Genomic DNA, 72,089 nt, shown 5'->3' with positions numbered 1-72,089 from the left:
ACTTGAAATCAAAAGTGATTGTGAATGGGCCACTAACCCAATCAATATACACACTCTGCCCCAGCATAATCAAAGCTGATTGCATATATGAATATTCAGTATATGTAAATTTTAAATCCTAGAATCACATCATAATGGATGGTTGTAAGAGACATGAAGTATATCTCTTTAAAGTCAAGCCTAGCCTCTGGGGCACTTGGCTGGTTGAGTTGAAGGAGCTTGGGACTCTTGATCTCAGGGTCATGAGTTCAAGCCCCATGTTGGCTGTAGAGGTTATTTAAATAAATAAAACTTTAACAAAAAATTAAAAAAGTCAAGCCTAGCCTCACTGAAACCATCTCAGGAAAGATGACAATCTGTGCTCTTTTCGAAGAGAGAGCCCACATGACACTTCATTTAACCATCAAGGAAGGATGAGAGTTAAGAGGATTTGTCAAAGGTATGAATTCTAACTCAACATGGAAAATCTTTCCCTTTCTCTTCACCTGCCAAGTAGGCTTCTGTCCCTCAACAATGAAAAAAGAGAGAGAGAGAGATAAGCGTTGTTATCCAGGGGGGGTTTCAGGTGGTGACCCTCAGAGGGGCAAGGGTTTCTTTACAGGCTCCTCCAGGGACTAGCTTGGGACTTTGTGCAAATCACAAAAACTCAGCTTCTCCAGGGGGACCAGTTAGAACAAGGTGTCCCATCTTCCGAGCTGTCACAGACACCCTCCGTGGCAGACAGCTAGTTGGGAGAGGGCCCAGGGTCAGCCCCAGGAACGTACCCTCTGCCAGACTCTTGTGCAGGCACCACTTCCAGTCACCACCCACCCAAGCCTCTGCCAGTTCAAGCTCCCCTCTGTCATCCGGGGTGCAACTGTCCTCCAAGACCACATCTAGCCTTTCTTTTGACATTTTTCCTTCATTAACGTATATCACCTTCGGGGATAATTATTTCCCAAGACTCAGCCACATTGTAGGGAATCCATTGTATGCACTGAACATCGACCTTTTTCGCCACTTTACAATCTTTATATGCATCAAAAAGCTTCTGAATAGTCACCATTCATTCAACAAACATTTATGAGATGCCTATACTGTCTCAGGCACAGTGCTGGGTACTGAAATCTGCAGTGGAACAGTTACAAGGGGCAGGAGTTCTGGAGGCCATTAAGGGAGCAAGGAATAAAAAGCCATTCCTGGAAGAGAGGACAGCATCACACAGTTTAGACAAAATGCTCAGAAAACTACAAGTTAGCTCAGAAAGGCTGCAGGCAGGAGTCTTTAAGAATTGGCAGATGTGAGCCTGGATAATTCGGTACTTTTCCAGGAAGTCTTCTCCAGTTGATCCCTAGAAAAGCAAACACCTCTGCCCTCTCTCCTTATTAAACATAAGACAATCAAGGCTTCCTACCCTCCCTTTCCCATTTTCCAATTCCCAATGCTTTTCCACCAATGAAAATAGATCATTCCCTATCTGCATTTTCTTTTCCATCTGTCTTCTGCATATACCCTACATGTTAATCCACATCAGTGTTTTCTGCCTGTAACCACTGGGAAGGGTGGAGTAGTCAGTGTTTCCTGTGACCCAGGAAGAAGAGAAAACAGAGGTTACCAGTTCTGGGCTATACAAGCCACTGTTTCCTCAGAAGCCTGGTTAACCTATCTTACTGTAACATCAGATACCTGTGTCTGCCAAGCATACATCGTTAACAGAAGAAACAGAATATTTTACACTCCCAAAAATGCTTTCTAGTGGCACAAAGGGAGCTAAGCAAAGGACTGGCTTAATTCAGCCAGGGGTAAGAGCAATACAAACAGTGGGAAGGGAGAAAGGCTGAGAAAGGCAATGGAGAAGGGGAAGGAGGCTCTGTGAGAAGTGCTCCTGGCTTTAGCACGCTCACGGGCATGACAATCATGTGCCTGTCCCATCCACAGGCTCACCAACAAGTCTTCCCCCAGCTGGCACTGCCAACCTGAGCAGGTTGGGACAGGAATAGGATGCGACCCAAGGGCTGTCAACCCGCAGGCTGCACAGTGAGCTGTGATGCAGCCTGGGAATGATGACAACAGTGGTGATAATAACAGCTGTGATGCGTTGAGTGTTTACAATATGCCTAGTAGATAGCTTATCTCCGTTTAATCCTCACAACAATGCTATGAAGTAGCTACTACTATTATCTACCTTTTACAGAAGACAAAAAACATGTTTCCAGAGGCTTCACAAATCTCCCAAGATCAGAAGCTTAAGTCAAACCCTGGTCTGTCTGATTCTAGAGCCAAGCTCTTGCTCACCTTTCAGTACTGCTTTTCATTCATTTTGTGTGTGTTCAACAAATGCTACCTAGTACTCACTGCCAGCCAAGTACTGTGATAAGTGCAGATACAACAAAGGCCAAGATTAAAAATGTCCCTGCCCCCAAGCAGGTTATACTCTTCAGAGGAGCTGGATAAAGAACACGCAAATAATGAAAATAAGTACAGGTTGCACTGAATGCTTGAACAAGGTGAATGGAATGTTATGGTAGAGGAAGATGGAAGAGAACTAGTTAATTGTATGGGCAGAGAAGGCCCCTTGATGAAGGGACATTACTGAGATCTGAAGGATGTGACACAGCCAGCCATGAAGTGACCTGAAGAAGAGGTGAGGGAACAACAAGACCCAGAACAGGCCTATCAAAGAAGAGGCAGGGGGTCAATGTGGCTTTTGTCTATAGAGAGTGTGGCAGGGAGCAGATCATGAGGGCCTGTAAATGCTGTAAAACAAGTTAAAATTGTCTTCTGTGTGCAACCCATGCCATTGTAGTTTGTTAAGCAGTAGAGTGGTGGCTTTTTCACTTTTTATTAAAAAGAGAGACAGCATACATGGATTGGAGGAACAAATACTGATAAATGTCCATACTCCCCAAAGCAATCTACACACTTAATGCCATCCCCATCAAAATACCAAAGCATTTTCCACAGAACTAGAACAAGTCATCCTAAAATTTGTATAGAACCACAAAAGACCCTGAGTAAATAAAGCAATCTTGAAAAAGAAGATCAAAGCCAGAGGTATCATAATTCCGGACTGCAAGTTGTATTACAAGGCTGTGGTAATCAAAACAGTAGAGGGCAGATGAAAAAATAGATACACAGATCAAGAAAACAGAAGAGAAAACCCACAATTGTATTATTAATCAATCTTAGACAAAGCAGGAAAGAATATCCAATGAGAAAAAGACAGTCTCTTCAACAAATGGTGCTGGGGAAACTGGACAACAACATGCAAAAGAATGAAACTGAACCACTTTATTACACCATACACAAAAATAAATTCAAAATGGATTAAAGACCTAAAATAAATTCAAAATGGATTAAGGACCTAAATGTGAGACCTGAAACCAAAAAAAAATGTAGAAGAGAGCACAGGCAATAACTTCTTTGACATGGGCTATAGTAACTTCTTTCTCGATATGTCTTCTGAGGCAAGAGAAACAAAAGCAAAAATAAACATTGGGACTACATCAAAATAACAAAGGAGGAGGAGGAAACAATCAACAAAACTAAATGACAACCTATGGAATGGGAGGAGATAATTGCAAATGACATATCTGATAAAAGAGTATTTAAAATATATAAAAAAACTTACAAAACTCAAAAATGAATAATCCGATTAAAAAATGGGCAGAAGGCATGAACAGACATTTCTCCAAAGAAGGTGCACATATGGCCAACAGGCATATGAAAAGATGCTCATCCTCATTTATCATCAGGGAAATGCAAATCAAAAGTACAATGAGATATCACCTTACACCTGTCAGAATAGCTAAAATCAAAAACACAAGAAACAACAGGGGTTGGTGAGGGTGTGGAGAAAAATGACTACTCATATACTGTTGGTGGGAATGCAAACTGGTGCAGCCATTGTGGAAAACAACGTGGAGGTTTCTCAAAAAGTTATAAATGGAACTACCTTATTATGATCCAGCAATTGCACTACTGGGTATTTACCCCAAAAAACACAAGAACACTAATTCAAAGGGATACATGCACCCATATGTTTACGGCAGCATTATTTACAACAAGCAAGATATGGAAGATATACCACATCTTCCATATCTTGCTTGTTGTAAATAATGTTGCTGTAAACAGCATTATATATATATATAATACATATATATATTCCATTATATATATTATATATATATATTCCATTATATATATATATTCCATTATATATATTCAACCATATAAACCATAAAAAAGAGTGAAACCTTGCCATTTGCAACAACATGGATAGAGTTAAAGTATTCTGATAAGTGAAATAAGTGAGTCAGAAAAAGACAAATCCATATGATTTCACTCATATGCAAAATTTAAGAAACAAACAACAACAACAACAAAAAACAAGCAAAAGGAAAAAAATAAGAGAGACCATAAAAAACCATAAAAAAGAGTGAAACCTTGCCATTTGCAACAACATGGATAGAGTTAAAGTATTCTGATAAGTGAAATAAGTGAGTCAGAAAAAGACAAATCCATATGATTTCACTCATATGCAAAATTTAAGAAACAAACAACAACAACAACAAAAAACAAGCAAAAGGAAAAAAATAAGAGAGAGAGAGACAAAGCAAGAAACAGACTCTTAATTATAGAGAACAAAGTGATGGTTACCAGAGGAGAGGGGGGTAGAGGGATGGATCAAATAAATGATGGGGATTAAGGCATGCACTTGTTATAAGCACAGGGTGATGTGGTTTTGGAATGATAGGGATTTGGAACTGACAGCCAAGAAAGAATTTTTGAGACATCTTTGGTGCAAAAAAGGTAATTTCATTAAAGCACAGGGACAGGACTCAGGGAAGGTAGAGCTGTACTGGGGTTGTAAAGAATGACTGGTTATATACTATGGAGTTGGGGGAGGTAAAGGTATACGGAGGCCTCCAGAAGGACTTTCATATGCTAAAAGGGACTCTTAAGATGCCAGGGGCCTTGCTATTATCAAGCTAAGGTTGTTTTCTCTCTAGTAAGGCACTGACATTAAGACAGTAGGGGGTTTGGGGCACCTGGGTGGCTCAGTTGACTGAGGTCTGACTTTGGCTCAGGTGATGATCTTATCATCACTGGGTTGGAGCCCTACATTGGGCTCTGTGCTGTCAGCCCATCAGCACAAAGCCTGCTTCGTCCTCCTCTCTCTGCCTCTCCCCCACTTACACTTTCCCCAAATAAATAAATATTAAAAAAAAAAAAAAAGACAATAGGGGGTTCCTGGAGAAATGTTATACTCTGTATTTGCCTTGAGTATTTGTCAATGAGCTGAAGGTCATAAAGAAATTTTTCAAATAAATTTTCATGTTTATTTATCTTTGAGAGAGAGAGAGAGAGAGAGAGAGAGAGAGAGAGCAGGGGAGGGCTAAAGAGAAAGGGAGACACAGAATCCAAAGCAGGCTTCAGGCTAGGTCCAATGCGGGGCTCAAACGAGATCATGACCTGAGCCAAGTTAGAGGCTTAAACAACTGAACCACCTGGGCTCCCAGAAGATTGCCTTTTTCTTGTAATTTACTAAGATATTTGTAAACTTAAGGAGACTCCCACCTTACATGATTGTGATCTCTATCAATTAACCATTTGTTTTCCCCCTTTCCTTTGTTCTTGGGCAGCCAGAAGTGCTAGAGGAATATCCCACAAAGGACCTGGAGGGGAGGAGGGATGTGTTTGCTGAGTCTCAGCTTGCATTATGCTCCCTCATCATTAACTAACTGTAATTAAAATAAAAACTTTAAGAAAAAGAAAGGCAGCATAGTGTTCTAGTTAGAAGCATAGATTCTAGAGACAGAATAACTGGCTGCAAATCCCTGACTTGCTGCTTGCTAATGTTAAAAAAGGGACAACAGGCCCCAAATGGAGTCACTTGTGCTAAGCCCACGTCACCAAACCAAGACTTAATACCGAACTTAATTACACTTTCAACCTCTCCCAGAAGTAGACTTGGGCCAGTTAATTTGGAATTTCCTCATCAGCACTAAGGTAATCTGCCTGATGGACTTCTGCTCTCCCCTAAAGGAAGGTGACCTTGCCGCAAACAATCCACTCTTGGCTAATGACTTCCTTGTCCTGTCCCCTTCTGCCTATGAAAATATTTCATTTTGCCCAAGTCTTCAGAGCTCCTTTCTATTTGCTAGGTGAGATGCTGCCCGATTCATCAATCATTGAATAAAGCCAATAAGAACTTTAAAATTTACTAGGATAGGGGCACCTGGTGGCTCAGTCAGTTGAAAGATCAACTTCAGCTCAGGTCATGATCTTGTGGTTTGTGAGTTTGAGCCCCGTGTCGGTCTCTGTGCTGACAGCTCAGAGCCTGGAGCCTGCTTCAGATTCTGTGTCTCCTTCTCTCTCTGCCCCTTCCCTGCTCATGCTCTGTTTGTCTCTCTCTCTCTCTCTCTCAAAAATAAATAAAAAAAATTTTTTTTTTTAATTTACTAGGATAACTCTTGCTTTTTAACAGATTTGGTGGCAGCCGTGGGATCTGAAAGAGACTTTCAACAGTTTGGGAGACAACAAAAACACAGGCATGGTCCCCATACACTCTTTGAGTTCTCTTTCTCACTGTTTCTGAGGGCCATGGGTTAGCTCCTCTGGATTCTGAGCTCCACTTTCTCTGCATCACACTCCTGATTTAACTGGCTTTCCAGTCCAGCGCTTGTCAGGTGAGCTTGAGCAGGCACACAGTTCCATCTGGAACTTGAGTCCCTAGTCCTTGGTTCAGTCCCCAGCTCCCCATTTGTTTGGAATCCTAGTCCATAGTCCCCATCTGTTGATTTCTGCTGGCTCAGTCCTCTCCCCAGACCTCAGTTCGATGCTGGGAATTGCCAGTCGTGCACACAAGGCTTCCTATTGACCAGTCAGTAATATCTGTGGTTACTGCTGGCATGTTACTATGAGCATGTTTATCTGTCTTGCTTTGTATAATTTAAGGCTACTGCTAAGGGACTCTTGGAAGCCAAAAGCCATAAAATTGGTGGGCATGAGCCAAGCAGTAGAGGCTATCAGAGCACTCACCACCTAACTCTAAGACTCCTGTGTTAGGATAAATTGGTCACAGAACGGGTTAGACTGGCGTTAGGTCACCCACCGACCTCAAGAAATTTCCATGCAGTGAGATACACTGTAAAGCACCACACAATCCCCAGCCTCAGGGCCCATCCCTTTTAAGAATTAGCTTGGTTTCTGGGGACCCAAAGGCTTAGCTAAAAAAATGGGATCCTTAAATTCCAAGGAGTTGAGCATGCTACCTTCTAGCACATCTGCTTACTTTATGTATAAAAACTGTGATCCTGGAAGCTATGAATATCTACAAAAGTGGCAAAATTTGTATTAAATTTGTGTCCTAAACTTGGCTTGCTAACTGTCAGGTTCGGGGTCCCAGAATATGGCTGGACAGAAATGTGGGTAGCACCCCCATTTGCAGCTAGAGATTTGTGGACAGAAATGTGAGTTAAACTCCATTTGTGGTTAAGGATCCTACCAAACCACCACCAGCCTTCAGGGAAATCCCAGCCCAGAATTACGGTGGCCATTATGGAGAATATTGCAATGAGACAAGATTATCCATTTAAGCAGTACACTTCAAAGCAAGGGCTCTCAAATCAAACAGAATGGGATACCTAATTTAATTGCCATGCAGAAGCTTCCTAAAGGCTTCAAGACTCCAAAACACCTTCACTGAAAAACTCATTGTAAAACGTGGAAGAAAAAATTAAAGACACATGTGGGACCTAAAACGAAACACTGAGATGGATGCAACTCTTACTGCTCCCTCGATTTTTCTTGACTCAAGTACTCCTTCTGGTAGTAATCCTCCATCTGAATTCTTTCCCCTCTGAAGAGACCACATGACCATAAACCAAAGCGCACCAAGTTAGTGGCTACTTAGAGACACCCCCAGAGCTACCCATAAAGGAGAGCCCCCACATGGGCCCCGCCCAGGGCTGATGGGACTCTGAGGGATTCTCTGGTAAACTGCCACATTATTTTCTTAAACAGCCAAGGGAAACTAAACCTAAAATTAAAAATTGATTAGAAACCTTGCCAAATTCTAGTAGATATCAGACCTACACTCTCCACTTTAAACTCCACTCAGAGACTGCAGATGGAATCCCAGGAAAACGTCCTTTGTGGAGGATTTACTAAAATATTCCAAAGACAAGCTCTAAATCCAGAACATAAAAATCTTTTTATTTCCATCTTAGTTGGAAATCTCCCTGATACAAAAAAGCAAATTGATAAGAATGTGATAGGTTGGAAGATCAGTCCCTTGATGTCACCTGGCCACAACCCAATTCTTTGAGGGATTAAAAACAACTTTCCTTATTTTACAAATCTCTGTGAAACCAGAAATGTGGCTCCATTTTTTATCAATCCCCAAACCTCCCCCTATTTATCTTAAAGGGCTTGTAAATATTGTAACAAGTCTGGCCTTAGAGAATTGGCATTCTGTTCCTATGCTTTTGAGATGTAAATATTCTACCTGATCTTCTCCACTGAGCTTTATCTAGGCCATCTCTTTGAAATGCAAAGTTCAGGGAGGTAATTCTTATCAAAAGGGAAAAAGGGGGGAGAGTATTTGAAACTTAGGTGAATACAAAATCTAAAGTGTTTTCTCTACAAATAATAGTAAAATAATCATCTAAGCAGGTAAATTCAAGTTATTCCATCTACCAAAACCACAATTTGGATTCAACATATTTTATAACTAGTGACTTTTGTATTATTGTACCTGATTCATGGATAGCTAAAATTTTAGAATAGACTATAAGGTCTCTTTTGGCATCTGTCTGTATGTTTGTGTGTGTGTGTGTGTGTGTTATACATGTATGTATATGTCATATACAATGCTGTTGTATACCTAAACAATGTTGTTGTATGTATATATTAATGATATATATGCTACATTCCTAACAACCATAATTAGTTCTCCATGCCTGAAGGGACATTTGAGTGGTGCATCACACTGTCTACCACAGGAATGTTCTTGAAAACATCTGTAGGGGAGTAGGGGAAACATGACTGGACAGAGGCATAAGTTAAACTGTGATGTAGTTCTAACAGAGACCTCCTCCAGTTCTTCAGGGAACTCTGGAACTGGTATGGCCCTCTAGAGTTGTCCTGAACTAAAGGCCTTTGTACCTTTGCTTCAACTAACATTGGATGCAGACTGTTCCTGGGGAAAGGGTCTAATCTTGAGCAGAAGACAATACTCAATGAAGTAATCAGTTGTGAACTGCCAACAGCCAACAGTTCAGCTGGCAGAATGAGTGCTGTAGTCCTGAAAGGAATATCTGGATGTTAGACTACAGTCTCCAGTAGGAGTTATCAGCCTATAGATGATAAATTAGGCCACGGACATGGATGGGATCCTGGGGAGAAAATGCAGAGTAAAGAGAATAGAACCCAGGACCTAGCCCTAAATCTAACTACTAGAAGCCAGAGGGGGAGAGCTGGTAAAGAAATGGTAAAAGAGCAGCCAGAATTGTGGGATCTAAATGGGGTGTATGTCTGATCAATTGGGGGCCCTCAAATGTGGGGCAACAACCAGCTGGAAGCCAATAGCACTTGAGGTGGAAGAATTCTCCTGAGACAGAACAAAGGAGATAGAAGTTTGTTGAATACACTGCAAGGGAGCAGCTGGCAAGTCCGCAGAGGAGAGGCTGCCTGCAATGAGGCAGTGGATGGAAGGGGAAAGTCGAGGAGATTTGGTGAAGTATGGAAGCTTCCCTTTTCTTGGTAACTGTGCCTGGTTCTAAGTAGCCCATTGGTCAGTTAGGGCCTCTGGATATTCTGAGGTGGGAAGCCTGCTGGGCCTGTCTGTATTCAGCTGGGGGAGGGGGGGGGCAGGGGCACTGTGGACCCTTTCCATTGTTTGAAATTGTTTGCCTAAAAGTGTCGTCTCTAAGAATGGCAGAAGAAAACCCAGGGGAGCAAGGTGTCACTGAAATCAGGGAATAAGGATAGAACCATTCCCCAAGGGGAATGATGCTGAAAGTCTGGCAAATGTAAGACACCACATATCCATTGTCTTACCAGCATAAAGATCATTGGTAACTGACTAAAGCTGTTTTAGTGACTAGTGGAGAGACAGGCCAGCTTAGAGTGTGAGGAAGGATGAAATGAAGTTCAGGAAGTGGAGACTACTTATGAACACAACTTTTTTGAGATTTACTTAAAAAGGAACATAAAAATAGGTGGGGGTAGTAGCTGGAGGTAGATAAGGGCTCAACATAGGATTTTACCTGTTTTATTTGTGCTTGCTTTTTATTTTGATAACTACTAGAGTATGTTTGCATATTGAGGGAAGATATGGATGCTGCTGGAGAAAAGATAAGAGAAGAACAAGGGTCAATGGCTAGCTGGCAGAGGCAATGGCTCTCAGGGCCAAATGGGAGAGACTAGCCTTTGGTAAGAACAGGACCATGAGGAAAGATGGGGAAAGATGTGGGCAGAATTATGGTTGGGTGGTAGAATAAATACATTCCCAAAGATTTACTTTATTTTCTCAACGAAATATAATTGCCTTGAGTAGGTTAATATGTGCTTGTACCTTGCAGTTCTGCTCCCACCCTAAACTATAATGGTCCCAGACTCTGCCTCTCATATTAAACAGGAAGAGAGAAACAAGGTGTGGCTTTGCAGAGCTAACAGCCACGGGCATATGTTGCTTTGCTTCTTGGCCTTCTTTCTTTTTTCTTCCATTTACAGTCAGGGGTGCCAGCTTTTAGACCAGTAACACAGGGTGGGGCTAAAGGTCAAAAGGTGACAAGATTTCAATCTGAACTCACTGGAGTGCTCAGCTGTGCTTCCTCATTTTAATCAGGAAATCCTGGAGTGACCTAGCCAGCAAGAACACATCTGGGGAGACAGACAGGGGAGGAGGGAAAAGAGAAGAAGGAGGAATCATGTAGCAAGGAAGGGGGAGGCTCATCTCTCTTCTCTGGGCTCAAAATGGATATTTCTTTAGTTCCTACCTTTGCATATATTCAATGTGCGCCCATTTTGATCTCTGCCGTACCTTTTCCCTTTGCAGTTCTGTTTTTATAATCTCTTCCCCGACTAGCGAGGATTTCATTGCACTTACACATAAGGTCTGTTGATTTCCAGATACACCCAAGATAATCAACATTATATCTTATTATATTATAAAGCATACAGATATTAGTGGTAAAACAAAGAAAATAAAACAAAAGGTATTTATTGACATATAAGTATAGTCCTAATATATTGTTTAACAATAAATGTAGGTTTTTAAAAGTATAGATCAATAAGTAGATATGTATTCAAAGATATATACGTAATATATATATATATATGTTTTTAAATGGCTAATACTTATTAAGTGGATATTATATACCAGCTATAATGTTAGCTCTGACTTTTGAAAAGTGATGTTTTTATTTAAAAATTTTATCAGTAGTTATTAATTTTCCTATATGCATTACTTCTGTAACTTAAAAAATTTTTTTCAATGTTTATTTATTTTTGAGAGACCAAGAGTGTGAGCAGGGGAGGGGCAGAGAGAGAGGGAGACACAGAATCCAAAACAGGCTCCAGGCTCTGAACTATCAGCACAGAGCCCAACACAGGCCTCTAACTCACATACCACGAGATCATGACCTGAGCCAAAGTTGGATGCTTAACCAACTGAGCCACCCAGGCACCCCGTGTAAATTTTTTATTTAAAAAATTTTTTCTGTAAAAATTTTACAGTCAATTTTAGAACCAGTATCAGGTCCCTGGTAAACCCTGTCATTTACAACCAGATTCCATGGTTCCTCCTCCCATTTGCAACCTATAATTGTATCAGACATGAGGCTGGACCATTCTTCTGCTCTGGTCAGTCTTTCCTCTGCTCTTTTTAACATTTGCCAACCCTAGGTCTGAGTTTGGAATGCCTTGCCAAGCTAAGTATCTTCTGGGCTCTGTAAATCACTAACAACAAATTTCATGTGTTAACCAACATTAACTTACTTTAATTTCTGTTCTCTTCTCAAAGAAGCTCTCTGATTTTTTAAAAGCCTATGCATGGTTCCCCCATTACTCCAGTGTTTGTGGCTTTGACCTCCAATCTCTTAACTACTTGAGTGCCAGAAGCAGCTCCCCACTGTGGCTGACTTCTTGCAAAAAGGCAATAAGTACCTCCTCTACCCCTAAATTGTCTCCTTTTTCACTCTACCTCTGTTGCATCTTTTCATACAATGAGAAAGAAAACTTGACTCTTTCTTTCTCATAAAGTTTGGGCGCAAGAAGAGAGATGGTAAACATGTGCTCAGAGGAAGTAACAGTGTTTTTGTATCATGTGTCAGTCATGTTCCAATCAGGAAAAATTATCCTGACAACCAAATAGCCAAGTACTTTTTAGCACTCATCTGTCTTCTATAAATTTAGTTCTCTGTTCTAGAGTTAACATGCCTCCTACATTCTTATAGATATGATACAGTTAAGCCTGCCGACAATGACAGGCATACGGTTAAAATTGCTGCAAATCTTCTTTCCTATTTCTCTCTCTTGAAGTTGAAAATTACCTGAACGTTGGCATCCCACATTTCCTGTTCAATCTCCCTATTTCCTTTGGAGATCACAACTAAAATGGCTGGCAAAACCTCCTTGAAGGCGCTATTTTTAAGAGAAGTGGGATGGGGAGAGAGAGTGGGAGCATTCCTAATTCCTGTAAGAAAAAAAAGGGCCAGAGAACTACTAGAGTCATGTTTCCTGATTTGTCCTGCAGGCGTTTTGACACCCTACTGGCCAAACTCCCTAATATTGTACTACTTTGTCATAGTTTCCAGGGAGTATTTTCCTGAACAGATTATGCTTATTTGATTTATAGGAAAAGTCTAAGACTTTTATAGATCTAAACTTTTCTTTTGGAAGCTACTCCTTGCACGCTGAATAAGACCCTAATTTGAATTAAAGAGAAAAACAGTAAAAGCATAAGAAAACACACTCAGAGGCTAAAATGTATGTTTTATTCCTTAACTTCTATCTGCTATGCACCCTGTTTGTTTCTATTTTTTTTAATTAAAAAAATGTTTTTGATGCTTATTTATTTATTTTGAGGGAAGGGTCAGAGGGAGAGAGAGACAGGGAGAGAGAGAGAATCTCAAGCAAGCTCTGTGCTGTGTTTGCAGAGCCTGACACAGGGTTCAATCCCATGAACTGTGAGATCATGACCTGAGCCCAAATCAAGAGTCTGATGGTTAACCAACTGAGCCACTCAGGCACGCCCCCCCTTCCCTCTTTGTTTCTAATTACCCCCGCATGTATCTGGATTTGAAGACCCCTACCAGCCAATTAGTGTTTCTTAACTTTAATCCAAAGTAAAGGAGGATGAATGGTAAGTCTAAGCCTAGGTCACAATTAGAAACATGACCTGGAATATATCCCCATTCCAAGTGCATTGATGACCTCTTCTTTGTGAGGATCAGCATATTCACTGTGTAGGGGAGGAAAAGTTTTCCTCTACTACTGTAGATTCTTTCGGTTTGTCTATGAATTAAATTAACATAAAACAGATTAACTGGAGAAAAACAAATTTAATTACATTTATAAGGGAGTCCCATAAAATATATGACACCCAAGGACAAGTCAGTCAGCTGAAGCTTATATGCCATCCTGATTTAAGAAATGGGATAAGGGCTTAGAGCATCAAGGGGAGGAAGGTGATTCACGGACAATAGGAAAAGCAGATGTTTGGGAATTAGATGTTTGCATTGCCATATAGATATGTCTTTCAGACAAAAAGTTATCTTTGGTAATAGCTCTCTTTCCGGACCAGGCTCTCTATTTAAATTCTTTTAGATAGTTAAGGGAGAAGTAAAAGTTTTTCTTGAATCTGCTGGGTCTTGATTGCCTTTAGCTCAAAATAATCTACATGCCAAAGTGGCATATTTCAGGATCATGCTCCTCCTGTTTTCCTTTGAAACTTCCCTAAGAAGTGTTGCAGTCCAGAAGTTAAGTTGATAGACTGCTTCACCTAAATGAACCAGTCTCTTAGTCCTGAGAATAGGTCAGTTCAGTGAAACAGTTGTGTCTCATTTCAGGATGCAGAGAAGTAAGTGGGCTCATGTTAGGCCTGTGGTGCAAGCCACCTGGTATTTAATAAGAGATATTTCTGTGGAAACAAAAGAAAAACAATGGTCAATGATCAGAGCAGACTACAGTCACAGTTTATGAGTTTTGAAGGCAGACAGTTGAGAAGATTTCTAGATGTCCAGCTTGAAGCATCTTCAGATGGAATGAGGGCGGGCAGTGACAATATGATAGATCTTCCTGATTTGTAATTTGAATATCTCTGGTGATCTTTCTAAGTGGCCTGTAGGCCAACAGGCATGAAGATTACCCATACATGAACTATTATCATGATTTCTCTGAAGTTTATATCAAGTTGTCCAGCATAGCTTGCAGGGTTTTAGAAAAAAAGCAACTTTAGTTCTCCATGACTCCAAGTCAGAAGGGTGAGATAAAATTTGAAATGTTAGTTTGGAGAGTTGTAGCCAAATACTGGAGAAAACTTGAAGAATTCAGGATCCATTCCAGTGTATAGGTAGAAAAAAACCTCAAAGCAATGAGCAATACTAGAACCTGATGTCCACAAGTGCTTATCATAGTTTCTATTAGAACACAATTTTTCTGTCTCTGGTAACCCCTATTTCTATCAAAGAAAATGATCATAAGACTAATTTGTTTGCAAAGTCAGTCTAGTTTCAATATATTTTGCCAGATTATTTATATAAGTACAGCAAGAATAGTGATTAACCATATAGGCTTTTTAAATCTACTTTGCTAGACATTTTTCATAAGGAATCTCAGATTCCAACTTTTTAAAAGCCTCTTGAGGCTAGAAAGATAAGCCAAAGACTTGCCATCAGAGTTTGCCTGAAAAACCTATAGATTTCGGTTATTTCCTCTCTTCTTGAGGTCCCCAAATTAAGCTAAGGTTCCTGTGCCTGCCAGAAAGTGATCTTCCTTACTCACCTGGTAAGACTGTCAAAAACCCTAAAAGCAGGGCAGAGAGATTTTTGCAAGGGGCTTTATTAATTCCATAAAGTCAACCTTAGTTTCTTAAAGCTATTTGGTCACCTGAGTTTATCACATCATTCTCAAATATGACGTTTTAGTTAAAGCATTGGTAATATAACCCATGTTTCTAATTTTTTTATTACAAAAACAGATTCTTACTGAACTTACACAAATACGTATATTGCCATGAAAATATAAGAATAGTCAATATTTTTCAAATTCAGGAGGGATCAGTTAGGGAGAAAATGCAATTATGTCATCTTTGTCCACAAAGGCATATCTTGCCAAGTTGTTGATAGCTTAAAAGAAAAAAAGAAAAGCTTTCCTTAAATCTGGAGAAACAAAACATAAGGAACCAGCAATGTTTCAAACAAAAAAGTCATAATAATTATAATCATCTACCTCAGTTCAGTCAGTTCCATGTAATTAATATTTGTTCTGCTTGAATCAGGTTTTTCCATTAGTTTTAGAAATTCCTGGGGTGCCTGGGTGGCTCAGTCAGTTAAGTGCCCAACTCTTGGTTTTGACTCAGGTCATGATCTTATGGTTAGTGAGTTTGAGCCCCACATTACCCTCTGCACTGACAACATTGAGCCTGCTTGGGTTCTCTCTCCCTCTCTCTCTGCCCCCTCCCCTGCTCACATGCTCTCTCTCTCTGTCTTTAAAAATAAGTCAATAAATATTTTTAAAAATTTTCATTTAGAAAATGATTTGGGGAAGTTTGTCAAAAATATCAGAAGGTTTAGACACTTTACCAAATAAGATCATGGATCATCATGAAACAATACTCAATTTCTATTTAACCAAAGTGACAAAAGGTTTTAAGGCAAATACACAAGGTTACGTAGTTGTGAGCAAAACCAATAAAAGACCTGATAAAGCACAGAAAATTATTTTGAGAAAACAAAGAATATTTGCTTTCTAGGCAAAAAACTTGAAAGGTAAAGACAAAACTGGGTGTTATGCATAGGGGATGAATCACTGTAATCTACTCTTGAAATCATTATTGCACTATATGCTAACTAACTTGGATGTAAATAAATAAGTAAGTAAGTAAGTAAATAAATAAATAAATAAAATTAAAAAACTAAATTAAAAAAGTAACAAAACAAAACAAACGAAAAGGGTAATGACAAAACTTCCATAATCCCTTAGCAGGAGCAGTACAAGAAAACTTAGTCCTTTTAGCAAATGAAAGAAAATTAAGGTTTAGTTTTACATAAGTACATTACTGATTTTAAAACTTAACTTTATAACCCTTATATGATAAGGACAGCAGCTCTCAAGTCCTCAAATAATTAGTTTGCAGCCTAAATGATATCTTAGAGGATTCACTCTCCCAACTACATTGTTTTCATTTTACCTTTTTTTATATCATGGAATTTTGGAATATTTTAATAAATCTTATGACAAAGTTTTTAGAAGGTTTTTCTTTTCCTCTAGGTACATTTAGCTTCATTTTTGCTTCGGGGGGGAACCTAAAAAAAAAAAAATTCTTCCTTTTAAATATCTTATCAGTTTTCAGCAGGGACAAAAGTAAATATTTCTGGCAGTCTTGAACAACCCACCTTGGATGTAAGAGGGGTCCCCAAAGAGGGTGCATAGGATACTGAAATTCCAAGATCCAGAGTTACTCCCAAAGATAGCCAAAAGAGAAAATAAAAAATCTGCATGCCCCGGACAGGCAGAAAGCCAAGCCAAGTTCTTAGGATACAACAACTAGATAAACGAGAAAGCCAAATTATGTACACAGCCCAAATTTCCACTGGTTGATGAATGGATAAAGAAAATATGGTATATATATGTGTGTATATATACGTATATATATATATATATATATATATATATATACACAATGGAAAATTACTCAGCCATAAAAAAGAATGAAATCTTGCCATTTTCAACAACGTGGATAGAGCTAGAGAATATTATGCTAAGTGAAGGAAGTCAGTCAAAGAAAAACAAAACAAATTATTTCACTTATATGTGGAATTTAAGAAACAAAACAAACAAGCATAGGGTAATTAAGACGGAGAGAGATCAGCCAGCCGAGAAAAGACTCCTAACTATACAGAACAAACTGATGGTTACCAGAGGGGAGGTGGGAGAAACAGGTGATGAGGATGAAGGAGTACGCTTGTGATGAGCACTGGGTGTTGTATGTAAGTGTTGAATCACTAAATTGTATACCTGAAAAGAACATTGCACTGTGTGTTAACTGGAATTTAAACAAAAACTTAAATAAAAAAAAAAAGAAGACAATAGCTATCCCAGGGAGGGAAAGGATCAATAATCAATATGTCTAGAGTTGTAAAGAAAGGAACAACATGAAATTTTATTTTCTTCTTTCCAGGAGACCTGAACTCCTTGGTGGCAGTTTAGGGTACATCTGTGAAGGACATTGCATAGGAAGACCTAAAGCTGGTAAGGCCTGGTTATAGCCCTCAGCAAAATTATCCCTACTGCCCATCCCAGGTGCTTCTGCCAAATTCACTTTCTGACTTTTGGTATTTTTACACATAAACTGTATACCCTGGGCCTGGGCATCAGGCTGAAGTGCTCACTGTAAATTTTATAGGGAAATGAAAGTTAAATATGGCAGATGTGGCCATATTTTGAGAAGGTGAATTTACTTTGGATTTAATTCTTCTTCTAATTTCAATGCTATCATCTTCTTAATGGATTTCCTAAAGTTAGCCATTGTATCTCTTTGTGTTCTTTTTAATTTGGTCTTTCCCTGTGTACCAATAAGACAATTTGTTCAGGATGAAAGCTCTCTAATTTCTTTTTTCTTTCAAACATAGCCAGTTCAAAGGATCCATCATCTAGCCATTGATGAGTAGGATCTCATATTAATGTCAATGGCAACTCAAACCAGTAAACCTTTTATGACTTACACATGGGTGCAAGAGGTATTCCCAAAGAAAAGTGTGGGGGGCGGGGGGAAGCAGCTCTCACAAGGTCCAGAAAGTGCACTCCTAAAGTTAGCCTAAGAAAGATCTAGCTGCAAATGGAGTGCAGTTCACATTTCTGTTGCCACAAATTGGTGATGACTAATTTGAAGGTTGAGGTGACACAGACCCCTTAAGGACTGGGACCTCTTATGACAAACTCCCCTGACAGCTGGCACAGTTGGACAAAGAGAACACTGCTTATCAGATCCACAGTCTATTCAGCTGTCCACCAGATGCATGCATCCTCTAACTGGTGGACCAGACAAAATACTCTCATTGGTCATAAAGCCAAGCTCTCAAAGCATAGAACAAGATGAAAGGGAAACCTCATCTGGTTTTTCTTATATGCACATTAACAGTTGTAGCTAAGCCTTGAGTCTTTTGGAGTCAAACGAATACTCAAAAGGGATGTGCTTCCAGTTTGAGGATTGTGTGGTATTTTTTTACAGAGTACCTTGTTGCACAGAAATTTTCTTGAGGTTGGTGGGTAACCTAGTATCAACCTAACCTGTTCCATAACCAAGTTATCCTAACAAGAGAGTCTTTGAGTTAGGTGATGAGTACTTTAATAGCTTTTATGTGCTCCACCCATTCTCACCAACTTTGCGGTGTTAGCTTCTAAGATGTCCTTTAGCAACAGTGTGTTAGTCTTTACCTAATGTGCACATTAACCCACACCAAAGTTTATCTAAATAGACATCAGTCATGGTGAGAACTGTGAACTCATCAGTCTGTTAGACAGGCTTATAGGGCCTATGATTGTATTCTACCTTACAGCTTTTATCCTTATGACAAAGACACAGAAAAACAGTGACTATCTCTGGGAGGAAAAGGATGAATAAAAATCAGGAGTACTCATATCAAATCTTTACCAGGGTTACTATACCCAAAGAACTATTTCCACAAATATTTTTCCTGCTACTCTAAATTTAGAAAAGGAAGAAAAAGACTCTTACCTCTCTTGTTTCCAATTCTCCCTGTAGGCAGAGATCTCAGAGGCTGATGTTGTAAGAATTCTTAGCTTTTTTTGTCAAAAATTTCTCAGCTGCAACAGCCTCAGAACAAGCAGTGTCCAGCCAGCAAAGTTTGTCCCATCTGAGTCACCAACTGTAGGGGAGGAAAATTTTTTTCTCTTTCTTTCTAGGTTCTTTTGGCTGGTCTATGAATCAAACTGACATAAGACAGATTAATGGGAGAAAAACAGATTTAATTATGTTTGTAAGGGACTCCCATAATATATATGAGATCCTTGGACAAGTCAGTCAGTGGAAGCTTGTATGCCATCCTTAGCTAATAAATGGGATGGAGGGGGGTGGGGAAGAAAAGAAAGGAAGAAAAAAGAAAGGAAAGGAAAAGAAGGAAGGAAGGAAGGAAGGAGAAAGAAAGAAAGAAAGAAAGAAAGAAAGAAAGAAAGAAAGAAAGAAAGAAAGAAATGGGACAGGGGCCTGGGGCATTAAAGGGGAGGAAGGTGATTCACAGGACAATAGGAAAAGCAGATGTTTGGGAATAGAAATAGATCTTTCAGACAAAAATTATCTTTGGTAATAGCTCTCTTTCTGGGCCAGTTCCCCTATCTAAATTATTTTAGGTAGTTGTTAAGGGAAAGGTGAAAGTTTTTCCTGAATCTGTTTGGTCATAATTGCCTTTAGCTCAAAATAATCCACATGCCAAAGTGGCTTATTTTGTGATCACATATTTTGCTGCCCTTCAATTACATTTTCTTTTTCCCTGTCAATTCTTGCAGGATTACATAGCATTGCATCCAAAGAAAGTAAAGTAGACTCCTTGGGGAAGATACCAGAAGCAGATCATCTGGACATCCCACCTCTCTGCTCAATTCTTGGTAGGATCTTAAAGTAAATAGTCTTAGTCAGATACATGTACCGTTATTTATCACCTCAGTCTAGATGTCAAGGATGGTTCTAAATACTTAAAGGTCACCTGTACATATGTTCTTCATGAGACTCATGAATTAAATGACATGAATATGAAATAAACACATAGGTACAGATGTTATGTGATTCAATGATAGTCCTGTTTATACAAATAATTTCTTAACATTGACCAGTTAATAAATAATACACATCAAAATTGGTTTTTACTAACACCTTGTGCCCACCAATAATTGTGGTATCAAATCAGGCTTCATTTCCTCCGAGTGCCTGTGATATCACTAGTAGTGAAGTTTCCTGAAAAGTCACAGAAGTTTGAGGACAAAAAAAATCTTATATCTCAAAATAACAGAGAAACTTGAGGAACTAACCTTAGCTTCTTCCAAGCCATAAAGGATTTGCCCCCACCCATTCACTTCCTCTGAAACAGGAACCTGTGAAGATCTTTCTTTGTTCTCAAAAGACGAGCTTTATAGGAATCCTCCCCATTCTCCCTTAAGGACAAACCATTCAAGGAAATCAGAGGGAAGAGGAGAACATCACCAGGAGAGGAAAGAGATTAAATATGCTTTAGTTTTAGTTTATACAGTCTTGTTTTGAAAATTCTCTTTATTTTTTTTCCCTCTCTTCCCTAATCCTTAAAATGTCAGTTACTCAGGGCACCTGGGTGGCTCAGTGGGTTAGGCGTCTAACTCTTGATCTTTGTTCAGGTCATGATCTCACAGGTTTGTGAGTTCAAGCTCTATATCAGGCTCTATGCTGACAGGATAGAGTCAGTTTGGGATTTTCTCTCTCTTCCTCTCTGTCTCTCTGCCCCTTCTCTGCTTGCTCTCTCTCTCTCAAAATAAATAAATAAAACATTAAAAAAAATATCTTCAAAAATATTTTTAAAAAGTCAGTCACTTAACCACTCTGAATCATCATTTTGATTTGGTACTAAAGCCTACCTTGATTCAAGAGGATACTGAGAAGTAACTCATAGCAAATAACTATACATTCTTTTGGTAGGATTCATCTTCCTTCTCAATCCCAAAGACACACACACACACACTGACTCATTTTTTTTTTCTCCAGTGAATGCTCCATCAGGTTTTCTCATTGAGCCACCCATTACCTTTCAGTCAACCTCACAGAATAAAAAATATACCCCGGCAGGGTTCCACAAACCACCCCCCAAATGCTACAATGGCACAAGTGTAATTGGTGGATGAATTGGCCATCCAAGAACAAAGCTGAAAGCAAACGTCAAAGTACACTGCTTATGATAGCCAGGATTTTAGAGATAAAGATTCCAGTATATTTTATTTTCAATGGCTTAATGGGGCAAAACACTGAGTAAGGATGATAGATACAAAGCAGGAGAAAGAGAGGAAAACAGGAAGAAGAAAAGGGGGAATAAAGATGAATGGTGAAAGATGCTAAAAAATTGGGAAGTTAAGTATGATTTTAAAAATGAACAATCACCTAAACAGCAAAGGGGGAAATAATTTGGCCTGCAAGAACAAAACAGAAGAATGGAAGAGGAAGAAGTCTGGGTTTCAGCCCAGAAAAAAGCTGGAACCAAAATAATATGGAGACCTCCACTGTTAGCAATTTTGAGCGGCTAAAATCTGTGACCTTCTTTCCATTTCCTGACTTGTACTGTCCTCTTTACCAACAACAATTCAAAATAAGCAGTCATCAGACCATTAGTCAGCACTTTTAATAGAATTGCATCAAAGATTATTCATCTCTGAAAAGGAGTTCCCCATTATTCCCTCAAATGGTTTTTAGACTAGTCATCATAAGACAATGTTTGAGTTGCATGTTCAGAGTTATTGTAGCATCATTCAATTTATGTAAAATCTTTACACAGAAGTCTGCATTACTGTTCAGAACAGTGTGCCTTAGTGGAATGGGTTTAGAGGCCAATGAAACCTGTGTTCAAGTCCTAGTTCTGTAGCCTGTAACAAATTACTTTTTAACTTCTCTGAGCTTCAGTTTCCTCCTATATACAATGGAGATTTTTTTTAAGTTTGTTTATTTTGAGAGGGAGAGAGGCAGGGGAAGAAGCAGGGGAGGGGCCGCACGAGAAAGAATCCCAAGCAGGTTTCACACTGTCAGCTTAGAGCCAGATGCAGGGCTCAAACTCACAAACCATGAGATCATAACCCAAATCCAAATCCAGAAGCTTAACTGACTGAGTCACCCAGGTGTCCCATACAATGGAGATCTTTTAAATTAAATGACAAAACCAATATAAAAAGACCTTTCTCATTTCTACTTTGTAATAGAGCTCAACAAATTATGGCAATAATTATCATCACATTAATGAATGAATGCTCACATATATAAAAGTTCAAGTGTCAAATCAGAGAGAAAAAGAAACCCAATAATGAGAAAAGGACAATGAAGAGGAAGAGGAAGGAGGGAGATCCCACTGGGTGGAAGAGGGTAAGTTTGACTGAAAAGCAAGTAATCTGCCACTGATGCCAAATCAAGAGCTTGTGGGGCAACTTCCCAGGGCTACCTACATCAGAGCAGTCCAGTCACCTGGGCAGTTAGAGTACCAGATGCTAAAAGAAGACAATGAGTTCCTGGAAGGCAATAGCCATGGTTCTATAGGAGTCAATTTCTAAAGTACTTGTCACTTTGTGTCTTCCTGAGCAGAAATCTTTGCACTAGCCTGCCTTAGGTAATGATTTGTCCAAAAGGAAGGTTTGCATTTTCTTACAGAAGGAGAACAAGAAAAAGAGCAACGTTCTGCTTCTGTCGTTCAAAACACCTGGGTAAGCAAGCTTCTTGAAAAGGGATTTGCTGAACTCCTTTATGAGACCTTTGTATCTGTTTTTTAAATGTTTATTTATTTTTGAGAGAGAGAGAGAGCACGAGTGGGGGATAAGCAGAGAGCAGGAGGACAGAGGATCCAAAGTGGGCTCCATGCTGACAACAGAGAGCCCGATGCAGGCTCAAACACATGAACCGTGAGATCATGACCTGAGCCAAAGTTGGACACTAAACCGACTAAGCCACCCAGGTGCCCCAAGACCTTCGTATTTCAACAACCAATCATGGAGACTTCAGATCATAGAGGTCTACCACAATAAGGTTACAAAAAAAAAAAAAAAGTAACCTGTTTTATCACTAAGATTTAGCCAAGTGAATGAAGTCAGGAAAAAGAAATGAGGGAAAGAAAGATCTGCTCTTTTTTAGTGTGGGGAATTGTGAGAAGTTAGAAGAGCCCTGTGGATGGTGGGGGATGGGGGAGGAGGGGATGTGAAATGGCCCCGGAAGGGAAAGGTGCACTGGGAAAGCAAAGTTACCTCCGAAGGCAGAACCGGGGTCATTTGAAGATACCTCCCCATAGACTCTGGAACAAAGTGGGCCCCTGTGTGTCATGCTCCATACAAACCTAGGGACCCAGCCCATCCTGAGGCAGTGTGGTTTGGTCAGACAGAGGGAGGAAGACAGGAGCCCGAAATCAAGCCTCTGTGCTTGTCAGAGGTAGACGAGGCAGAGGCTGGAGAGGCCAGCCAGACTTCAAAGGGCTCTCTAGCACCAGAGGAAACTGAAATGAGGGCATGTCAAACATAGCAGACTACAGACTTTGACCAGCCAGGAGATCAACCACAAGTCACACCCACCCAGTTTTCAGCCATAAACACCCACAGGGCCAGTAGCACCCAATAGAGAAGGGACAACAGCCTGGGGCCGGAGCAACCTAAGAGCTATGCCTAAAGACACCAACCCCTCCCACCACAACAACTACCACCACCACGAGGTTGAGGTTGCGTAAGCCTCAGCCCTTCCCCCGCGTTCCAGACAAGCTAGGGAGGAAGAGGTCTGTCATCTGAGAGGCTGAACATTTTTAGCTAAGGAAAGCAGAATAGTACCCAAATGGATTAAATTATTGAATGGGACTACATTTTAAACCGATGTTTAGTTAATGGCATTCCTTCCTCTATCCAGAAAGTAAGGGCTTACAAAAGAAGCCAAAACAGTATAGACTAAATAAAGTTTATTTTTTGCACACTTCAAGTTGTAACGTAGGTTACATTTCACAATCCCATTACACATTCTTTCTTTGGTTACATGCGGAAAGGCAATCTAAGCACAATATGTAATGAATGGTTGACTGGCAAAACTTCCAAAGGAATGAATTCTTTGAAAGAACAAGAATATTCATCCTATGTGGTCTGGTTTTAGTGGAGAGGATCGAGTGACTGGGGTGGAGGGAAAGAGAAGAAAAGAGAGCTGGCTGTGGACAAGGATTTTGTCTATTTTATTCACTGTCATGTTGGCCACGCCTGGAGCATAGTAGGTGCTCCACAAATCTGGGTCAAGTGAATGAACATTTATACTCAACAAATAAACATCTATTGGGTACCTGTCTTATGCCAGACATTGTCAACACGATCCTATTTAATTCTCACAACAGCCTTTGAAGTTGGTACTATGATCACTACTTGATAGATTAAAAAAATGAGTTCAGAAAGGTTGAGCAACTTCTTCAGTCACACACCTGAGAAGTGTGTGATGGGAAAACAGGACAAACGGACCACTGTGACTTATCAAAGTATTTCCTCCTATGGAAGGAAATATCTTCCGATAGGATAAATTTCAGTGATAACTCTGCCCTCCATTTTATAATTACAAGAGAGATCCTGATGTTCTCTGCCATGACCTGACTCCCACTGAGAAAATGATTCTTCTGCTGCCACGATCCCAAGCCAAAGGTAACGCCGATATAGTAGCAGTTGCTGTATCTAAATTGAAACGTTAATAGAATAGTTATCTGGGTAAGAAGAAATCACAGGAAAGTAGAAAGAGCTGTGTGGGACACTGAAATGCAATCCTAGAAAAAGAAAAAGAAAAAGAAAAAAGGGAAATCATAACCGTAATCAGTACTTTAACTGAAATAAGCATTTTTAAACGTCAAAAGAACCCTTGAGCTTTGTGTAATCAAAATAAACAAACAAAAAAAAATAGACTAAATTGCATAAAATAAGCCCTTTCTTGGGTTTCCAGTGACGTTACAAACCGCAGAGGCTCCACCATCTATTTAAATTACAGCACGGGCCTTCACCCGCTGGTGGGTTGTTTGGTCAAACCCGGGCATCTACATTAACATTCACCACGCCCTTCTGCTTTGATCTGAGGCCCCTTCTAAATTCAACAGACATTCAAGGGGACTCAGAAGCAAAACCATTGTCATTTCAGACTTGCATTCCATTTATCCCAGTTATAAAAATTAGCAAAGGGCCAATGGCCTAAGGATCTAAAGAAAATCTGGCTGGAGAAAAGAAATGCAGCTGGAGGCACAAAAATGGAAATGTCACCAGCAACACAAATGATCCACTTTCGATCATTCCTCTTGCTAATATGACTCTGATATCTAAAAGGCACAAAGAAAGGAGAAAAGATTATGAGTCAACAAGTCACTTATCTCTGAAATGAGACAACGGGATACATCAGTTTCTAAGATCCCTTCCAACTCAATGGTTCTGTAAGTCTGAGGAAGCCTGAGGAAGTTCTCCTGGCTTCACTGTGTAAGGGAAAAGCAAAGCCCAGTTTCGGGGGCCACTCGCTACTGGGCATGGGGAAGTTATTTAACACCATTAGTTTAAGAGTCCTCACTGTCGGGGGTCAGATGTCTACACAGTTCACAGGATTGTTGTGTATAGCTACTGAAAAAATGGGGAAGTCAGACTTGCTCATATGCTTTTTAAAGCCTTTAATTTTTAAAGGAATTTTCCAAAGGGAGGATGAAGGAGGGAAGTAACATTTGGTAAGTGCCTAGAACGCAGCACAGGATGTGCATGGCTGGTTTTCTCAATGTGCTACTTCTTTGTACAACACGGCACCTTTTAGAAAGGTTGAGATGCTACTATTTTTGAACCCATCATCACCATGCAGTGCAAATGCAGGAGCTGGAAACCTCCCATTTAGGTATGTGGTGGACTCCAGTGATCAGACATGCCAGCTTGGAAGCCTACCTAACACTCAGTCCCAGAACACAGGCTGGCCTGTTCTCCTACTCCACCCAGGGCTCTCACACTCCAGGCCACCAAAAGGAGATTGCTCTGAAGCGAGACTGACTTAGTACCCATGGTGAACCTCAGCTCTGAGATCTCAGTTATTCCAACTTAAATCAGGTGGCAAAATAGGAGCCCCGAGGTCACATATGGCTACTATCATGTTACAGTTAGCCTGTATATAAGATTTTTTTCTTAATTTTTTTTTAACATTTATTAATTTTTGAGACACAGAGAGAGACAAAGCACAAGCGGGGGGAGGGGAGAAAGAGAGAGAGAGACACAGTATCTGAAGCAGGCTCCAGCACAGAGCACGACACAGGGCTCGAACTCAGGAACTGCAAGATCATGACCTGAGCCAAAGTTGGATGCTTAAGCGACTGAGCCACCCAGGTGCTCCAAGATTTTTTGAAACTGGATTAGTTACCAGTATTTAAAAATCAGGAGATCACACATCAAAATCCATATTTTCAGCTCCTTGTGGAACACCTAAGCACACTGGGCTCACAAGTGTGAGCAGTATTTTCAGCTGCAAGGGCTAGAGAAGATAAAGACGTCTCCAGTGAGGTGGACATTTACTCTCAAGTTCACCGCAGTCCCTACCTGGTGTACCTCACTCCAGTGAGTTCTATGCCCGATTCCTAGAGGCATTTCAGTGCAATTACTGATTCAGAACATCTAGACTAGAAAATTTCTTTTCTTTTTTTAAAGTTTCCTGTGAGAGAGAGAGAGAGAGTACTCAGGAGAGGGGCAAGAAGAGAGGAACACAGGAAGAATCTCAAGCAGGCTCCACATGGTGAGCATAAAGCCCTAGACATGGCTTGAACCCACAAATGGTGAGATCATGACCTGAACTAAAATCAAGAGTCACACACTCAACCGACTGAGCCCCCCGGGCACCCCGAAACTAGAAAATTTCTGACTGCCCTCAGCTTCCAGGATGAAGTTGCCTCAGGATCAAAGTGGCTACTTGGGTATCTAGTTCATCTAGCCAGAGACCTGTTCTAAGGAGCCCTGAAAACCAAATGATGGAAGAACACTGGCTAGTTAAGCAATGTAGCAAGTAGGCTGGAGATCCTTATGACACTGACAAGGAATCAGGTCCAGGCCAGAAACAACTGTTTTAGGTGGGTGTTTTTGTTTGCTTGTTTGGTTGTTTTTTGTTTGTTTTTTTTTAAGTAGGCTTCACACCCAGCACTAGTCCAATGTCAAGCTTGACCTCATAACCCTGAGATCAAGACCTGAGCTGAGATCAAGAGTCAGATGCTAAACCGACTAAGCCACCCAGGTGCCCACTAGAAACATGATTTTAATATTGCAACTGCTTTTAGACTGTCTTGCCATGTATGGAATATAAAATGTCATTTTATAAGATATCATGTTAATTAGCTGACAAATATATGGAGACATTTCCACAATATAAAGGAATATTTAAGCACACTTAAAGCTGAATTCAAACAGTGGTTCACTAAAATAAATGCTTTCTATATCCCACAATTCTCTTCAATAAAAATAAGCCCAGTTCCCTGGAAAATACTATAAATTACAGAGATCCCAATCTTAGCAGAGCTTAACAGATAGATCCTTATTTTCCCAAAGCCCATACTTGGCTCTTTTCGGGAGAATTACTTTTGTTTCTCTGTGCTGTTTCCCAATATATGATGGTTGTCAGCCTGAATGCCAGTCCCCAAATCGGGTCCCGCTTGTGGGAAAGAGCTCGGTGCACTTAGACTTTTATGTTAGTTCATCCCATTAAAGAGCTTATGCTTTGTTATCCTTTCCTGAACCTTGGCAGGACCTCTTCATTTTCTTACAAGTTAAGTGAAAAGCAAAACTCTGCACTGGGCTGTTAATGATTCCTAGTGAGAGCCATGAAATGTGAATGGTGTTCGTCCTGAGATTATTCAAGTAGGCAGCCACAAATCCCGGGACACTCTGTCAGTTGGAAAACATGGAAAACATAGTTGCAGCCTCAATTTCTGCCCCTCCTTAAACTTACCAAAAAAGGAATCTGGGAAGGGGAAATGATACTGCCAACTTTACTCGCTTTAGGCAGGGTGTTTCAGCCTCTGAAATGAGAGTTAAAGCTATGAATTTCCTCCAAATTAAAGAAAAGTTCATGGAGCAACATATAAAGAATGTGGATAGTTCAGAACACAGAGAAACTATAGTAATCTCTGATGTCTAAGACTCCTTTTGTATGGAAAACAAATTGTTCTTTTTCCTTTTCCTTCAAATAGATTGAAATGAAAGTAGGAAAAAAGTAAAAGTACTTTCAGCAATAAGCAAATGTAATTAGTTTGCTCCAAATAGAAGTTTCCTACCAGTTACCAGTGCATTCTTAATTGATAATGAAATGCAAAGTCTAAAGTGAACTCGCTGTGGTAACATAGACAAACACAATTCCATATGAGTCAAAATTCTGCAAACCACTGAATAGCATCATCTTCAATGCCAGAGTCAACCCTGACATGACTGAAAGGCAGCTGCGGTGGCCTGAAAATCATCCTCTCCAGGGAAGAAATCATAACATTTGGTCACTGCGTGGTTTTTCAGTGAAACTCATCTTTTGTGTGCTATTATTTTCCCTTTCAATGTTTATGTAATTCCTTCAAATTCTCCACAGCCATATTATATCCATTAGGCAAAATTTATGTATAAATAATTGTTTCTTGTAAGAGACTCTGATAAAATCATATAGTGCTTCCAAAAAGCCAAAGATCCATAAGTCTAGAAAGTTTTATTTTATTTTTTTTTATTTATTTTTTTGTTTGTTTGTTTGTTTGTTTTTTTATTTTTTTTTTATTTTTTTTATTTTTTTATTTTTTAATATATGAAATTTACTGTCAAATTGGTTTCCATACAACACCCAGTGCTCATCCCAAAAGGTGCCCTCCTCAATACCCATCACCCACCCTGCCCTCCCTCCCACCCCCCATCAACCCTCAGTTTGTTCTCAGTTTTTAACAGTCTCTAATGCTACTAGAAAGTTTTAAAACACAAAATTTTATACCACAAAGAAAAATAATTGTCCATGCCTTATGTTAAAATTATTTTAGATTTTCAACATTGAGCACTGCATTGAATTAATACATTTCTTCTAATTTTTTTACTTTGGGGAGGAACTAGTTAATTCATTCCTTTTCTGAGAAGACAAACAAAAGATTGAGCAATTTTTTTTTTTTTTTCCCTAGTAAATCCGGTGTGTATTTAGGCAGCCAAGATCCCATGCTACCAATTCTCCGGTAGTTAGCTGCTGTGAACATTTCAGTATTAACACACACACTTCAAATAGACGCCCTAGCCCCTTGATTAGTATTTAACCAAGACTTTCTGAGAATACTCAACACTGGCCTTTCTACAAATCTAATATAAAACCCAGATGACCATAGAAAAATACCAAATAAACAACCCTAGAAATCAAAATCCCCTTATCTGCAGGTCACATACACCTCAGCCCAGCTCCTGTCCCTGACGATATCCCTGTAAGGAAAGAAAGCGTAATCCAGATATTTCTTTTAACTTTACCCTTGGTAATAAGTTCAGTAACTAACCTGGCTTATATTGAATTCCTTAGAAAATGAACAGAGAGGGATGCCTGGGTGGCTTAGTTGGTTAAGCATCTGATTCTTGATTTCAGCTCAGCTCATCATCTCACGGTCAGGCTCTGCCCTGAGTGTGGAGCCTACTTGGGATTCTCTCTCCCTCCCTCTCTGCCCCACCTCTGCCTGTGCACAGGTGCTCTCTTTCAATCAATCAATCAATCAATAAGGCACTTTACCATCTCCAGACCCAGAGTGACATTAAAAGAAAGAAAGAAAAGAAAAGAAAAGAAAAGAAAAGAAAAGAAAAGAAAAGAAAAAAGGAACAGAGAACAGAAGTCCATTTGATACAAATTATATACAGATGTTTAAATCATTTCAACACATTTCAATTTTTGCAACTCAGGGCTACCATTCAAAATAACTGATGATGAAAAGAAAAACACTTAATAACAATCTTTTAAAAAAAAAACTAATAAAAATGAATACATAAGAAAAGATAATGTATATAAAGCTGTTTTTCAAACTGTATGTTATTATATGGGTCTTTTTGCCCCTTTAAGTTAGGAGGTCCCTGTTGGGTATGTCTTCTAAATTCCTTATAATTCTGCAACTTTTACTGTCATGCTTAATAGAGTATAATAACTCGGAAAAAAAGTTGACATTAACCATCCAGATAATCGAGGCGAAGGATTTTATGGATTGAATAATCTAGGTAAGTCTGTGCTATCCTAATTCACTTTGCGCGTGTGCATGGGAATATGAAAATCTGTGTTTTTCTAAATGCTGCCCTGACTGGCATCTAGACAAGGAAGAGAAACCAAGAACTCATATCTGCAGGTGGCCGCATGAAGGTAGCTGAAGCAGAACAGCATGTGAGCGCTAACCACTATTTCTGGTGCCACCAAAGAAGCCTGGGTGAAGACTCTCTGGCATACCTACATGATAGCTGATGTCTTTTTATATGTCTTCTCTTATTTTAGAACATTACTGGTGATTTAAATTTGTTTTTCTCTCAAGTGTCTAGACGGGCACAAGAGAAGCCCTGAAATTAGAAATAAAAATGCTTTCCTTTGTACAAAAGAATGAAACCGCTAGTTCTGCCTCTAGAAGACCTTTGAGGGGTAGATCCGGTAAAGGTTACGGCATCTGAGCTATTGACATTCTCAAGGGTCCTCCTTATAAAAACGGCCCTAGCCCTGGTGCAGTGGGTGGAGGCTGCTGGGAGTGCTCTCTGGCAGAAGTAGCCACTGAGACATATAGAACACAACAAGGCCTTTCTCTAGCCCTAGATGATTGCAATTGCCCACCATTAGGTGGATTTGCTCATAATGATATTGATAATTAAGGTCATGTCGTGTTTCCTCTTGAGGGGTGCATTTGTGTCTCCTTTCTCTTTCATCCAAGTTAAATAAGGACACCACCTAAGATTTACTCAAGTGTAGGCTTCATTTGCTCATTTTAACCCAAGTGGCTACACCCAACAGAGTTCACAGCGGTGCTCTAGAAGGAAAACACAAATTAAGGTGAGATGCTGGATGCTTTGATTTCACATGGGGTCTAGGATTTGAAAAATTGAATACAAATGCTGATACTTGCAACAGCATCCAGAACTTCTCCATTCCAAATCTGAAAGCTAATGTCCCATTGGTTAAATGATAGCTGCTAACATTAATCATATTTGTTAAATAAAATTCTTTGACACTGCTTAAGAACTCAGTATATTAGGGGACGGTACAGCAGTGGGAAAACTCATGAAAATAACTGTTTCTTACCGTATCAGTTGCCCTGGACCGCAAAGAGAAGGAACCAATGAAACGCCAGAACTGGAGGAATGAGTCCTGTAAGCTCTATGAAGTCAGAGACCTTTTAAATGGTTTTCTTGCTAGCCAGAGTACATGCCCTAGGGCAAGCATTCTTGTTGAAAGGATAGGTGAAAGGATGGGTGTACCCATCAAAAGTGGTGGGAGTGGGAAGCCTGAGCCACACTAGTCTTCCTCAATAGGGTTCTTCTTTCTACCTTGGTATCACAAAGGAGCAGAAAAGTGGAGTGATAATAGGATCAAAGCTCCGGGGAAGTAGATAAGCAACTACCTACTTTCCCCCATCCCATCCTCCCTGCTATCCTTGCCCTGTTTTTCCTCTTCCCATTCCTCCTTGGATCTAATCAGCCTGATCAAGTAACACTGCAGCACCTGAGGCAATTTGCTGAGTCTAAAGGAGGGAATCTCTAGGGCTGAGCACAGGCAAACAATGTATCTAGCCACAAGCTTATAAAGCCCTCAAGAACACCAGCCTGTCTTCCTTTTATTGTGTCTCTGCCCATGACTCCTAACAATGCAGTGCTTGCACCCAGGACCGGTGTTACAATCTGCCTGAATGCTTTTTATAGGTTTGGTCAGGTGGTAAGAAATGGTTTGACACACTCCAGTGTGTATGTCACCTATACTAATATGTTTCGGTATCCTTGCCAGTGTTTTAAAGCCCATTCTTCCTAAGGCTATTTACGATACATTATACGTTCCTAGGACCAAAATCTGAATGTCAATAAACGTTTATTGTGACAGTTTCATTGCAATCCTAGACTCTTCCAAAACACAGACATTCTTAGGTATTACAAATACCAATACTATACCTAATTCTCATCCTATAGAAGCAAAGAGAATATCATCGGGTTACAATTATTTAGCATTTTAACGCTTTGGTTCTGGGACTTAGGAGTCTGCTGAAAGAGCAAACTTTCCTTCTGTGGAACAGTGTGGAACTTTTGCAGTGTTCTATTGAATTCTTTGGAATCTCACTGCATAATTTCACAGAGAAAGGCCCATACAGTCCTCATATTCAGGTGGAAATCTACCATACTGACTTTTTTTTTTTTTAATTTCACAGACCCTAATATGGTTAGATAAGTTTATATAAATGCATATACCCAAGTAAACAACATCCTAAGAATTAAGATACAGAACACTGGTAACAATCTAATAGAATTTCCTTCATGTTCCTTTTCAGTATATCTTCTCCATGAGGCAACCGGTGTTCTGATTTCCATCTCCATAGATCACTTTTGCCTCATCTTGAATTTCACATAAATGGAATCACGCAGTGTGTTCTCTTTTAGGGCTGGCCTCTTTTCTCAACAGAATGGTTTTGAGATTTATGCAAATTGTTGCAAGTATCAGTAGTAGTTCCTTGTTTAAATATCTGACTAGTATTCCACTGTATGAATTTACCACAATGTGTTTATCCATTGTTAACACAGGAGCTGGTTGGGCACATGATGGTGCTTCAATGAAACAAAATATGGCAATTCTTGTTCATTCAAATATGCAATCCACACATGCTTTTGCTAATGATTATACTCAGAGCTAAATCTGATTTTCAATCCTTCAGTCCTCAAAGGGATGAAAAAGAGACCATGAGAAATGCAGGAATCACTTGAAAGTCTAATTCTAAGAAGAAAGCACAAAGAGTATTAGGCAAGATGTCTTCAACAGGAACCAAATTTGCCATTGGTCCTGGCTCTTGTCAAGGATTGTGAAAAGGCTAAATTAAATGCAGGTCTAACCCTCCCTCATTGTTATCCTCCTCTTTCATCTTTCCTAGCTCTTTTGAGCACTGGTTAAAAATTCTTTTTCTTTTGGGGCGCCTGGGTGGCTCAGTGGGTTAAGCGTCCAACTTCAGCTCAGATCATGATCTCACGGTTTGTGAGTTCAAGCCCTGCGTCAGGCTCTGTGCTGACAACTCAGAGCCTGGAGCATGCTTTGGATTCTGTGTCTCCCTCTCCCTCTGCCCCTCCCCTGCTCACACTCTGACTCTCTCTGTCTTTCAATAATAAACATTTAAAAAGTTTTTGTTTTAATTCTTTTCCTTTGTAAGCAATAAAAAGGCTTTTAGTAATTCAAGTAGACCTTGCTTGCTTGCTTGCTTGGGTATTCTGATTGGACTCTAGTTCCAATCATTATGGCAGTGAAGGCAATGGTATGTGTGAAAACATATTTTGAGTCCCTTTCCTTGGGCCTTGTGAAGCACACATCAAAAAAGCAGCAAGATTGGAGGAAAGGATGTAATCTATTATGATTTCTCATCATCCAGAACTTACTTTGTCCACAGGGAAAGAATACTCTAATAGGCCCTATAAAGGCTTCTTTTGGTTAGTTGTGATTCCTCCCTCCAGACGTTTTAAAACTATTTGCGGAAAACACAGACACATCTAGTTTGATGTGGTTAGTTAAGAAACAAATGAGATCGATCTAGTTTGATCTAATTACTGAGGTGTCCATAGAAAACACCATTCCAGCTGGGTATGGAGTAAGCACCATTTTTCAAAAATCTTATTTCTTTATTTTGAGAGAGAGAGAGAGAGACAGAGAGTGAGCAGGGGAGAGACAGAGAGCAAGCAGGGGAGAGGCGGAGAGAGCGAGCAGGGGAGAGGCGGAGAGACAGGGAGACACACCTCTGCGGTGTCAGTGCAGAGCCCAGTGTGGGCTCACACCCATGAACTGTGAGATCTTGAGGTGAAACCAAGAGTCAGATGCTTAACTGACTAAGCCACTCAGGCACCCCTGGAGAAAGCAATATGAAAGAAAAGAATAACTGAACGTTACAAAGAGATCACAGAAAATGATTATTGCACATCATATAGGTAAATAAGAGTGTTCCTGGTTAGAAATTAATTTTTGAGTCAGTGACCCATTTACAAGTTCAAATTTAACAGTTTTGTAATGAAAACATTTTTTAAATGTGTCACTCAAGTATTATCCCTTACTTCTCAATTGAAAATGGGGTTGCTGATATTTAATCGTACTTAAACTTCAAGTCCTCACTTTGTAGGACTTCCCCAACAGAGCTGATCATCTTTTTGAAGTTGCTATTTCAGAGTAGTAGCTCCCAAACAGAGCTGCATTTGTAGTTACCTAGAAAATGTGAGAGGTCTCAGAGATACACTGAAGGGAGGCAAGAAGAGTCAAAATCATTCAAAAAGTACAGTCTGGGTTAGAAGTACTACAAGGATATTACATTGGGCGCATCCTTATCATAGGCAGTGTCTATGGCAGAAATTAATCCAATTTGAAAGTAAGTTAAAAGCTTCATCAAAAAGGGGCACCTGGGTGACTCAGTTGGTTGAGCATTGGACTCTTGATTTCAGCTCAGGTCATGATCCTAAGATCATGGGATTGAGCCCCACATTAGGCTCTATGCTGAGCATGGACCCTGCTTGGGATTCTCTCTCTCTCTCTCTCTCTCTCTCTCTCTCTGCCCCTCTCTTTTGGCCCCTCTCTCTAAAATTAAAAACAACAAAAACAACAAAAACCTTCATAATAAGACTTTTTACATTGGGGGAACATTAAAGATGCCATAAATCACAACCAAAGTACTGATAATGCCAAAATAAAATCCATTCTCTAGTTAACATAAATGCAACATTTCTATTACTATAAATGTTGGAATTTCTAATATCACTAGATTAACTTTTACTAAAGAATTTAATTTTTCTACTTATAACGAGGCTAAAAAGCAAGGGCAAGCATTTTTCTTACATACAATTTCTATGTGAATGTTCTGTAGAATTGTAATCACATTTAATATCATTGGGAATAAAGTATTGTTTGATGTCATTTTGTAATTTTCCTCAATATTTATACCAGGGGCCCATTTACAAGAATATGTCAAGTATTTCTCAGGCTGCCTGTTTTATTCCTCTTTAAAAATACTACATAAGTTTTTTAATCAAAACTTTATGGACATTTAAATTTAGTATAAAAATAGTTACTGAGACTTTTGTTTTCATCCTCAATTCTCAGGATATACTAAATTAAAACCAGATATTCATGTTGAGGTACCACCAAGGACTCCTTTATCTCAGCCATTGCTTCTCAGCCAGAGGTAGGCTTCTGTCCCACACCTGCCCAGGAAAACCACAGTCCATGACTGTCCAGCTCTCTTGGAATGAAAGGCACAGTGTGGAACTTCCAGGAAGAATGCACATATGGTGACTGGATAATGTGCTCACAGGTGGGCAAGTAAGGCTGTCCTCTCTGTCACTCGTTATCATGAGTTTTCCAATCCCCGCCAGGGTCAGCTGCCCTACCTCAACTTCCCCATGTTGTGTGAGTCATTGCTTTGCTTATAAAGATAAAACCAATAGTAGGAACACTTATCGTCCATAGAAACACGAAATGGATGGGCTTTTCCATTATGCTTGACTCTGCAATGAAAGCTCTAGGAAGTGAGTACAACATGAACTCATTCCTTCCGCCTCAGCAGACAGATGGATAGAGACATTCCAGTTTGTTTCCAGTCTTTTGTCTTCAGCACATTTTTGGCATTTCCTTCAGGAAACTGGAGGTTGTGACCTAAGGTTTCCTTCGTGAACACACTTCTGTTTCCCACAGTTAACCTTACCCAGAAATGACATCTACTCTGTGAGGTGAGGTTTATCTTCATGTCCCAACTGTGTCCTGTGCATATGCAGTGACAGTTGAAAGCACAGATTCTGACAGCAATAACGGGACTGAAGAGCCAAATACACCCAAACCCTTCAAATGAATTCTCAGTGAAGACGACAATAACATTGAAACAATTATTACAGTAATTCTGTGGCGCTTACAAAGTGCCCTTGGTCTCATTGCCTAGTTGGGAGCAATTAATGGCCAGGGCGCCAAAGCTATCAGAGATTATTGAAAGTTTTCAGGTATGAGGGGTATACTACTCAACCTACATTCTACAACTTGCTACTCCTTGCTAGCTATGTGCTCCTACTACTGTGTGGTCCCATATTGTCCAAAAGACAGTCTGGGAGAAGCCAAGACAGTGTCTTGGAAAAAAGTGATTTAATATACTATCTCCCAGATCCATATCCCTATTTCCCCAGCATGTTGGTGGAAAGCCAAGAATGTAAAAGCTTTTGTTGATGGGCTTGAAGCGACCATTGCGTTTCACAATGTAAATTAGATTTACAACTACATTCTTGTAGATTATTTCTTTAAAAGCCCGTGTTTTAGGACAAGAATTATTGTGTAACACTTAGTTTGGCTCGAATGCAATTTAAAACTCCAATAATGGCATTTACTTGTCAGCGTGGTATTTAGAGGTTGGTGGTTTTCATCGCATTTTTTACTACTCTTCAGTGTTAACTTATTGAAGTTTCTCTTCCTGAAAAAGATAGAGTGGTTTTTTAACAAACCACATTTTTTTCACACCCTAGTTTATCAAGGTGAAATCCTTTAAAGAGTAACAGAAAATTGCCCTTAACTTTGATTCTAAAGATCCACATAGTCAAACACAATGTCTTATTTGTTTAAAAAAAAAATGCTATTCACAAAGGAATCTTTAAAAAAAATCAGTTTATTAATGTTTAAAAGTTGATAAAGCTATGTGCAAAATGATCCACAAAAGTCAGAAACCTATTAAATACTATTTTTTTAAAAAAAGACATTTCTCGGTTTAATTGCACTGAAAACCATACTAAAGAGACAGCAATATATTTTTATTTTTTGTGACATTTATACACATCTTTAATTAACTATTTAATGAACAGCTGTATTTTAAAACTTCTGGTATTCCCTATCAGTTAAAGTAATGCTTTAATGGCACAAGAGGGTTGTATTTTCTTAGGAAATACACGTTCAACGGTGTTAACACAGGTTAGAAAAGTCCAATAAAATGCTGAAACAAATACATTCAAAAATCACGGAAAGTACTTTTAACACAACAAAATACAACCATCCTGTTGGTTGAAATAATTCACACAACAACACTCTGAAATAAACGTCAACAAAAGTGCCAAAGACAGACGTTGTATTTGTTAGACAAACTCATTTAAGAAATCTCTCTTGGTTTACAAAGTCACCCCCAGTCAGTTTTCACCTTGTTTTACTTGTTTGATTCTCCTATGACACAAAGGATCCCGGTTGATAGCATCTAGATAAACTGGACTTATGCAGACTTTCAGACACAATGGATAATGATGCTGTAACATACTTCATTGTAAAGTTGTTAAAAGAAAAAAAAAAAAATCAAAGTGACTGTAACCAAATTCCAAAAACTGATCCAGCTTACGTGGAAACTTTGGCCTCAGCAAATAAAATTGCTTTACATCTCCAAACCATCTCCATTCCTCACAGTTTCCCTCCTGAACACGGCCTACCCGCTGCAGACGATCAGGAAATGGACCGTGCCACAACCCTGGCTCTGATGAACGCCAGGTCGTTCAAATATAAAGTAACAGAATTTTGAGGAGGGGTGTGAAGGGAAAGGGAGGGTAGGATATGCAGGGCATACCCAGAGACGCAGAAGTGCACACAGTCACTTGGGCTGGCAACTAAGGTGAGAGAAAACGTCTCCTCCAAGCTCTCCACAGATGCTCTCACACTGGGGCCTTAGTCTTAGAGGAGCGGCCAGATGAACCCTCCAGAAGCTTGACAATGCTAGACCTTTGGCTCAGTGCAAAATCAAAGCTCCAGGGCGGGGGTAGGAAATAGATCCCAGGCGAGGACCTGATCTCCACCCTTCCCAGTGCATTGTTCACAGGAACTAACCCACCAACACCCCGGCACCACCAGGCTGCTCTTACTCTGCCCCCTGCCCCCTCCGTCTGGCTCCCAGCAGCTCCTCCCTGGCAGCGGTGGAGGCACAGAGACTTTTTTATTTTTGTTTTCGTTTTCCAAACACTGGGTGGTGGGGTGACCATGCAAGAACTCTCCCCATGGGTCGGGCAGCTTTCAGTTTTAGGAAGAAGAGTTGACATTTCCAGAGGACATAATGGTCTCTGGGTTGTCCCCATCGTCCTTCTGGGGGTGGGAGGAGTTGTCCGACTTACTGCGGCTGAATTCCATGCCGGCGATGATGGGTCGCTTGAATTTGCCGGCGGAGTCTCCGCTGGGGCACTTGCAGCAGGACAGGATCCGGATGAAGGCCCGGCGCATCTCCTTGTTGGTCAGAGTGTAAATGATGGGGTTGGTGCCGGAGTTGAGCACGGCCAGCACCAGGAAGTACTCCGCTCTGAAGAGGATGTCGCAGGTCTTCACCTTGCAGCCCACGTCCAGCAGGAGCAGGATGAAGAGGGGCGCCCAGCAGGCGATGAAGACGCTCAGGACGATAATCACGGTCTTGAGGAGCGCCAGCGACTTCTCAGAGCTGCGGCTGGCCTTGGAGATGTTCTTGCGGAAGGTCAGCCGGCGGCTCCGAGTCCTGACCAAGGAGTAGATCCTGCAGTACAGGATGACGATGGCGAGCAGGAGCAGGGTGAAGACGGTGGTGCAGAAGAGGATATAGTGCTTGTGGTAGAGCGGCAGGACAGTGGAGCAGCTGGCCAGCATGTTGATGCAGTTCCAGCCCATGATGGGGAAGCCACCCAGGATGAGGGAGATGACCCAGCAGGCACTGATGAGCAGGAAGGAGCGGAAGCTGTTGCTCCCGTTGTGGAGTTTCATCTTCAGCATTGTGATATAGCGCTCGATGGCGATGGCTAGGAGGCTGAACACCGAGGCAGACAAGGCCACAAACATACTCCCTTCCCGCAGAAACCACTGGGCGGGGGTGAGCTTGTAGGTGGTGGCGCCAGACAAGAGCAGGTTGGCCGTGTAGGCCACTCCCGCCAACAGGTCTGAGAGGGCCAGGTTGCCGATAAAATAGTACATGGGTCGGTGGAACTTCTTGGTTTTCCAAATGGTCAGCAAGACAAAGATGTTCTCTAGGATGATAAAGCAGCAGATGAGAATGAACACCACGGAGCTCAGTTTAATGCCGTTCTCGTCCGCGCTGACATTCAGTTTTCCCGTGTAGTTGTAATGCCGGACGATAATGTCGTAGTTGACATAGTCAGACACAGAACTGCGGTGGGTCTTCACCAGCGGGACGCTGGTGGACCCCATGGTGCGCAGGGTCTCCAGGAACCCGGGGGTGGAGCTTCTCCTGAAGAACGCTAGAGGGCGACGCCGAGAGAGCCTTCACTTGCCGCGGTGGGGGGGTGGTTCCGTCAGGGAGATCCAGGCTTTTTGTGTAGCTTTTCCTTGGCTGGAGAGGGCCTCGGGAACAGCAGCTTTAAACAAGTCACAAAGAGGAGAGAGTCAGGGAAAAAGCCACAGCACACTGGCATAATTCATTCTAGCTAAGGCAGTGCTCCAGTTTTGTCATGGATTTGTTTTAAGTAAACTTGGGGAAAGCGCAAGGAGAAGGATTTCAGAAAAAGAAAATCAAATTCTTATTTCTTGCAAAAAAAAAAAAAAAAAAAAAAAAAAAGAAAGAAAGAAAGAAAGAAAGAAAAAAGGGGGAGTAGGGTGGGTAAGGGAAGGGAGAAAAAATATTTTACCCAAACTGAAAACTCCCAACTCGACAAGACGAAAACTCTCCCTGTGTCACATCCAAGTGGAAATGGGAAAACTAGAGAAGCAAGTCCCATTTAACACCCCTTCGGCTCCCTCACGCCCCCACCTCGATCCCCCTCCAGGTTTCCAGCTTGGAGGTGCTCTGGAGCATTCGCCCTCTCAGCAGCGGGTTCACTACCAGCTCTTAGTCTCTCCTCGGAAGAGACCCAACCGCCAATATGAGGGTGGAGACGCACAGCACCACCCAGCTAAAAGAACAGAGAACCACCTCCTAATTGCCATGCAAGACATTAGATTCGCACGAAAATCACTTGACAGAGTAAGTCATTCTTTGGGCTCTATTAATAACTCTCTAGGAACAGGTGTGCTTTGGGTCCGAGGGCGCCGCATGGTGTGGGCAGCCAAGCCCGCCCCAGCCTTGCGGTAAACAGGAAAGCTTAACGCCTCTGTGAAGCAACTGCCTTTTCTTTCTTCTGCTGCTTCTTCTTCTTCTTCTTCTTTTTTTTTTTTCTTGTAAGCTAATGCAAGAAAATCTAAAGGTTCAGTGAAAATCATTCATAAGAGATTGCAATAAATCCCAGGAGTTTCGCACATTCATTGATTGCATAAGGAGTATGTTTAGTTACTGTGGGTTTGGCCAACACACACACACGAGATAAGTTATACTACTAACGATAACAATACATGCCACTACATTCCTAATTCCAAGTGCAAATCTACTGTCCAGAAGCCTGAACGTACGTCTGGTGCATTGCTAAACGTGAGGCGGTAGTTTTACTTACTGCCCTCCCCCAACATGTTGCCTCGTCTCACAGAACTAGAAAGTGTGGAGAGAATGAAACATGGCACTGGTTCGCAGAAGTCTACTCGTAACTCGTTGAAATGTTTCAAAGTAACGCCACAATGTGATAGAAGGGGCGTAACAGAGAGCAGTTCCTGGGACAGCCGACGGTGCTCGTACCCAGAAACTCGGCATTTCTCCCATCTAATTCCACACCCTCCTCGCCGGCAGTGCAAGTTTAAGCCCTTACCCCCACCCCCACCTCCCATATTCTTTGTCTATAAGATTTCCAAAACTAAGCCCCTTCCCCCACCCCTCTGCGACCAACCGCAGTTTCCACTCTCCCCCACCTCTAGTCGGTTTTGCAACCGGACTGAACCCTTTTCCAAACTTCATTAAATCACAAGTGCCCCAAGAACAATCCGATGGACTGGGCTTAGTAGCCCAGGGATGAATGTTTCTAGCGTCCAGAGATGGATGTTTTAAAAGTTTCCGTTTTGCTTCGTTCCGGCTTAAAAATTCGTTTCTAACACTGAACACTTCCTGCAGCGGGGGTCCCCCGCACCCCCGGCCCACGCTGGCACCGCGCTCAGTCCCCTACCTCGCTCAGGCAGGACGAAGTTGCGTTGGGAGAGCTCTGGGTCTCCACTGCGCGCTCGGCATCTTGCTGCCGCCCACGACTGACCGCTACGCTCTTGAAACTTACTCGAGTCGGGGTCCCCTCCCTCCGCAGCCGCACACTCCAATGGCCAGCCCTGCTCTCCGCGGCCCGCGCCGGCCCGCTAGCTGAAGTCACCGAGCGCCCCGCTGAGGCCGTGTGGCTTCCCTAGGAAGAGGCGGGGAGGGGTTAATATCTCAACCCTCACGCCCTCCGCCTGCGGCTGCGGGCCTCCGGATCTCGGCTTCGGAGACTCACTGTCCAGGAAAGATCTGGGGCAGAAGCAAGCGCAAGTGCGCGCGCACACGCGCGCACACACACACACACACACACACACACACACACACGTGCACACACCCTCCTCCCCCCCCCCCCCCCAGGCAACCGAATTAAAAAAAAAAAAAAAAAAAAAAGGAAAAGAAAACAGAGAAGGGACGGAGGCTGGTGCCCCCTGGACTCTGATGCATAAATCACAGCCCTCGCCCGGCTGTCCACCGCTCCCAGACACTGTTCTCCCGAGTCTTAGAAAAGAGAGGACGTGGGGAGCCTTTGGAAACTTTTCTCCCGAAAAGTCTCAGGGGGCAGAGGACGGCCCGGCGTCTCGCAGCGCACCTCGCTGTTTCCCTACCCCCGCAAGCTCTCGATTGGATCGGAGTCCCGAGATCGTGGCGGGGCGCCCCGGGGCCGCTTCTGTGCAGACAGGGAAAGGAGGAGCCGACACCCCGCGAGTCCCGGCCGCCCACCGGGGACGAGAGGCTGGCAAGGGGCTGCCACAGACGCGGAGGAGATATGCAGCAGCCTAGAAGGGAGAATGGTCCCGGAGGTTCCTCTGCTTCTCCCTACCCCCGTCCCACTGCAGCCCCGAAACTTGTGGTCTGAGGGGCAGAAAGTGGTTTTCCCCGGGGCTCGGTGACGAATGGGCTAACGCGGGGCGAGAAGTAGGGCTGGCTTTCCCCTCACTCAACTGGGCGCAAACCCAAGCCGTGTGTCCCAGATTCTGAGACCTTTGGGGAGGTGGTCAGCTGCTGGGGCCTGACAGATTTAAAAGCTTGGGCAGCACAAGAATTTCCAAAAGGGAAGAGCCGCAGGACCCAGCCAGCCTAGTCTGAGGCCGGTGACCTTCTCTCCCTTTCTACTCGGGAGGATTCAGAGGCCCCCACACCTCATGCTCCCAACACGCCCACTCTCTTCTTCCACTTTGATGCTACTTCAGAAGGTGAGACATAGAGGCGGCCTTGGTCAGCTCCGCCTAAGTGACAAGCTCAGAGCACTTCTGCCCTGCTCTGCTGCTAGATTTCCACCCAGTTCCTGGTCGCTCTGGCTTCCCATCCTGGCAGATGTGAACGCAAAACTTCTCCGTGTGCAGTTTCAATTGACAGACACACCCTGTACCTGAATGACTCAGAAGGAGGTTGAATGAATAAACAACAGACCCTGACTTCTGGGATCTTATGATTTTGCAAAAGAAGAAATCTAACGACAGTTAAAATCAAGTTCACAGCTGCCTTCAAGTCTTCAGCAACCGAGTTGCACGGAGCACATCGCCACAAAACAACAGCACATGCATACAACGTGGAAATGCAGAGGAGTGTCCTCTAGACTCTAGAATAGGCTCTGGATGGGTTTGGGGACTTCCTTTATTTAAAAGGAGGGATATGCTGAGTCTGCCCTGCACAACATAAGGTGTGGAGTTGGCAAAAAAAACAAAAACAAAAACAAAAACAAAAACAAAAACAAAAAAAACCCATCCACTAAATTATGAGTTCTTTGAAGGGGAAGGAATTAAAGTGACTTGCATACCCAAACTCTATCACGATCGATTATCTAATTTGAACAAGCATTGTTGGTCATTTTATTGATGAGAGAAATGTCACTAAGACAGCTTACACTAGGCATCCCAGAACTGAGTTCCAAAATTTAATGAGTGCAAATGCATGTCTCCCAGTTCAAACACCTGCAGTCAATACACACACAGTGAAGGGATTGAAGGGAAACAAACCTCTGGTTTTAAAATTTTTATTTTTTATTAAAAAATTTTTTATTTTTTATTAAAAAAATGTTTTAATGTTTACTTATTTTTGAGAGAGAGAGACAGAACACAAATGGAAGAGGGGCCAAGAGAGGGAGAGGGAGACACAGAATCCAAAACAGGCTCCAAGCTCTGAGCTGTCAGTACACAGCCTGATGCTGGGCTCGAACTCTGGAATGGTGAGATCATGACCTAGGCTGAAGTCAGACACCTAACTGACTGAGCCACCCAGCTACCTGGTAGTTTAAAAAATTTTAAACTGTGGTTTTAAACTGTGCCTGGGTAGCTCAGTCCATTAAGCGACCAACTCTTGATTTCGACTCAGGTCATGATGCCACGGTTTATGAGATTGAGTCCCCCCTGGCACCTGTTTAGGATCCTTTCTCTCTCTCTGCTCCTTCCCTGTTCTCTCTCCCTCAAAATAAATAAATAAGTTTAAAAAAAGAAAAGAAAAGAAAAATTTTAAATTGTACTAATCTCTTGGCTATATATGTATAAAATGTATACAAAGATATGCTAGTGAATGTCCTTTTAAAACCACTTATTTCCTAACCATGCAAGTCTGTGAAACATATATAAAAGTATGCTAGTAAATGTTTTTTCCCAGAAGAAAGTATTTTTTTTTGCTGAAATGCTTTGTTAAATTAAATTTATTTTTATTAAATTATTAAATGTTACATTATTTATTAAAATAAATTTATTTTTCTTTTTACCACTTTTTAAATTATAAAGACTTTTTAAAAGAGTAGTTTTAGGGTCACAGCAAAATTGAGTGGAAAGTGCAGGCATTTCCCAAAGCCCCCATACCCCACACATGCATGGCGTTTCCCATCATCAACATCCCCACCAGAATGAGACATTTGTTACACTTGATGGGCCTACAGTGATACATCATAATCATCCATTGTCCATAGTTTCTACCATGGCTCATTCTTGATGTTGTACATTCTGTGGGGTTGGACAAATGTATAATGACATGTATCCATGATTACGGTATCATGCATAATATTTTTACTGCCCTAAAAATCCTCTGTGCTCTGCCTATTTATGCCTCCCCTCCCCCATGAATGTCCTTTTTAAAAACTACTGATTTCCTTACTACATATTTCCTGACATAGTGTATACAAATGTATAATAATGAATAATAAGTTTAATAATGAATATTAAAACATCTCATTATCCACCTATAACATCTAATATAAGGTTGTACATTTGGGTACCAGATTCTAAGTATTATACATACTAACTCATCCTTCTGATGACCCTACAAGTTAGGAATAATTATTACCCTAACTTTACAAAGAAGGAAACTGAGTCGCAGGTGAATTATGTTAAGTAACTTGGTTAACGTGGGCTGTGACCATAGATGGGCCGTAGCCTCTTAACCACTAGTACAAACCACCACAATAAACCTCAAACGTGTCAGAGAATTACGTAGGAGAACAGTCTTTTTCTTGTGAATATTGCTGGTGAGGACAACATTCATTTGGTATTAATGCAGTGTTTTAAAGAGCTCAAGTCCTTTTCAGACGATTACTTAGTAATCTCCATCCTTAGTGCACACCTATTAGATATAAAATGCAGATGACCACTCAGGCAAAATTAGAAAGCAGGGCAAAACAATTTGCAGCAATGGCTTCCCTGCCAGTTCCAAGTCTCTGGTTCCCACACATATCTCTTCCCATTACTCTCAGGAGAGGCCCTAAGAATTGCATCCCCAAGCTATCTCCTGGCTCTCAGCCCAGCTGCCTTTCCGCTGCTGCCTGGAAGGCCAGCCCAATGTTTCACCTCACTTCTCCTGGCAATGAGGTTACCATCTGATGCCCAACTCACACTGAGGTTGCTCCATTCCACATTTCTTATTTCAAAGCAACGTTGCTGTTCTTTATGCATGCTCTACTATCTCTCTTTAAGGGTTGCCAGAGAAAATACCATGTAATTTATGGGACTTATACCAAAAAAACTATGTGTCATTAATCTGCAATTCAAATTTAACTGCGTGAGCTGTATTTTTATTTGCTAAGGCTGGCAACTCTACTCTCTTTCCTAAATGCTCCAGGTACTTTCCAACTCCTCCCCTCCACCTCAATCCCCTGTAAAGATCCAACCCTCCCCTTCCTCCCTCGTCTAGTCTTAGGAGAATAACTAGCCTCCTACTTTCATGGAAAAAACAGTACCACCGCATTAATTTCTCTCTTCCGAGTTCCACCTTAATAGCAGCAACTTCACCCACCCTTACTTCCTGCCCACAGCTTTACTCCTTCCCAAGACAAACCCTTGCCTCTATCACTGTGCTACTCCCCCCAGACTTCTTAAGACTTGACTCAGTGATTCCTCTCGCTCTTGTACTTTCCATTCTTGGTCTCTGATGGCCCTTTATCTTCAACTTACATTAATATTTATGTGTTTCCTCTACCAATAACTCATGATTTCCCCTCATACTAACTAGGATCCAGTATAAATCTCTCTTCACTTGTTTGCCACCATTCAAAACTGTAATGGAACATGACAGACTTGGGTTTAGCCTTCATACTGCCTGTTTCCAGCTGTGTAACTTTGGGAAAGTTCCTTTAATCTCATGGAATCTCAGTTTCCTAATCTCTTTCTCTTTCTCCACAATATTCCAAAATTATACAATGGTGTATCTTGATTTTCCAAGTTCTCTCCTGGACACACAATGGGCCCTTTTTTTTTTTTTTTTTTTTTAACGTTTATTTATTTTTGAGACAGAGAGAGACAGAGCATGAACGGGGGAGGGGCAGAGAGAGGGGGAAACACAGAATCGGAAGCAGGCTCCAGGTTCTGAGCCATCAGCCCAGAGCCCGACGTGGGGCTCGAACTCACAGACCGCGAGATCGTGACCTGAGCTGAAGTCAGAGGCTTAACCGACTGAGCCACCCAGGTGCCCCCACAATGGGCCCTTTATAGTCTGAGAAATTATTTGTCCGATAACTTCATCTTCTCTGTTTTCTCTATTCTCACTTTCTGGAACTCTTACTATTCAGATTATGAACCTCCTGGGTGGTTCATAATCTGAATATATATATATATAATATATATATATATATATATATATATATATATATATAAATTTCATCATATTTATTTTCCATTTCTTATATCTTTATCTTTTCTCTGATTTCTGGGAGATTTGTCCTCAACTTTATCTTTCTTTTTTTTAATTTTTATAAGTGTTTATTTATTTTTTGAGAGAGACAGAACATGAGTGGGAAAGGGGAAGAGAGAAAGGGAGACACAGAATTCGTAGCCGACTCCAGTCTCTGAGCTGTCAGTCAGCACAGAGCCAGATGCAGGGCTGGAACTCATGAACCTCAAGACCATGCATGACCTGAGCTGAAGTTGGATGCTGAACCGACTGAACCACCAGGCACCCTTCAACTTTATCTTTTAAATCTTCCGTTAATATTTCTTTTTGTGTTATCAGACTTTTGATTCTAAATGCTCTTTTTTTCAAAACCCTGAATATTTCATTTTTACAGAAATCTGTTTTTTTTTTATTTTTTAAAGTTTATTTATTTATTTTGAAAGAAAGAGAGAGGGAGAGAGGCAGAGAGAGGATCCCAAGCAGGCTCCACACTCTCAGCACAGAGCCTGACATGGGGCTCAAACTCACAAACTGCGAGATCATGACTTGAGCCAAAATCAAGAGTCGGACGCTTAACTGACTGAGCCACCCAAGTGCCCCCAAACTCTGTTTCTGTTTCAGGGATCCCATATCTTTACTTACCTCTAAATATGTTAGAATATTATTGTTGTTGTCAAGATTTTCTCCTTTTTTTTTTTTTAATTGTCTCATTTTCCTCTTTGGGTTCTTGGTGCTAGCAGCTTTCTCAATTGTCAGGTGATCTCTGGCTACCCATTCCTATTTCAGAGGGAGGCACTGGAAACTATTTAAAACTCTGTGGGAAGGCTTGCCAATGGAGGGTGCTAGGTAATCAGGTTGTGTTCTTTTGCTGGAGGACCCCAACAGGACTCTCCATTCCTGGACTGGTCAACTTTGTCAAAGAGGAATTCTAAAATCTCTTGTCTGCCTTCTAATATTTTCCCCAGTGAATCAAGGGAGGCAGGGGAGCAAAGAAGGGAGAATTTTATGATTCAGTATTTCAATTTGAACTGAATCACAGTGATGGGGATCTCCATACACATGCTCTCTGCCCTGACAGGTGCCCTTGGGTCCAAACATCCTCTGATTTAGCCCATTTAGAAAATAAACCTCCAGGCTTCTGCCTGAATGGTGGTATTGGTACTTGTCCTATTAGATACGTTGGAGGCAGAGGGCTGTAGATTGGCTGCTAATCATCATCTGTAAAAGATAATTTTACTCAAAAACCAGGAAAGAAAAAGAGTGGAAAGTAAGATATTGACAACAATGAGTACAGCAGTGTTATAGAGAAGTGGGGGGTGGTGTGTGAAGCATTTCCTCTCTCCTAGGGCCTATGTTTCACCTTCAGGCCTCTTGTTTTCAGATTGGCATTTACCACCATGTTTAGAAATACCTGGAGTTTCCATTTCCTAATCCTATTTGTGGATCTTTAGTGGGACATTTGCTTGCTTCTAGATCCCCCTGCTTCTAGCTTGGGTTTCAACTTTCTCTTGTCTGACAAGCCATTTAGACACATCAGTTTGTTTTCCAAAATTTCATTGCTATTTTAGAGGCAAATTAGCCTTGAAGCTAAGTGTTGCTTAGAGTTTCGTTTCCAAGGTCCTGGAAGGTGTCTTAGCAATATGTCCACATGATTATATAAATATTAAAAGTGAGGTGTTTTAGCTGTGATTGGCTAAGCTTTCTGTCTCTTTCAATTAGGAAGTCTCCACTATTTCATTTCCCTGTGTGTAGGGGTGGTTTGGGAGTCACTGTGGGCATTTTGGGATCTGACTAAGGGGAAGCTGAGTTTGGGCTACATTTAGATTGAGTTTAGAAGGATATGTGAGTGAGATTCCAGTTGCATCCATATTATTACCAGCCATCCTAGTGTAGAAATGACTTCTGAGGCTATTTTTACTGCCCTCCATGGCTACTCATGCTGTCATGATATAAACATGCAGGACCAGTGTCACATGACTCTGAGCCAGAAGCTAGTCTGGGGAAAGTTATTCCAGGGATGTCATGTGTAAATTGTAATTGAGGAATCTGATTCTCATTGACTCTCATAGTTGAAACAATTTCTCCCAGCACATATTTGATAACTCAATATATATCATTATTAAACATGTCATACATATTTTCTGCTATTTTTAAGTTTTTTTCTTCTTTTAGAGAAAGAGAGAGAGAGAGAGAGAGCTTTCATGAACAGGGGGAAGGACAGAGGGAGAGAGAGAGAGAGAGAGGGAGAATCCTAAGTAGGCCCCACGCTCAGCAAGGAGCCTGATTTGGGGCTTGATTCTATGACCCTGGGATCATGACCTGAGCTGAAATCAAGAGTCAGACACTCAACCAACTGAGCCACCCAGGTGCCCCCCCCCCCTTTTATCTATTTTTGATGGAATTCACACAAAAAAAGATTGATCAGAATTTGTGTATATGTCTGGTATTTGTAGGGTGTAACTATTGAAGTTTGGAAATAAATTTAGGGTAATTTCAATAAAGTACATGAGAAATTACAGACTCCTCATCTGGATATACATGTAAAGGATACTTTATTTTGCTATCTATAAGTTATGTAATAAAGGATTGAGAGTAAATCCACACTAAAAATTATTGAGATATGAAATAAAAACAATAAAAATGAGCAGCTAAATCAATAGGAATTATTCTGGTGCTAATAAGCAAATTGTATCAAAAAAACTTTCAGCTCATACCAAGGATACAATAGGATAAGTACCATTATTCCCATTCCATGATTAAAAGAAAGGTACATGTTTCACATAGAAGCAATGAATATGTTCTTGGAGTGTTGATAATCCATAGAATGAAGAGGAATGAATCATAAGGACCAGAAAAAGATACATTTCCAGCTGATTTGACATACAAAAATACTGACACAGAGAAAGACACTATCAAACTCAAAATATGTCACAATGATGTAAAGACACCAATAACAAAATGGTTAATGATAATCTCAATTCAAATGTATTTATAATTAGAGCATAAGAAAACTAAGAATGTTTTTAAGTTCTACAGGTTATATATGAAAAAAAAAGTCCTAGCAATTTTCCTAAATTTGGCAACAGTCCTGAAATAAATCTCACATGTTACCAATAATCAATTTTGAAGCTGAAAGTTTTCCCACTTCTTTTTAATTTTTTTTAATCTTTATTTTTTAGAGAGAGAGAGAGAGCATGAGCAGGGGAGGAACACAGAGAGAAGAAGACACAGAATCCAAAGCAGGCTCCAGGCTTTGAGCTGTCAGCACAGAACCCAACACGGGACTCGAACCCACGAACCATGAGGTCATCGAAGTCAGATGTTTAACCAACTGAGCCACCCAGGCACCCCTGAAAGAAAGTTTTCAAAACCAATAGTAAATTTTTTTGATTAAAGGTACTAGAGGGAAGACCTAATTTGTTCACTCTAAAGAAAATGATATTTTAACATTTTATTCCGTGAAGAAGAGATCAAAGGGTAGATAGCCAAAGATGTAGGAAAAAAAGAATTATAAAATGTTTAAGGCAGTTAATAAAAACACTGTTATTTGGCAGAGGGGGGGGCACCTAGGTAGTTCAGTTGGTTAAGCGTCTGACTTTTGATTTCTGCTCAGGTCATGATCTCACATTTCATGGGATTGAGCCCTGCAATCGGCTCTGTGCTGACAGAGTGGAGTCTTCTCCGGATTCTCTCCCTCTCTGCCTCCCCCACTCACACACTTGTACTTTTTCTCTCTCAAAATAAATAAATGAGCTAAAAAAAAAACCTTGTTTTTTATTATTTATTATTTTTTCGTTACATTTTTAGTGTTTATTTTTGAAGGAGAGACAGAGCATGAGTGGACGAGGAGCAGAAAGAGAGGGAGACACAGAATCCGAAGCAGGCTCCAGGTTTTGAGCTGTTAGCACAGAGCCCAATGTGGGGCTCGAACTCAAGAACCACGAGACCATGACCTGAGTAGAAGTTGGATGCTTACCTGACTGGGTCACCCAGGCCCCCCAATACTGTTATTTTTATAATTTCATGATGTTTGTTAGATTTTTTTGTAAAGTTTATTTATTTATTTTGAGAGAGAGGGAGCATGAGCAGGGGAAGAGCAGAGAGAGAGAGAGAGAGAGAGAGAGAGAGAGAGAATCCCAAGCAGGCTCTGCACTGCCTACATAGAGCCCAATGTGTGGCTTGAACTCAAGAACTGTGAGATCATGACCTGAGCTGAAACCAAGAGTCAGACGATTAGCCAACGGAGCCACCCAGGTGCCCCTGTTAGATTTTTAAAACTAGGACTTTGTTGTGATATCTTTTCTTCTTCCAAATTCATTTTCATACCCAATTTTGTATTTTTTTCTAAATGGGGGCCTGCTGTCTTCAATTGTATAAGCTCCTATCTAGTTCTCATTTCTTCTTCCATTTTCTTTGTTCTTGTAAGTCGATTTATTGCTTTCAGTGGGATTGGGAAGGGAAGAAAACATTTGCAAATCTCCATATTTTGACAGAAATTTCCACTCATGATTTTTAAAATAGCAGTTTTTATTTAAATCACCTATGTATACAGTTTTTAAGTGAAATATTTCCGTAGAAGTTATTAAGTAAAAAATTATTTCTCCTCTGAATTTTGCTCCCCAATGGCAACTACTTTTACCTCTTTCACTTTTCCTTTGCATATTTGTCTCTACGTTTTCTAATAATATGCTTATTTTGACTTTTAGCCTATTTTCAAGTTTAAGTATTATGTGTTGAATTTGTCCTTTGGAAATTAGGATTTAGCTCCCTTAAGTACACTGCACCCCCCACAGTTTCCTACCTTCCAAATAGAGATTACATTTAATTTTTTAATGACTATGCAGATTTTACTCACAGTTTAGCCATGTATGGACAGATTGACTTGCATGTAAATCTTCTGGTTTTCCCTAGACTTAACTATTGTCTTTTTCTTGGTTTTCTCAGCCTCCAATGTACTTATCACTCAGGGCATTCAAACATGTCAGAAAATGAATCTTATTTATGGGGACATCACTCCTGAGTCTTCTGTCCTCTCTAATCCTAATTACAGCACAGTTGTCATTCTAGGGGGTAGGGGTTCCCTTAATTTCTTTCCTGTTCAGAGCCTCAATTCCTGGCTCTCCTTCATTCTCTGTTTATGTCTTCATATTGATGGAGCTTCTAGGAGTTTCCTGGCCAAGGGCCATGGAAGATAAATTCTTTGAGAAGTTGAGTATAGGGGCGCCTGGGTGGCTCAGTCAGTTAAGCATCCGACTCTTGATTTCAGTTCAGGTCATGATCTCATGGTTCGTGAGATCGAGCACCATGCAGGGCTCTGTGCTGACAGAGCGGGGCCTGGTTGGGATTCTTTCTCTCCCTCTCTCTCTGCCCCTCCCGTTCATGCTCTCTCTGTCTCAAAAATAAATAAATAAACATTTTAAAAAGTTGAATATATACAAATGTCTTCATCCTGTCTTAACTCTTTAGTCATAGCTTGGCTGAGTATAGAAATCTAGGTTGAAAGTGATCTTCCTTGCTCCTCACTGAGGCACTGTTCCTTGTCTGCTGGCATCCAGCTCTGCTAAGGACTTGTGATGTCATTCTCCTTCTCCATCCTTTGTGTATAAGCTGTTTTTTTTACTTTTTTGTGTCCTACTCCATGTGCCCTTCTTACAGAATAACAACTTACACTCCTCCATCAAGGGTGGGGACTATGTTGCCTCTAGTTGAACCCAGTGGAACTTTGTAATCAGAATGATGTACAAATGATGTTGAGGAACTTCCAAGGCTAGGCCACTGAAGGTGACATGACTTCTTCTGGCTTGTTCTCTTTGGCTTTTAGCACTCACACCACAATGTAGACACTATAGGGAAAGATGAGAGAGATAGAGAGAAATACCGGGGTGCCATTTGTCTTTTGTTAAGATTTTAGACACACACACAGAAAAACTATGGAAGCACTCTGCACGTGAACAAGCCTTGCTAACTGGTGGACATCACTGTAAGATGATCTGGCTGAGTCATTTCATTGGGGGACGCCTAAATGTCAGTATCTTTAGGTTATTTCTTCTGGGGCACTCACACATCCAGAGAAAAAGTTTTCCATTCTTCTTCCCAGAAGAAACAAACTTGGTTGCAGCACCTGGGAAGAGAGTGAAGGAATGAAGCTGGGGTGTCTTACCATTCTGCATGTGGACTTCCACTTAACCTTCCTGTTTTCACTGTGATATTGCACCATCGAAGTCATTCTATTCACCCCAGGTGTCTTCTCCAGTGAGAGAGTTTCAGTCCCTTGGGCCACACAGGGTTGGGGAAGGTCATGATGGGGCAGCACGAAGGGGTAAGGATGAGTCTAACTGCTTCTAAAGCAGACCATCTGTTTTCATCTCCACTCTCAACCCTGGTTTCAGAGACACCTGAAATCCCCAATTTCTGGGCCTTTCTGGGGTTCTGTAGAGCAACTCAGCTTGCTTCTTGCCTTTCCCCATTGTTGCCTTAGTTTTTGGGGTTTTTTGGTTGTAGTAAGAAAATTAACACTCATCCCTCTTCTTTTAAGTTTCCAAAATTTTGTTGCCTTTATCTCTTGTCTTTTCTTTCCCTTTATTTGTTTATGCCCAAAGCAAAGCAAAGCAAAGCAAAACAAAACAAAAGCCTTTACTCTTATGTCAGTGGAGCGTAGGAGTGGAGGGAAGTGAAAGTGTTTAATTTACCATCTCTGAACAGAGGTCATTTCCATTTCTCATAAACCCCTGCAATCTGGCTTCTGAAACCATTCTTCTGAGCCTGCCCTTTCTAAGGACACAAATGACTCCCTAACTGACAGAGCCAAAAACTTCTCATAAACCCTTATTTAGGGGAACTTAGTGTAACATTTGACACTGTCGACCATCCCCTTGCTGAAACTTTTCAGTCTGCTCTCCTGGAGAACTCCTCTCTCGCATCATCTTCTGACTTGGGTTGCTCTTTCCCAGTGCTCTTAACTCGGATACCTTAAAGATCCTTATTCCAATAATGTGAGATAATTATAGAACCTGTATTATGTGCCAGGTACTGTACTAAATAAGCATTTTTTGTACAATGAATTCATCTCCCCAACACTCTATGAGGGAGGTACTACTATTAAATAACCCATTTTACAGCTATAGCACTTGAGGCACAGAAAAGTTAAGTAAGTTGTTTGAAGTCCCAGCTTTTACCCACTGAGCATATTGCCTCTCCAAATGCTACATCTACTGTTCTCTCTCTTATCCATTTGCACTTTCTCAGCTTTTCTTACGCACTTCTAGGGCTTTGTCTATCACATCATGCAGACAAGAGTACACCTTTATTTTCACCCTCCTCCTAAGCTCCAGACTCAATATCCAAATATTAATTGGAAACCTCCATTTGTGTGCCTCACAAGTAACTCAAGATCAAAATGTCCAGGGTCCAACCATGTCATTCTGATCATTCTCTTCCCAGAACAATTCAGCTTGTTCCCTGCCGTATGTATCCGTGAATGGCGTCAGCGTTCACCTCATCAGACAAACTAGAATGTGCAGACTCCATTCTGACTGGTTCCTCTCTCTTACCCATGTGAAATTTGCTGTCAAGGCTGTTGTCCTCTGAAGGGGCTTCTGAATTCATTTCCTCATCATCTTCCCATGCCCTTGTGAGGTTCTTACCACCCTCCTCCCATCTGTAACAGCCTCCTTCTTAGGGGTCTCTGCTCTGAGCTTCTACACCACCATCATAGCTGCTTTTCCAAATATTTGAGATCTGTTCATGCTACTTAAGGTTGACAGGTAGTCTCCATGGTAGGAAAGGGGTTCCTTACATTACAAAAGAATAACAGGATTTATTAAAGAAACATCTTTTGTGTATGTTTGCAGATCAATAATCATATACCAGGAGAAATTAAAAGATGTAATGTTTCAAACCATTGACGTTTAAGTACCAATCAGAAACTAAGATAAAACAGTTCTGAAATTATAACAATAAAAATGGATGCACATTTATTTATTCAATTTCACTCTAAAATAAAGTCTATTGACTTTTTAAAGTTTATTGATTTATTTTGAGAGAGACAGAGAGAGTGTGAAAGGGGGAGTGGCAGAGAGAGCAGGAGAGAGAGAATCTCAAGAAGGCTTTGTGCTGTCAGAGCCTGAGGTAGGGCTCAATCCCAGGATCCTGGGACCACGACCTGAGCCAAACCAAGGGTCAGACACTTAACCGACCGAGCCACCCAGACGCCCCATTAATTTTTTTTTTAATTGAAAAATTTCAGGGATGTCTCTCTCTCTCTCTGCCCCTCCCCCCGCTCGCAGTCTGTGTCTCTCCATCTCTCAAAAATAAGTAAAAGTTAAAAAAAAAAAAAAAAGAAAAAAAGAAAAATTACAGGTGCACCTAGGTGGCTCAGTAGGTGGAGGGACCCATTCTTCATTTTGGCTCAGGTCATGATCTCGAAGTGGTGAGATTAAGCCCTGCATTAGACTGTGGGCTGAGTGTGGAGCCTGCTTGGGATTCTCTCTCTCTCTGTCTCTCTCTGCCCCTCCCTGGCTTGTGCTCTCTCTCTCTCTCTCTCTCTCAAAGTAAGTAAACGTTAAAAAAAAAAAAAAAAAAGAAAGGAAAAGAAAAAAAAGAAAAAGAAAAATCACAGAGACCCTTTTGTTTCCTTTGTGACTTGTTCTCCTGTAGCTGGTCACTTTAGTCTTTCCTTGTTCCATTGTTTCACTGCACCAAAGGATGTTAACCCAGTCTTTTTGGGGTATCCTGGGATACCTTAAGTTTTTGTCTATTTTAAGTCAGTCTATCTTAATCCCTCTTATTTTGAGAAAATTCTGTCTAGTAAGTTTTTCATGAGGATGTAAATTTTGTGGGCATGAAGTGCAATGCTATAGTCCCTGCAAATTTGTTAATATCAACATTGTACAATCACCTTAATCCTTATTACCTGGAAAAGGCTGCAGGAGATCAGTGTGACATTTAAATTAGAAAGTATGTGAAAAGTAATTTCGACCTAATTCTTTTGAAATCCCCTAGCTTCCAAGAATGAGAGTAACCAGGTATCACTTAGGAGCTGGCCTGGGTAAAAGGAAGAGGTCAAAACCAGCTCTCATATATATGAGGGAAACATGTTCCGCAAGGGCTTCAGGGATACTAATATGTTTATTCAGAGCCCTTAAGTGTTGTGTAGACTCAGCCGGATTAGTAAAACTTTGTCTTCACAGGTTATTTTGCCCTCAGCCCGCCCCAACTCTCATTCTCTGTTTGTTTGTTTTGTCTATCCTTTTTCTGTGGCAGGAGGGGAACTGGTAATTGAACAGAGAGGCAGAAGGATAAATGGATAAAAGGATGTGTATATGTTCCCACAATCCAGCCAAGGGTTTCCAGTCACTGGAGTTTTGTCTCTGTCACCAGATCTGAAATGCTTCAATCTGAGGAATTTTGGGAGGTTATAAGGTAACTACTATCCTGGAATCTTGCAAGTTTGACATAAAAGCATCGACTTTATCTTCTCCTGACAGGATGCAAACTCTAGAAGGGAATTGTTTTGTTGGTAGCACAGAGAAGTCCTCAGGACAGTAGTCAATCAAATATTTGTTAAGTGTGGAGTGCCTGAATGGCTCAGTCGGTTAAGCATCTGACTTTAGCTCAGGTCATGACCTCAGGGTTCATGAGTTTGAGCTCCACATCAGGCTCTGTGCTGACAGTGCAGAGCCTGCTTGGGATTCTCTCTCTCTCTCTCTCTCTCTCTCTCCCCCCCCCCCCGTTGCACACTCTCTCTCAAGATAAATAAATAAACTTAAAAATTTTTTTAAATATTTAAGTGAATGAATTAAAATCACAAAAAATTAGTGATATTTCTTTTTCCTTAAACACCAAAAGATTTTTTTTATTTTTATTTATTTATTTATTTAATTTTTTTTTTAATGTTTATTTTTGAGACAGAGAGAGACACAGCATGAGCAGGGAAGGGGCAGAGAGAGAGGGAGACACAGAATGTGAAGCAGGCTCCAGGCTCTGAGCTGTAAGCACAGAGCCTGATGCGGGGCTCGAACTCACGAACTGTGAGATCATGACCTGAGCCGAAGTTGGACGCTTAACCGACTGAGCCACCCAGGCGCCCCCAAAAGATTTTTTTTTAATTTAGAGTGTGAATATTCTCTGATTGAAAGAAAAAAACCTCCCATTAAAAGCCAATAAAAGCATAAAAATCTCTAAAGCTCTAAAGTAAAATCTAGAGCTTTCATGAAAGTGTCTATGGACATCGTCAAACTATATCTAACGTGGACACTGTATCATCCTTCGAGGAAGGAGCATCTGCTCAATTACTACTAAATTATTACATTCAGTCAATTCAGTGAAAGAAATCAGTAAGACTAGTTGTTTACCATTGCATAGAGAAGACCACCGGTTGCTTGGTTATAGTTGTTAACCATTGGCTTGACTTCAGGTAAGAGCATTGTACCTGTATGAAAAACCCAGGGGCTGAAAGTTGGCTTTCTTCCTGATCTTTCCCATTTCTTGTCATAACTTATCTCTCTGTGAGGAAGATTTACTTATTTGTTAATCCTGTACACAAATATTCTAATACTACATATATGCTAATGCTAGGGGTACAAAAGCCCTGGCCCTTACATGCTCAGGTTAGCAAGACCAACTGAGAAATAAACATCTATGGACCATGCAGGGTTAGAAGTCATAAAATCGGTATGTGACTCTGTATCCCAGTGGAGCTTGTGTTCTTCTGGACCCAGGTTTTGAGAGTGTTGCTTGTGCTAGAACTTTGTTTTGGTTTTTTGAAAAATGTTTATTTATTTTTCAAAAAGAGAGTCAGAGCATGAGCAGGGGAGGAGCAGAGAGAGAGAGAGGGAGACACAGAATCCGAAGCAGGCTCCAGACTCTTAGTTGTTAGCACAGAGCCCGATGTGCTATGAACCGTGAGATCATGACCAGAGCCAGAGTCAGACACTTAACCAACTGAGCCATCCAGGTCCCTCTAGAAGAAGAACTTTGTATCTGAACCTGATCTGTCTGAAACTTGGCCTCAAAATCATCAAAATCTCTGTAAGGGGTGGAAATAGAGCTGGAAAAACTCATACCAAAACTTCAAGCAATTTTCTGGAGAATTTGACACTTGATACATATTTGAATCAGATTTGTCTTTTATTCTTAAAAAAAAAATAAGCCCTTCAGTTATGCAAAAATAAAATAAAATAAATAAATAAAAATTTTTTAAAAATCCAAAGCAGGAAAGGTCACTTAAGAAATGATGGCATCAGAGAGTGAAATTTCTATTTCCACAAAGTAAAAACAAAAAATAACTTACTTAGTATCTCCAGCTGACTATGTCAGACATCTCATATTCAATGTAGCTACAGTGGAACTCTTGACTTCCTCCTCCAAAACCCCCTGTGTGCCCCAGCCACCCCCACCGCCCCATTTTCCATTTCTCAGTAAATAGTATCACTAGTCACCCAGGGGCATCCAAGATTGTCCCTTTCCTTTAACAGCAGATTCAACCCCTCAGCAAACTTTGTCAGTTCTATCACCAAAATACATCTGAATCTGTCCACCTCACCCTTTTTCTGCTGTCACATTTATTTCCAAGTTACTGCCATCTCTCACTGAATTACCACAGTGGCTCCTTCCACTCCTGCTCCTGCTCACCTCCAGTCCATTCTCTGTTCAGGAACCAGAAGGAGCTTCCCACACCGCCCGCCCCCCCCCCCGCCCCGCCTTTAACTTGATAGTTCCATTTTCTTTTTATTTATTAATTTGTTTGTTTGTTTGTTTATTTTTGAGAAAGAGAGAACACACAAGCAGGGGAGGGGCAGAGAGAGAGAGAGAGAGAGAGAGAGAGAGAATCCCAAGCAGGCTCTGTGCTATTAGCGCAGAGCCAGACTAGGGGGGCTCAAACTTTCTGTGAGATCATGACCTGAGCTGAAATCAAGAGTCGGGCACTTAACCGACTAAGCCACCCAGGTGCTCCAGTTCCATTTTCTTTTTAATTAATAAAATTTATTTTTAAAAGTAGTTTTAGGTTCACGGTAAAATTGAGTGGGAAGTACAAGGAGTTCCCATATACCCCCTCTCCCTACCCATGCACAGCCTCCCCCACTGTCAGCATCCCCTACCAGGGTGGTACATGTGTTACAATCAATGAACCAACACTGACACATCATAGTCACCCAAAGTCCATATTTTACATTAAGGTTCACCCTAGGTGCTGTGCATTCTATGGTTTTGACAAATGTATAATGACATATATCCACCATGACATGGATATCCACCATATATCCACCATTTGTCATATCCACCATGACAAATGTATAATGACGTATACCCACCACTATCAGATAGAATAGTTTCACTGCTCTAAATATCTTCTGTGCTCTGCCTATTAATCCCTCCCTCCCTACTAACTCCTGACAACCACTAGCTGTTGACTGCTTCTGTAATTTTGCCTTTTCTAGAATGTCATATAGTTGGAATCAGATCGGCTTTTTTCACTCAGGAAGATGCATTTTAGCTTCCTCCATGTCTTTTCTTGGCTTGACAGCTCATTGATTTTTAGCACTGAATAATATTCCATTGTCTGGATGTACCACAGTTTATTTATTCATTCACCTATTGAACAGCATCCTGGTTGCTTCCCAGTTTTGGCAATTATGAATAAAGCTGCTATAAATATCTGTGTGCAGATTTTTGTGTGGTCGTAACAATTCATTTGGATAAATACCAAGGAGCGTAATTGCTGGATTACACGGTAAGAGTACGTTTAGTTTTGCAAGAAACTGCCAGACTGTGTTCTATAGTGTCATTTTACATTCCCACCCGCAGTGAATGAGAGTTCCTATTACTCCACATCCTCGCCAGTATTTAGTGTTGTCAGTGTTTTGGATCTTGGTCATTCTAATAGGTGTACCGCGGTATCTCGTTGTTGTTTTAACGTGTAATTCCCCAATGATATATGATGTTGAGTATGTTTTCATGCGCTTACTTGCCTTCTGTATGTCTTCTTTAGTGAGGTATCTGTTCAGGTTTTTGGCCCATTTTTTAAATTGAGTTGTTCATTTCCTTATTGTTGAGGTTTAAGAGTTTAAGGTGTTAATAAATACTAGTTGAGCAAGTTGAAACCTTCAGCCCATATCTACATAATCACATATACATTAGAACAATATAAGTTTGTTCCAAATGAGACCTGTCAGTCTTTTCAGTACTACAGCTCATTCACAAGAATAGAATTAATATATAAAGAGTAATTTTTATATATGTAGCTAGTAATTAGGTAACATAAAACAGTATTTTATTCTGGCTTTCTTACTTATAAAATGACTACAGTTATAACAAAAAGTCAGATAATACTCATTTTTTTCTTTGAGATAGATATTCTGGAGAAAAGAAAATTATTTCCAATTATAATGCTATCATTAGATGTCTTGAGCCTCCTAGAAAACAATTCACGAAGAGCCCACCAGCCAGCTTTTTGTTAATTGTATAAGGAGTATGGCTCCAGCAACTACAAAGGTGGTATTTTTGCCCGTGGAGACAGAAAAGGAAACTAGTTGGTGGAGCATAGTTTTCTTTGTTCTGGCTTTATTTCACTCTCTGATACCTTTTATATTTTCCGTAAGCATGTGGATGTATAATCCTCAACAAGTTAACTGATCTTTGGAATGTGGATACCACTGAATTTTATTTTTAACAAGGATGAAAATCAAGTAGGTATTATATTAAAATGCAGTTTTAAAGAACAACTTTAAAGTTTTGTTAAATGTAAATATATTTTTGAACTATGTACTTGAGAACATAGAGGCTCAACAAGCCCCTGCTCTTGGAATTGTTCTTGGAATAGGGAGAGGGAACAGATTCTAATGAGGCTCAAATCATGTGGGAATTCTGAAAATAGCTAAGAATATGGTCTTACTGTACATGTTCTTTTTAAAAGCTATCATTATAAAGAACTTATCAAGCTGAACATACAAAAAAACAACCCAGTTAAGATATGGGCAGAAGACATGAATAGATACTTTTCCAAAGAAGACATCTATACGGCTAACAGACACATGAAAACATGCTGAACATCACTCATCATCAGGGAAATACAAATCAAAACCATACTGAGATACCACCTCACACCTGTCAGAATGGCTAAAATTAACAGCACAAGAAACAACGGGTGTGGTGAGGATGTAGAGAAAGGGGAGCCCTCTTGCACTGTTGGTGGGAATGCAAACTGGTGCAGCTACTCTGGAAAACAGTATGGAGATTCTTCAAGAAGCTAAAAATAGAACTAACTTCTGATCCAGCAACTATGCTATTAGGTATTTACCCAAAGGATACAAAAGAACAGATTTGAAGGGGTATATGCACCCTGATGTTTATAGCAGCATTATCAACAATAGCCAAACTATAGAGAGAGCGCAGCTGTCCAAGGACTGATGAATGGATAAAGATGTGGTGTATATATATACAATGGGATATTACTCAGCCATCAAAAAGAATGAAATCTTGCCAATTGCAATGATGTGGATGGAATTAGAATGTATTATGCTAAGCAAAATAAGTCAATCAGAAAGACAAATACCATATGATTTCACTCATATGTGGAATTTAAAAAACAAAACAGATAAACATGTGGGGAGAGGGAGGAAGAGAAGAGACGGAAACAAACCACCAGAGACTCTTAATGACAGAGAACAAACTATGGGTTGATGGAGGGAGGCGGGTGGCAGATGGGCTAGATGGGTGATGGGTACTAAGGAGGGTACTTGTGATGAGCACTCGGTGTTATACGTAAGTGCTGAATTACTGAACTCTACTTCTGAAACCAATATTGCACTCTATGTTAAGTAACTAAAATTTAAATTTTAAAAAAGGCGGGTTGCTCTGTCTCTCTCTGTCTCAAAAATAAATAAACGTTAAAAAATTAAAAAAAAAAATGGGACGCCTGGGTGGCTCAGTTGGTTAAGCGTCCGACTTTAGCTCGGGTCACGATCTCGCGGTCTGTGAGTTCGAGCCCTGCGTCGGGCTCTCGGCTGATGGCTCAGAGCCTGGAGCCTGCTTCCGATTCTGTGTCTCCCTCTCTCTCTGCCCCTCCCCCGTTCATGCTCTGTCTCTCTCTGTCTCAAAAATAAATAAACGTTAAAAAAAATTTATAAAAAATGGCGGGGCGGGGGGGGGAAGCTATCTTTAGTTGAACTCATAGAAATAGAGAATAGAATGGTGGTTACCAGGGGCTCGGGCGGGGGAGCACTAGAGAAATGTCGTTGAAGGATACAAATTCACAACTAAAAGATGAATAAGTTTTGGAGCTCTAATGCCCAGCATTGTGATTACAGTCAACAATGTTGTATTATAAATTTCAAAGTTGCTAAGAGAGTGTATCTTAAATGTTCTCACCACAAAAAAGAAATGATAACTATGTGATGTGATAGAAGTGTTAGTTAACACTTTGGTGGTAGTCATATTTCAGTATATGCATCAATGTGTTGTACAATTGATGTTACATGTTACATGTCAGTTATATCTCAATTTTAAAAAGCTATCTTCCATAAGGAAATATTATGCTAAAGCTTCAATTTAGCAGCATTCTAAATAACTTTTAAATATGTTTCTATAATTTGGGGGACAGAGATGGATTGATCTATATTAAAATATTTCATTCATTCATTTATCCATTCACCAAATGTTTACTTGAAACAAAACATGTGGCAGGCCCAGGTCAAAGGACTTGGGATAAAACAGAAAAATATCCCTGCCCTTGTGGAGATTATATTCCAGTAGGGGAGACATCCAATTTACCATCAATATAGAAATAAGCAAATTATGTAGTATTGAGCCAATCAAAATATTTATCGAGCACATACTAGAAACCCAGCAGTAAACAAAACAGGCAAAGATGTTTATCTCTATGTGGTCTGCTTTCTGGCAAGGGGAGATAGGTAACAAGCATAATAAAAAAGTAAATTATATAGTATGCTAGAAAGAGTTAAAGCTAGTAAGTTTAAATCCAGAACAGAGGAAATAGTTGAAATAAATCGTCTTTCCTTCTGAAAGTTTTTAGTGTCTGCATAGTCTAAAAGCAAAAACTGCTCAATTTTTAAAAAAATATTTTGGAAAACAAACAAACTTGTCCAGTTGTAAAATCTCTTTTGTTAATAGCGGGTAGATTCATTCAGTCATGAATACCTTTATTCCGAAAATATGTATCAAGTGCCCATTCGGCACAGTAGACCGCAAAAAACAATATAGACACAGTCCCTGCCATGATGGGCTAATACTTTATTTCATCCAAGAATTTCATGGAGACCAAATGGATCTGAAAAAAAAACATTTACCCTAAAGTTTATAACCACTCTTTAAAGACTTATTTTGTGTTTGTTTGGTCAACCAAAAATCTCCCGAAATCCAAACCACTGCTTCTAACTGGAGAGATGGAGAAAGGGAACAGTCTTTGCTGCTGCTAATATTGTTTCATTTTCACTGCAACAAGGAAACCTCTCCTGCTCTTAAACCAAGATGTGTGAACTGAACCATGGAGGAAGGTGTCAAGGAAGGTATTCCCAACTGCATACTTAGGGGAGTCCGGGCGAAGAAAGTAGTTTCTACAAGAATTTTTAAGTACCACCTCTGTGGCCTTCTTACTGAACACTACGTCCACATGGACTATGGTCCACATAGTCTTAATGTCCCAAAGTCCAAATAATGGAAATGATTAAGAAAGAAAATGTACCGTATCTAATATCTTAACATGTCCTAAAATGCTCTGAAGACATTTATGGTAGAATCTGTTCTTTTTGCTGGCCTACAATGTCTTCCCCCTTCTCCTGGTTCTAGCACCCCACTTTTCCTTTGGAAAACAACCCTGCTTTATTCCACATGCCAGGACTGCCAGTCAAGTAACCCAACTCCCTTGGCCAAGCAGTGTGTCTGGGGAGCTGAGCCAGACCAGGCTGATTCTCCTGGGATTTGAATCTTGAGCAGGGTGACTCAAGGTCAGAAAATATTTCTAGCCAAGACTTACCGATGGTGGAGCCCTGAAGAAGTGGTTCATTCACTCCTGCCATCTGGATCCCCAAGCTTACTGCACTACCCCCATATATCCTTCCAGTAAAATTCCTTTTACTTAAATATGCCTGGGTTGACTTCTGTTGCTTACAAGCAAAGAATTTTATTAGACCTGCCCACATATATAGATTGGAGAGTTTAATATAAATAATCATTGCACCTTGAAGAAGAAATTTGTGGAAAATGGCAAAAATGAGAATTGATTTTGTTTTCCCTTAAGTGTCATCCAGTTTACTCCTCAGGGCACAAGAGCAAAGTTTAAATATAGATGCAACAAGCATAATTTTTCTTAATGTATTGAGAAAAACTGTACTTTTATAAAAACACTATTTTAAAATAGGAATTACAAATAAGCTTACCTTTTTATATAAAACTGTTAATGTTCAAATAAATTTTGTCACAAAAATAGACTCTGACCTCCTAAATGAGATCCTTATTGCAAAAATAAAATGAGTCACTGTAATAGCTCTATGTGGTTGCAATTGCTGTAGTTTCTTTACCAACAAGTACATATATGTATATGTGTGTGTAGACAGACACACACACACAAATATATATTTACAAAAACAATATTTACCTGTTTGACATTTAGGTACCGATTCCTTGAGGATGGAGAGTTTAACTATGATTGGAAATCCTCCCATTCTGTTACCTATTCAGCTCTCTGACCGTTTCCTAATTTATAAAGGGGAAGCAAAGCAGATCCAAGGGCACCTTATTCAATATAACCTTGATCTGGCTGCTGATTTTTAAATTTACTTCTGGTTTTAAATCTGGCCTAGTACAATATTTAGGTAAACCACGAAAGTTTCGCTAACTTCAAAATATAGTACTGATGATGAAAATATGGTCCAGTAACAGTAACACTCATTTGATGACCTATATCTTTCTTTTTTTTTTTTTAACGTTTATTTATTTATTTTTGAGACAGAGAGAGACAGAGCATGAACGGGGGAGGGGCAGACAGAGAGGGAGACACAGAATCGGAAACAGGCTCCAGGCTCTGAGCCATCAGCCCAGAGCCTGACGCGGGGCTCGAACTCACGGACCGCGAAATCGTGACCTGAGCCGAAGTCGGACGCTTAACTGACTGAGCCACCCAGGCGCCCCTGATGACCTATATCTTTAAGGATGGTACCTTATAATTTTCAAAACTTTTTGTTTATCATACCCATCAGATTCCAATCAAGAAACAGAAAGTACTCAGAAGGTTCAACAGGGAGACTTTAATAAAGAGACTGATAACCAAGTGTGCAGTTTGTACACAAAGCAAACAAAGGATGTTGAGAGAGTCAGACTCGCAAGAGTAGGTAGAAGACATTACTTCTCCTAGAACCTAAGGGCTAAGGGGTGGAAAGAGTGTTATCAGAACTCCACGGAAAGTCAAAGCCAAAGAAGAAGGGTCACACAGCTGCCGCCAAAGCTGTGGGGTGGAAACAGTGAAAGAAGGCAGAATTATCTTGCTCCTTCTTCCCACCTTCTGATCCACTGCTAAAGCCAATCAAAAGCCAGATGGCAAGGGAGTCCTGGCAGTGCAGTTAGTAGGAGACAGCAAATCCTTAGGGCACAGAAAATCAGAGAAGGGGGTAAATGTCTCTGGGGGTGGGGGAGGGATGGAGAATAACCAGCCACATACATTAACTCAGAATAGAACAGGCTCAGAGAGATTAAGCGCCTGATTAAATTTACACAGTTCATAATCCCTGATCGGAGACTTTTGAAAACAAGTTTCCAGACCCTCCAAAGCCAGTGTTTTTCCAATATGCTTTAGTTAATGGCTCAGGTGCTCATGATTGAGGAGGATTGTGTTGCTTGGGTCTGAAATAATATTTTGTTTCTAACTGAGCTACCTCAGTGAAGATCCCTAAGAAGGTCCTTTGTTACACATCTACCATGAGAATTTGGCCTACAAAGTAGATTGTCTGATAACCTGGTGGACACAGTGATGATGACTGTCCTGTCCTGATGAGGTCAATGGAGATACTGGGAGTCATGGGGGCAACAGAGAGGAATGAGGCAGCAAAGAGGGGAGCCCTAAGGCTGTCAGGGAGGAGCATTGCGGTGTGGGTAAGAGCCTGGCCATAGCAGGCAGCCAGCCTGAGTGCTGAATCCACTCTTTCTCTCATTATCTGGGATAGTGGGTAATTAATCTGCGTCTCCATTTACACATCTATCATTGAGGGTAAAATACCTACTTCATTGAGTTGATATGAGGACTAAAATGATGCCTAGAAAGGGCTGAGCATGATGCTTGACACAGTAGCTCTAATTGACACTCATGTCTACCGTTCACTGGGCTCTTGCTACCCACCAAACAGACTTCACGTGAGTCTTACTATCCCTCATCTTACAGATCTGGAGATGGAGGCTTAGAGAATGATTTGCCAAAGACCACAGAGCTAACACAGGTGTTGGGATCGGCATTTAAGAGCACATGCTTCTACTCCATTACACAGTTTCAGACAAGGTGGCGTCCCGTGGTTTTCCTAGTGGGTCTCAAGGCAGAAACTCTAAAAATGTGCCGAGCACACATTTTTCTTGAAATTTTCCAGGTTGGTGTAATGTGAGGAACATGAATTATACACCCTTTTCTGGTTATTGCTTTCTGGTTGTTGTTTCTGTGTCCATTGTTAACATTTCAGGGCTAGCACCAGCAATGTTAGTGTTTTTTTAAATAAAGCACATCATGCCCTTGAGGGATACGCCTTTCACCAGGGGATAATTGGTTTGGAATCCTGATGCCATTATTTATCATCACGTGGAGGTGATTTGCAAGGAATATGGCTTTGATGCTTGAGGATTGGCTTTGTGCCAAGAAGTCATTGTTGGGGATTCTGGCTGTTTGATGTTAAGATGCAATCTGCCAAGGAGCTGCCTGGGCCTATTAATAGGAGTTCAAACACAGTGTCACCAGCTTAACTACAAGGGCCTGGACAGAGAGCCTGCATAACAATTCTGAGCGAGCCAGGGGTGTCATTGCACAGGACAGTGTGACCTCAGCACCATGATAAGGACTCACGAAGGCATCTGAAACATGCCAGCACTTCCCTCCACACTCACTCTCACTCAAACTCACTCTTTTGGGCACTGACAAAACAGGGTACGCCACAGTTAGGTGTCTGTCTTTCCCACAGGACAGAGCTCCTTAGAGGCAGGGATTACGTCATTAATTCAAAAAGCATTCATTGAGTGTCTCTTGCCACTGTCAGGCATTGTATGAGGAGCCAGGAACCTTATTCATCTTTGCACCCAGCACCTCATACAGAGGCTAGCACATGGCAGGCATTCAATAAGGGTTGTGGGTAAAATATTGCTCACTGAGGAGGCTCAACATAAGCACTGTCACATGAATGTGATGTTTTTTCAAAATTTCCTGTAATACCCAGGCTTTTTGAATTAGGAAAATCAATCAACTTATGGCAAATATAACAGAACTGATTTTTTTAATTTTTTAAAGTTTATTTATTTTTAGAGAGAGAGCAGGGGGCAGGGTGGGCAGAGAGGGAGGGAGAGCGAGAATCCCAAGCAGGTTCTGCACTGTCAGTGCAGAGCCTGATGTGGGCCTTGAATTCACCAACCATGAGATCATGACCTGAGCTGAAATCAAGAGTCAGACACTTAACTGACTGAGCCACCCAGGCACCCCTAACAGAACTATGTAATACTTTCTTATTTTTCTTGTGGTTAAAAGCCAAAGAATGCCAGTTGATTAAATATTTGGTTATTTAACACTTAAGGCATATTTGGTCATATCAATTAAAAAATAAACTCAATACCTAAACAAAACATAAATCATTCATTGCTATTGTCTAAAAGGGAATGTGTATCTCACAGCTACCATTAAGGGGATCAAGAGCTTGGATTGATAAATGCTTTCCCTCTTACCGATATTACTTTTTATAGTGAATTAATGATACATAATTATGATGAGACCGCTAGACTACAGTCAATCATTTAAGAAATCATAAAAAAGAACACCATATTAATGAAATGTTGTTTGTGAAAGCAACAGAAACTAAGACTGACTAAATGCAACATAAAAAAAATTATTTGAAAGATAACGATAAACCATTAACAAAGTGAAAAGCCATCCTATGAATTGGGTGAAAGTATTTGCAAATCATGTATCTGATAAGGAGTTAACATCCAAAATATATAAAGAACTTATACAACTCAATAGCAAAGGAAAACATATCTGATTAAAAGATGGGCAGAAGATCCAAATAGACATTTTTCCAAAGAACACATATCAATGGCCAATAGGCACATGAAAAGATGTTCAACACCACTCATCATCAGGGAAATGCAAATCAAAACCACAATAAGGTGTCACCTCACACCTGTCGGAATGGCCATTATAAAAAATACAAGAAATAACCAGTATTGTCGAGGATGTGAAGAAAATGGAAACCTTGTGCACTGTTGGTGGGAATGTAAACTGGTACAGCCAATGTAAAACAGTATGAAGGTTCCTCAAAAAATTAAAAACAGGATTACCATATAATCCACATTTCTACTTCTGGAGAAAACAAAAACACTAACTCAAAAAATATATACACCCATATGTTTATGGTAGCTTTATTTACAGTAAGTAAGATATGGAAACAACCTCAATATCCATCAACGGATGAATAGATAAAGAAAATGTGATATATATATATACATATATATGTATATATATGTATATATATATACATATATATATATATATACACACACACACAATGCAATATTATTAAGCCATAAAAATGAATGAAATTTTGCCATTTGCAACAATATGGATGGACCTTGAAGGCATTATGCTAAATGAAACAAGTTAGACACAGAAAGACAAATACCATATGGTCTCATTTATGTGTGGAATCTTAAATAAACAAAAACAAAAACAACCAAGCTCATGGATACAGAGAAGAGGTTGGTGGTTGCCAGAGGCAGAGGGTGGGTATGGGCAAAATGGGTGAAGGGAGCTGAAAGGTACACACTTCCAATTATAAAATAAATAAGTCATGGGGGGTGTAATGTATAGCATGGTGTCTATCGTTAATACTATACTGTATAGTTGAAAGTTGCTGAGAGTCAATCTTAAAAGTTCTCGTTACAAGAAAAAATATTTTTGTAGCTATGTAAGGTGACAGATGTTAAGTAGACTTCCTGTGTGATCATTTCCCAATGTATACAAGTATTATGTTGCGTGCCTGAAATTGACACAATGTTATATGTCAATTATATTTCAATTTTTAAAAATCAAGGAAAAGAAAGAAAGAAAGATAATAAGTAGCTCTTAAAAGAGAAGCTCTTAAAAAAAATGTCAGGAACCAAAGGGTATTAGATAGCAGGAAGCACAGTGGGGTTGTGCGGCAGAAGCTGTATGGATATCCTGCCACTAGACCCTGGCTAACCCTGCCCCTCTGTGCAGAATGTCTAAACTGTCTCTGTGACATGGAGGTGGAGCCTATGCAGGCTGAGCTAAGATCACAGGACCGCAGCCCAGATTCCAAGGCACCGGAGCAGTGAAGATGTGGCCCCTTGAGCTTCGTAGCAAGAATCTGGGCTCTGTCTCCCATAAGCCTTATCCATTGGGACAGCCATAAAAGGCTATGTCCATTATATAAACTGAGTGATTTTATTTATTTATTTATTTATTTATTTATTTATTTATTTATTTTTAAACTGCGTGATTTTATAACAAACCCAAATTATATTGTTTGTTATAATACCTTGTGATAAAAAATTAATGTACAAAAATCTGATGCAATAGTATAAAAAGAGATAAGTTGGGGCACCTGGGTGGCTCAGTTAGTTAAGGGTCTGACTTCGGCTCCCATCATAAGCTCACTATTCGTGAGTTTGAGCCCCGCATCAGGCTCTGTGCTGACAGTTTGGAGCCTGGAGCCTGCTTTAGATTCTGTGTCTCCCTCTCTCTTTGCCCCTCCCCTGCTTGTGCTCTCTCTTTCTCTCTCTCTCTCAAAAATGAATACACATTAAAAAAATTTTTTAAATACATAAGTCAGTAAGGTTGAATAATGCCTCCCTCCCTACCCTGCAAGGATATCCACATTCTAATCCTCAACACTTCAGAACATGCTGTTTATATAGCGAAAGGGACTTGACCCATGAGATTAAGTTAAGGGTTGAGATGGACAGAATAACCTGGATTACCTGAGCGTGTCCCATGTAATCAGAGTCCTTCTGAGAGAGAGCAGAGGGACTAAAATCAGTACAAAGATATGTGATGGTAGAAGTAAGAGGTTGGAGAGATGTGAGTAAGGGGTCCCAAGCCAACGAATGCAAGAAGCCTTTACAAGCAGGAAAAGGCAGGAAATAGATCCCTCTTAGAGTCTTCAGAAGAAACCAATTCTTCTTACATCTTGACATTGAGCTTCTAAGACCCAATTTTGGCCTTTTGACTTATAGAACTATAAGAGAATAAATTGTGCTGTTTTAAGCCACTAAGTTTCTGGTAATTTATTATAGCAGTTGTAGGAAGCTAACACAAGGGGTAAAGGGGGAATCCTAGCCATTTAAACTTACCAGTAAAACACAGAATTCTAGGTAAATAGGAAATTCCAGAAAATGGAAGATAGAATACAAAGACACTTTATGATCATTAACTGCAGCTCTTCAGTATTGTCAACACAAATGTAGTTTATTCTACCAGCCAAATTTGTTGTCAATTGTATCAACATGGTGAAATTTGGGGCATAACTCCAAGAGCCCGTATCAATGACCTACCAGTATGACTACAAGCATATAAGGAAAAGGGTATATCTGTTAGCAAACATAATTTTTTTTCACGTTTATTTATTTTTGAGACAGACAGAGCACGAGTGGGGGAGGGTCAGAGACAGAGGGAGACAGAGAATCTGAAGCAGGCTCCAGGCTCCACACTGTCAGAACAGAGCCCTACGCAGGACTCAAATCCACAAATTGTGAGATCATGACCTGAGCCGAAGTCAGATGCTTAACCGACTGAGCCACCCAGGTGCCCCTACATTTCTTTTACAGAAGTTAAGTTTATAGAATATACTACTTTGAGCATGTAGGAGAAACAAAGCAAGAGTGGTAAATACTTCATATATTTTTAAATAACTCAGTAAACCAAAGAAATTTATGACTGATCATTAAAAGAGAAACCATCCTTTTTAAATATGTTTTTCAATATTTGTAGTTTAGAACAAGTTCTATCATTAAAGCTATTTTGAAGGAAGAAGACTTATACCATAACACATTTTTCCCCTTTTCCCCTTAACACTCATTAAAAATTGTTTCTATCCATAAGAATACCTAGTCATTATATCCAACCTCCCTAACCTCATCCAGATCCTCTCTCAAATGGAAACTAATAATTCTAATTTTTATCCAGCTTTTTATCAAAGCCCTGTATCAAAATCAGTTGGGTCACTGAAGATAAAACATATCTCTGGCTTCCAGTTCCCTTCCCTCATATGTCCATGTGCCCTGGTTATATGTAAGGATGTCCAAATAGCCTTTACCCCCTATGGTAGCTGAGTTAAGAGTAAATGCTTTAATACTTAAATTAATCCTCTCCCTGCAGTGAAGTGAAAATAGAGGGTTTCATTCTTGAAAAGTCACTTGAAAAACTAAATACAATGAAATATAATATTCTGTTACATCGAGATAAAAGAAAGACAGACATATCAGTGACAGAGATGTATTATATAAAGTGAAACAATACTTAGCACTTTTGAAAGAAAGAGAACACATTGATAGGAAATATTCTTTATTTTACATTAGTGAGTTTGTTTTTGTGTAAAAACTAATCCTTTGTTTTCCATAATGGGTAGGTGAGATGAAGCCGTTTGTTGCTATTCATTGAGTTTAACACATTGGACATTTGATTCAGACAAAACATTTCTCTAAGTTACATTTGATTAACCAAGTCACATTAAACTCTTTGAGTTACATAGTGGCTTTAAAAAATTTTTTTTAATGTTTATTTTATTTTTGAGAGACAGAGAGACAGAGAACGAGCGGGGGAGGGGCAGAGAGAGAGGAAGGCACAGAATCCGAAGCAGGCTCCAGGCTCTGAGCTGTCAGCACAAGCCTGATGCGAGGCTTGACCTCAGGAATCAAGACATCACGACCTGAGCCAAAGTCGGACACTTAATCGAATGAGCTACCCAGGCGCCCCTACACAGTGGCTTTAATGAGTCCAAGCCTAGTATTATTCTCCCCAAATTGTAACATTTTTAAAAGCACATAATCACATCACTGACAAAAGTTACAGTTTACAAAGAATAAAACGATTATTCTCATTTCACTGACAAGACTGCTCAAACAATATTTTGACTTTAGTGAATCTTGGAAGCAATAGTTTAGTTCATGGAATTATTATACATTGATATATTTTAATGAAATATAAATGATTACTTTCTATGGTAGTGAAGTCAACAAGTTATAGTTCCATGTGATTCAACAGACCTGAATACTGTAGAATTGAGAAACCTCTGGTTATGCTGATTCTTGCTCCCTGGAGTTGAGTCTCACTCTTGTGCCAGAATCAATTAACTGGGGCAGGTATATGGTAAGAGCATCATTCTCACTGTGGAGGTGAGGCCCGGAACTGAGACTTGCTATGACTAGCCTGCATATCTGGTGCACCCAAAACTGGGCCTTGGCACTTGGAGCCTCTGAATTTTAGCATTTCCTACAGCCCTGTACTTGTGCCTCACTTTCCTTGCCTGTCCTCCACTTACC

The 72,089-nt window shown here is 40.5% G+C and overlaps 1 protein-coding gene across 4 annotated transcripts; it reads right to left on the bottom strand.

Moving 5' to 3' along the window:
• Positions 1-37,020: 37,020 nt before the first annotated feature.
• On the bottom strand, positions 37,021-41,476 carry S1PR1 (sphingosine-1-phosphate receptor 1). Of its 4 annotated transcripts, none has more exons than XM_007093620.3 (2): positions 41,146-41,476; positions 37,021-39,477 (listed from the first exon to the last, which is right to left on the bottom strand). In XM_007093620.3, the coding sequence occupies exon 2, from the start codon at positions 39,308-39,310 to the stop codon at positions 38,165-38,167; it is 1,146 nt and encodes a 381-aa protein (XP_007093682.1). In that variant the 5' UTR covers positions 39,311-39,477; positions 41,146-41,476; the 3' UTR covers positions 37,021-38,164. The 4 variants fall into 4 exon arrangements, with proteins under 4 accessions (XP_007093682.1, XP_042853960.1, XP_007093684.1 ...); XM_042998026.1 differs by having other exon boundaries at positions 41,251-41,476; XM_007093622.3 differs by lacking the exon at positions 41,146-41,476 and adding an exon at positions 39,870-40,798.
• Positions 41,477-72,089: the final 30,613 nt, after the last annotated feature.

The sequence above is a fragment of the Panthera tigris genome, chromosome C1 (genome assembly GCF_018350195.1).
Source record: "Panthera tigris isolate Pti1 chromosome C1, P.tigris_Pti1_mat1.1, whole genome shotgun sequence".
Taxonomy (NCBI): Eukaryota; Metazoa; Chordata; class Mammalia; order Carnivora; family Felidae; genus Panthera; species Panthera tigris.
This window is presented reverse-complemented; position numbering and strand designations above follow the sequence as displayed.

Bases quoted from the DNA above. Each gene is read 5' to 3' on its own strand.
- S1PR1 (XM_007093620.3), bottom strand. From the start codon at position 39,310: ATGGGGTCCACCAGCGTCCCGCTGGTGAAGACCCACCGCAGTTCTGTG.